Raw genomic sequence first — 60,948 nt, 5'->3', positions numbered from 1 at the left:
CTAAAAGCATTAAAATATGGCTTTGCTATCAGATTTCCACTGACGACTACAAAGATCTCATCTGTAATAGGATATCATTTTACTTACAATGTGTAATTGCCTGGCTACAAATACCCTGTTTAGCACAGTCTAATATCTTGCATACAGCTTAACATGTTTCTCTTGTGCCAGAATAAAATCCTGGCAACTACCTGTAGTTTGAGTAGAATCAGTAGTATTTATTTTCAGTACTCTTTTTTTCGATTTTACCACTTGTTTACAAAGGAAGTCATTGGTATATAAGAATCTCACTTTAAACTGAGTTATATTTTGCTTCCAAGAGTCAGTTCAGTTTACACTAGGCCAGATACATTTTAGCACAATTAAACAAATATACACAAGAATGCTGAGTTACAGACTAATATTAGCTGCATGTTGTACAATCTCCAACATTAATATGGTACTTACAGTAAATATATGATTCAGCTTGCATGCCGTTTGTCAAGGTGAGCCATTGGTGGGCCGCAAAGTGTTTTCTTTACCCTGAGCATCCGCAGACATACCCACAGTTTGCTGGTCCAGCCAATGGGAACTGTCGTAAGCGGTCACATAACCCTAACTCTAACCCATAGCTCCTAACCCATAGCTCCTATTGGTTGGGAACAGTGAACCACAGCCACTGGACACTGCAGGGCTACATGCCTCTGGACACTCATGTAAACAAATTGTTTTGCAGCCCACCAGTGTTTTAAGGGATTAGCCACATGTGGCCAGCATGTCAGAGGTTCCCCACTCCTGTTCTAATTAGACGTTCTCTCACAGTGAAGTATATTCATACTGCAGTTTGTCCTCCCCTGATTTTTAATACGTTATTTTAGTTATTTCATTTTTAGAAGATCACTCTGGTTGAGGTGGTATGGAAAGCCACCTGAAAAGAATTTATGTATGAAGTGAAACATCCTGAGTCTCATTCAAGTCAATAGCAAACACCTCCCACTCTTTATCATTAGTAGTACTTAATTATTTATGGCCCTAATCAAAGATCAGGGCTGCATCATATGAGGCACTATACAAGTATGTACCAAGAACCCAGTTTCTGCCCAGCACAGTATTAATTGTATTTAGAGAAAGACACAGAACTGGCATGCTCAACTCCAACCTGGATGCTCCATTTCTCCTTCCCAGCCTTCAGGATGATAGCCAGAACCCATTCTGCTACATTGACTAATTTATGCTGACTAGCATAGCTAGTAGTACAAATTCTATGTTCCATATATGTATGCAATAAGCACCAACATTAAGCACAAATATTTTAAATGGTTATGTAGGCTAAAACTAGCCCACACTGTAATCCCGTAACTCCTTTCATGTATGATTTTAGATGTATACAGATAAATTTGTCAATCAAAATCCATTTATTCTATGTGTTAGTACAAGCTAGGAGAGGCACCTTCATGGACCACAACCTCAAAGGTTAGGAATCTAAATAAGGAAGGAACAAAAGTTAGGGAGCTTGGACAAACTGATGGGTTCTATTTTAGTGACATGTGAAGAGATATACAACTTATTATGTATAAATAAATACCAGCTGTAATGTATAACTTGAGGAGCATACCTTCTGTATAAGGTGCATGTAACATCACTGCATGAGACAGCTTCCCAGACACTGATATAGTATATAACCTTGCTCCTGTACTGCTTAGAGCAGTAAAACATGTTCATATGGTTCATTATGAAGTAAAGTATAGAGGCTAAGCAACTAATTACACAACTTATCAAGACTGAGAAATTCATACCCAACCTCCTCAAAATCCTATTATTTTGGCTAAAAATCACCTTTGGAAACCTGCTCTTCTAGGGACATCTACTCTGATTTTACCAAAATTACCCAGAGATTTCTAGTTCCCTTTAGTTACACAGCCCACTTGCAAAGATAAACCTAAGCATATTCATGCAGTGCTATCCAGTTCCTCATCAACATAAATGTTAAAAGCAGATTGCATTTATAGAAATGAAGGCAGGCAAGTATAACAACATATTTTATTAGAACAAGACTTGATTATTGAAACATAACTGCATCAGACAACTTTTAGTTGATAGTTTTCAAAAGGAAACCCTTGCTTTATGAAGATAAGAGAAAACAGAACAAAGAGGAGGAGGAACATCTTGGTAAGGAAATAAATTCTAAACTTTCCTTTTGGTCCTTAAAATGCCCTAGTTTTTAAATAGTGTAGAGTTTTGCTCAAAACACACCGCAAAGGAAAGTGCAATTAAAGAAACCAGCTACAGTTGTTTTACTCTGTCTTGGGCTGCAGTTTATATTTTTTTGGTTGAAAGAAATACTCTTCAATAGCACTGACCAGCTCATCTAATTCATTCTTCAGTTGGTCCGGGTCACTAAGAAACAAAAAAGAAAACCAAACAAATCATTGCAGAATAGCAAAAATTACTAGAAGGAAAAAAAAAAGATTCTGAGGGCTTGTCAAGACAGTGCGTGGCAAAGATGGGTTGTAAATTGCAGTATGCTAGCATGCTATGCACTAGCAAACTCCAGCTACGTGGACCCTGCTATTTCATGACAAAAAATAGTAATTGTTAGTCTAACACTCAGTGTGATGTTTTAACCAAACATTTTAAATTAATACTAGTAGCAATTGTGTGCTTTCTTTCTTAAAAATACATGTGGGGACTATGTCAGTGTTTAGTTTTAATCTTTGTGTATCAAGGAGCTGAATTTACATGTTTGTCCATGTTTTTCAAAATGTAATTGGATATGAGACAAAATCTGATTTCAGCTATAAATCTTCCCATTACATCCATAATTCATGGTTAGCGATATGGACTTTATATAAAATTTTCTTTTATTTGTGATTAAGCTAATGGTATTTATAGTTTAACAAGTTTGATATAAATAAATAAAAATAAGCTAGCTAGCTATACCCACACATACATACTTTGTAACCTAGCTGTTGATGCTCATCTTAGATTGTAAAAATCAAGAATTGTCTTTCATATATTGTTTTACAGCGTCCATCACAATGGGATTGAGGCCGTTAGGAAAATACTACCATAATATTCAATAATAAATATTTATACTAGGAATTTAAGTGACTACTCAAGTAGTCGACTACCCCATAAGCTTAGGCCTATTGGGTGTTCGAGTCAATACTCTCGAATACTCACTTTGTCCACCCTACTTGTTGCCAATGATACAGAGGCAGCAAGGGGGAAGGAAGCAGGAGCTGTTGCTGGGTGAGTGGACAGGGGAGGCACAGCTGCAGTGGTCCCCGAGATGGCACAAGCTGACCCCGCTGTAGCAGCTAATCCTGCTGTGGCTGTGCAGTTTAAATGTAGAAGGAGCCAGGCTACCCGCCTACTCGATTAGCTATTTAACCACTACTTAACCTCCCTAATATAAACATGAATTGAGCAATTCACAGACAGTGTTTTCTGGTTTCTATTTGAGTTAGTCATTAGTGTCCAAAATCTTCAATATCATTAATAGCTGAGCAGTAAAAAGTTATGAATAGATACAGAAAAAGAAATGCAAACTTTTCCACAATACACTATAAATGTACTTTAGCTACAACATAGCATACAGATATGGCAGTCTCCATTCACATTCAATTCTTGGTTTCTGATGAAACTTTCAAAGCTGTGTCTTTGTTTTGTGGACACCAGCTATTCTTTTCATAGAAAGGATGGTTCAAGACACTACCAAACTGGGCTAGATCTGAACTGAGTAACCTAAAAGTACATATGGCTAATTGTCAAAGCTACAAGGCACATTTTCTTGCCTCCTTTTTAAAAACAGGGAAAAAGGAATTATAGAAGGAGGGTACTTTAAAATTTGAAGTTGCTTGCCTTTAAGAGGGTAAGTTATATTAATTACAGTGTTGCACTTAGGATATTACTTGTGATGATTTCTAAAAAGCCTAAAGCATACAGACGTGCCAGTTTTTAGTATTTGTATGTCTATATAAATATACTGTAGGTTGAAAGATGAAAGATAAGAGCCTCTGATGAGGAAGAATCCAGAAGACTCATCACATGTTTGAGAATATATTTTGAAAAAAAAAAAAAAAAACTCAATACTTTTTATATATGAAAATGGACCAAACTGATCCCGCTCTCAGACAAATGGGCTACATATCAAGGTGTTATTTACTTATGATCAAATCAATGTCCGAGGCTTCTGAATCAAAGGAGTAAGTATAGGTTTTTTCAATAATATTATCAGGGCTTTAATTACTAACTGAACCAGTAAAAAAAAAAAAAAAAAAAAAAAATGTTCAAAGGAAGTGCCCATTTCAAGTTGCCTTAGAATATTTTAAAATGCAAATTTAAAATGGCATCAAGTACAGAGTCCCTTTCTGCTCTTACTGAAGTCAGGATACAGTTCGATGAAATTTTGGCAACAGCAAGAATAGCCATTGCAGGAGGCCCCCGCTTTACAATGGCCCAATTTACAACCCCCCACACTAATGACCTTTTCCGTAAGTGCGGAAGGAGCCGAAATCCCCCAATTTACAACCTTGGCCCCACATTTACGATGGCACACGACACCTGTCATGAATGCGGGCTCGAGTTACGATGCCCCTGACTTGCGACGCTATCCCAATAACTGATCGCATCACAAGTCGGGGGTGGGGGGGTGGGGGCAGCCTGTAATTGTGCAAAATTAAAGCTTGGAATACACTCTTTAGGAAAAAATGTAATATTAAAAACAGACCTTTAAAAATAACTGAAATTAATCCTAAAAAGCAACACAATACCTGTTTCCAGGAGGCGCGCACAGTTCAGAATAGTATTTGATTTTTGGTTCTGTGCCACTGGTCCTCATAGTAGCCACCCCTCCATTAGCGAAAGTAAATGTTATCATTTGGCTACTTTTACTGGTAGGAAGCACCTAAAAATGCATAGAATCATTTCCTTAAAAGTTTGGTACTTTAATATATATAATGAGTTTTAAATGCAAAGGAAAAAACCCAACAATTTGTATTCAGTACAAAATGCAAACTAAATTATTTTGTCCTCTTGACTTCAACCACCATGTTGGAAAGTTTCAGAGGGGTAGCCAAGTTAGTCTGTAACTGGAAAAACAACAAATAGTCTAGTAGCTCCTTAAAGACTAACAAAACGCGTAGACGGTATTTGAGCTTTCGTGGATATTCCTCTGAAGAAGTAGAATTTTGTTGTTTTTCACCATGTTGGAGTTAGTCAAAATCTTACCTTCAACCTAAGATTTGAAAATTGAAGCACTGGCATGGCTTGTGAGTCACTACTAGATAAAACATCATGAAATCTTGTCAAGGTTTTCGTAGCATATGGAAAGAGCTACATGACACACATGCTCAGTGTCTATCAAAGCAAAAAAGTACAAATCTCCCGTGTAGAACCAATATTCTAAAAAAAGGCTAACAAACTCAGAACTTCAAGTCTGAATAGATATTTTACATTTCTTATATCACTGCTGAAGGGAAGAGAATCCCTCTAAAATAGTAGGAAAAAACAGAGAAACTTGAAGCTGTAGTAAACAGCACTATCCTCTGCATGAAATGTTAGTCAGCCACGGAAGCTCAGTTGAGACCAAAAAAAAAAAAAAAAAAAAAATCACAAAATATGGTGACGAGAATCGATGTGGTTTTTAGTTGGTATTTCTACTTTTCTCTCAATGTTAAACATACTATTCGATCAGATTTTATAGTCCTATGATTATCAGATTTTTTTTTTTACAAAATTATACTTACAGCCTTTTGATCAGGCTGGCTGTTATCATAGCCAGTAGTTAGATCCCTTACTCCAGAAACTTTAAATTTGCCACATGATTTTGGATAAGTGTTCTTTCCATCAAAATTTCTAAGATTCTCAAATAGATCTTTAATAACCTTAGGATCATGGCAGATGAAATATGAAGCTTTGGTAATGTGGTAGCCATACCTGTTAAGAGAAAATACAATTTGAGAACACAGTCACAATCATCTAGATTGTAAAATATATATTTTTAAGTCACATTTTTATTTTTGTTAAAAAGACCAAAGCTGTTGGCATTTAGTTTAATATGAACTTTCCCCTCTATTTTAACTGCTGCAAAAATATCATTTTTTATAATAGGGAAGAAAAAGGATAGAACTGCAAATGACAAAAGAACAGTTGACACAGGTACAACAGGGTTCTTCAAGATGTGTCATCCATAACATATTAACAAAACAAAACCAAAAAACCAATTACGCTGCCATAGGTAATTGTCCCTCTGTAGTCCACTCTTTGTGACTAACAAAGAGTAGTTACGGTAGTTTGCTTCTACGTAGATACCTCGTCTATGTAATCATATAGCATGTATCTGCAAAACTTCCAGTAAAACACAGGTCTTATAGGCACAGATAACAAATTATATAAGAAGTAGGGATGTAACAGTGTTGTCGATTAACCGTTAAGCAAAAGCTTATACAGTAAAACTCCAATTGTCGGGCATCCAGTGGTCCGGCACTCCCGATAGTCCAGCACCAACTGGAACCCGGAAGTGCTCCAGCCAGCCGGACAAGAGGAGCTGCTATGAGCCCCATGGGCTCTCACGGCTGGGAAAGGGAAGGGGAGAAGAGGGAAAGGGGCTTATATCCCTGTGACTGGTCTGCCAGGACCCGCACTGTGACCAGCCGGGGAGTGGGTGGGGAACAGCGCAGCAAGGGGCGAAGCCTCCGCCATTTTGCAGGAAAGCGGGTGAAGCCTCACGCTGCTGCCCAAAGTTTCCGGGAGGGGAGCAGGTTCCCCACCCCCCAGATTGCAGTAGTTATCGCCGAGCAGGGGGGTGAGGGGCAGCACTGTGGAACTAACCTGGCAACACCCCAGCTGCTCTGCTCTGCAGCTTCCCCAAGTCCACCGCTCTTCAGTTTCAGCAGCAGCGAACTTGGGAAAGTGGCGAGGAGCAAAGCAGCTGGGGTGCTGCTGGGCACTGAGTAGGAGGGCGAGAGGTGGCACTGCGGGACCAACCTGGCAGCACCCCAGCTGCTCTGCTCCACGCTACTTCCCCAAGTCTGCTGCTGCCGAAACTGACGAGCAGCAGACTTGGGGAAGCTGTAGAGCAGAGCGGCTAGGGGGCTGCAGGGTTGGTCCTGTAGTGCCACCCCTCAACCCCCTGCTTGTCGATTACTACTTCAGTCTGGGGAGTGGGGAGCCCGCTCCCCTCCAGGAAACTCTCAGCAGCGGTGCAGGGCTTCCCCCGCCTTCCTGCAAAATGGTGGAGGGTTCGCCCCTCACCACGCCATTCCCCACCCACCCACCCACCCCCCAGACGCAGTGCAGGTACCAGCAGACCTGTCACAGCCCCCCGCTGGAGTACCTCCCGATACTCCAGCATATCCGATAATCCGGCATCACCTAGGTCCCAAAGGTGCCGGATTATTAGAAGTCTACTGTACGTTAATACTATGGACTACATGCATTTCCCTCCCTGAGGGCCCCCCTCCGTTCACACTGGGTCCAGGACCTACCCCTGCTGCGGCTCTGCATTTAAAATACATTAGGAGCCAAGTGGGCAGGCAGTCCAACTCCGTTCCAGCTCCAACCAGGTCCGGGAGCTCAGACCCCCTTCTCCTAGAGAGGGACTACTATAACTCTACACTGCTGCCTCTTTATCAGAGGGGCACCAGGCAGCGGTCCGTGAGAGGAGCTGGCTTATAAACTGACTCCCCTCATAGACCAGCTCCCACCTGGCACCCACCCAGTATGGAGTGGCAGGGGGGCTCTTTGGGAGTGAGGTCAGAGCACACTGGCTGCCTGTCCCAGCCCCGGGGAATAATGAATTGTCGACTAACCGATAAGAATTCATGAGGTTACTCGACTAATCAATTAACCGATACTCAACATCCCTAATAAAAAGACAGGGTCCCAGTCCTGTGTAGAATCGCAGCTCTAGTTCCCAGTCAAACACATTTCTTTGGCATTTTAAAAGGCATTATATATACACACCAAGAACTGAATGGACCCATGACAGTATTGTAGCTGTGTTGGTCTCAGGATATGAGAGAGAAAAGGTGGATGAATGAATGAGATAGTATCTTTTATTGGTCTAACTTCTGTTTGTGAAAGAAACAAGCTTTCAAGCTACTGAAAAGCTCCTTTGTTTATGTATCTTGTGAAGCCTACAGAAGATCCCTATGGTGGATCATTTCCCAAGATACACAAGCCTTCAAAAGACAAGCCTAGGAGCCTAAATGCACGCACAACTGTGCTAGTTACTAAAACTCATGGCCTTAATTATACTGAATGTATGGCTTATTACAGCATCGTGGTGTAACCCACTAAACCTTTGGTTTTTGTCCTATGACTGCAGGGGTGTTAACAGGCCATTTCACCTTAAAAGTCCCTTTAGAATGTGTGTTAACTTCTTATGCTAAACAATCTATTCCAGCTTATATTTAACAGTGACACTGATTACCACACTCTGACCTGAAAAACTCTATGTAGTTCCAAAGCTTGTCTCTTTCACCAACAGAAGTTGATCCAATAAATATTACCTTACCCACCTTGTCTCTCTCTCTGGGACTAATACAACTGCAACAGAGGCTCCATTTGGTTTCTGGCATATTTTCAAATCTCATTATTGTCGAAGAGATATGCACAGTCACATGAATAAGGGGTCATAAGATTCAAACTGAACAGTTAGTTGAGGCAACTGTATACTTTATTCTTAAGATGTGGGAAGAGAATAAAGCTTTGTTTTTATGAAACAGGGCAACTTGTAGATAGATAATTAGTGTTGTAAAAGTACTTTGCCTCGATACTATATTACACAATATTAAGTAGCAAGTTAACTAAAGCATTGAGATGGTGAATATCTGAAAATGAGACAATTAAATTAAACTCACTCTTCATATATAGCTTTCAGCTGCTGAGACAAAGACAAATTCTTAGTTGCTAGCCAACTAGACATCTCTGCAGTTATTACAGCAGCACTGACACCATCTTTGTCCAGGACAACAGGGCTGCACATATATCCTAAATAAAAGAAAGCATATAAAAAACTGTAACAAAAGCATATAGAGTATACAGAAAAAACAAGGTTGACCAAAAATACAGATACACTGCAGAAGTTGAAAGTTTATATAGTAATCAAGTATCCTCATGTTCTTATATTAGGAAAAGCATCAATAAAAATTGTAATATGCTAAATTGCAACATTTTGTGCAGAAAAATCACCTGAAGAGATGAAATCACACACTTCAGTACCGTACAAAAATCCATTTAACATTTTCCAACCATTTCTAGAGCATGTCACAAGAGGTACTTTTACAAGTTAAAAAACACAATGGGGAAGCTTAGTCACTGAGTTTGGTCATAAATTTGATTCTTTCTATATGGCAACATGTGTTACTGCCAATGCATCACCAAAAGGCACACTTGCACTAGGTGTTGGAGTGCTATTCCCCCCAAAAAAAACAGTAGCTTCCCATATAGCATGAGTTATCCCAATTTGTGTGTCAATTCATAAAAAAAACCCAATTGTTATTTTAAAATTGCCATCTATGGAAACTTCAACCTCAGATTCCAAGTTAATTTGGTTTCTTTGTGACTTATGCAACCCCTGTAACTATGTTAACAATTCCAATTATAATGTACAAACCAGCTCATTACCATGTGTGCATCACCTCTGCAGTGCTAGAGGAAGTACAGGTTGAACCTCTCTCAACTGGGAATCCCTACTCCGTCAATGTCCGTGGACCACAGAAACCCAGTAGAAGGCCAGAGGCAGGAGCCTTGTGGGAGCCAAGAACTGAGCCAGGCTTCTTGCAGGGAGGCCAGTGGCTGGGATCTCTGCTGTGGGAGTCTGGTTGAGCCAGTGGCAGGGTGACTGTTCCATCAGCGGGCTTTGGCAAGACTGCGGTCTGCTGTGGTGGGGCCAGGAGCCCTGGCAGCAGGACTGCGGGGCTGCTGCAACAGAGCTGGCAGAGTCAGGAGCCCCGACAGCAGGGCCAGTGCTGCCCAGGGTCAGAAATCCTGGCGGCTGAGCAGCAGTCTACCACAGGGAGTTGGGGGGAGAGGTTGTCCTGGTGGCAGGACTGCGGACTGGTGGGGTCAGTTGCCATTGTGGCATAGTTGATGGGGCCGGAATGTGGGATGGAGTAGGAATGCTCATGCATAGGAAGCCTGCTGGAAGACTAGACTAGACCAGGAGCGAAGCCGAGCTGGGGGGCCGAGATAACCACCCCTGGTCTAGCAAAATCCTTCTTTTGGGACCACTCAGGTCCCAAGGATGCCGGATCAGGGAAGTCCAATCTGTAGTAAAAACTTAGCCAGGTAGATCAGATACTTAACACTCATGGGTTATGAGTGTTAAAATGATGGCATTTTTACATATCCACTTTTTGAAGCAGAACTGATCTTTACTGTTATACAGTGCACTAGAGCTATCTGTACTGTTCATTTCTTACCTATTGCTTCTTCAAATGCAAATAAAACAGTTTTCCCCTGGTCCATGAGCTGCTTGGCTCGATTTCCCATCCACTTGAAACCTGTCAATGTCTCCTATAGTGATATTGCAGGGAGAGAAATGTAAGATATGTTGCACAGAAAAAACAAATATGTTGCACAGAAAAAACAAAAACAAGATTAGACTTTTACACAACAGTTTACCTCAAAGTGAAAGCCTTCCTTCAGAGCAATTGCTCTCAAGATTTTGGAAGATACCGTGCTGGACAACATGTACACATCTTTGATGGCACTAGGATCTTGATTCTGATTTTTCCAGCAAGTGAAGATCCACCATCCTAAGAGAGCACCCAACTCATTGCCAGAAAACACTTTCCACTCACCACTGAAAACAAAATGCAATGTAAGCATTACAAAACAATGTAGATGACCAATGTAAAAGAAAATGAAGTCATCTAGTCATTATGGGGGTGTATTTCATTAAACATTCAACACCCACTGAAAATCAATGGGAACTAAGTGTCTTATTTTCCATTTTAAAATATTCTTTACTTTTTTATCCAACTAAAATAAGACATCTTCTTACCATTCCCATTGGTATATGTGCCTGTAAAAAGCTTCAACCATTCACTATTCTCATCTGACAACACAACTGTTAAAGCTGAGGAGAATTGAGAATAAGTATGTTTTTAAATTTTAAACTAAGGTGTTTTGGAGCATCTACTTTAATAAAGAAGTCCTCATATTCACAAGCTATAACACCAACATGACATGGAGGGCAGGGGGGAACACACTTGGTACTCAATGACCATTATTTAAGTGGGGTCAATGGCAGTCTGGACTACTACTTTTCACTTAATCACAAGTATATCTGGACACTGGGTCATCAAGAATGGAAAAGTCTCAAACAGAGAAATATCAAAAGGGTCAAAACTGACTCAATTATTGGAAGAGCAAGGAAAATGATGAAGGGAAAAGCAAAAAAGGAGAGCTGACAAAACTGGTAAAAAAAAATCCAGTTATAAAGGGGAACAAAGACATCACTAAAGCTGACATAAATCAAGACCTAGAAAAACAGTACCTGTTGTGAAAGAGAAGCAGCCTCAGTTTCTTGCATCTATTGATGCCAACAGGTACAAAGTAATGCACAGCAACAGTTTAGTGTAATAGCAGGTGACAAACTACTTGTGCTCTAACAGGAGTTTCTGTCAAGGGAGAAGTACAGACACTGTAGAAGTCCATTCTTAATATACTAATTAGTGTACAAACATCTTCAAAAGGAATTAGAGGAAGAGGACAGGAATGGATTCAAAATGCAAGGACTATGGCTGTCCAAGAGATTAGGAAAGAGGCAAAGAGAAGCAAGTTCACACATTGATGTAAGTGTGCTAAACCACAGGCAGAGTTTCTAACATGGAATATTAAAGTCAGATTTAAAAAAAGATGTGTTTGGCACTCTGCTCTAGAAATACGAACAACTTACCAGGTGATGCTTACTGGTCACCAGTGAATGGACAACTCCACAGGGCCGGACCCCTAACTCCCACGATACCACTTAATCATAACATTTCACCAGTCAACTGATTAGAAGGGATTTTACATCCCTACTTCGCTCTGGGTAAATGTCCCTGTAGAAGCATTTACTTTTCTCTCAATGCAGAGGAAATCTTGTGTGTAAGTTTCACAAATGCAACATCGTTAGCTGCTTGCACCTTTTTCCCCCTAGTTAACACATTTACTCTTTACATTGTATTTTTGCTGGTATGCAAGTGGACTTGGAAATTCTGTTCCTGACTGAAATGTACTTTTGATTTAAAACTTCAATGCATGCATCATTGTGCAAGAGCAGTAGAGAGGAGATAAAGGCAAACACAGGTAGCATGCTGGCTGAATATTAATATTGTGGCATTGACATGGCTACAACTACACAGCATAAAACTTTTTAGAGTAAAAGATGACAGGCTTCATCTACATGTCCTTAATGGATGCAGAGGCGAGGGTGCTGATAAGCCCATTCCTCTTCACAGGTTTCTCTAGTTCTAACAGCTGAGACAATGAAAAACTCTGGAGTTGTAGGAATGAAGAGGATCTCAGTGATTCTGGTGTGGAGAAAGAATTCTTGTGCTCTCCTCTGTGGGAGCTTGAGAGACTCTGTGTTCATCTGAGTGGTATAATCTCAAACCTCTCTATTTCAACAACCACAGTAGGAGACTGTTTCACATCACTCTGCTAACTCATACACAGTGAAATATCATCCACATTGCTCTTGCCAGCAGCAGCACAATGCTATTCCATACTGTAAAGAAATGAAAATCTGAAGTTCAGTGCAGCTCTGTACAGATCAACTTTTGTTCTACCAGATTAGGCAAAATGAGAAACATCAAATTTCTGGATGGTAGTATTTGATGGCACACTCCAAGTGAACAGCTATCAGCTACAGCTTTTTAGCAGCAGTCTGTGTGGTGTAGGTCACTAAAGGAAACTACTGGATGGTGAGCCAGAATTACAAGTTGCATAGGCCGCAAACACATTTGACAAATGTGGCAGGACCCACCCAAACGAGCTTACTTTTTGTGGCCCCAGCAACAGAATCTAGACAGACACAAATATCCAGCTATACATGGTTTACAATGGAACTGAGAACTAGTAGCCAGATCATCAGAAGTTACTGAGTACCTACAAATCTCACAGGAGTCAAAGTGAGTTGCAGATATACAGAATCTCTGATAATCAGTCCCAATATGTCTAATAAATATATCTTAGTATATTTAGTAAATCTCTACCCCCTGTTCTTGCACTGGGAAAAAGATAGTAGGGGGTGGATACGAAAAAATGGTGCAGTCCCCCTCACTGTGGAGGTAAATGAAAGAGTGATATGGAATTACAAATGCTAGTTACTACTTGCTAAATGAAATGAGCAAGAAAGGATTTTTGCAATCTACTACAGAAGATTTCTAGTTAAGAATCTTGATATGCTGTAAAATAGACTAAGATATTTGAGGTAAGGACTGTCTCTTCACATGTGTCTTATTTTTGTACATTACCTAGCACTATGGACTCTTAAGTCAGCACTGCAATCTCTTGGGTGCTATTGCAATATAGCTATCAATTCCCTCCCCTAAACAAACTTTTAGAGCTCTCAGGGTTTTCTTTAACAAACAGAACAAACAAACAAACTATGTGCAAAACCGAAAAGAATCATTACAATCATCATCTAGTCTGACCTACTGCCTAATACAAGCCACAAATGTTCCCAGAGTTAATTCAGGATTCACATCAAATAGCTGTGGTTGACCTACAGCATATTTTTTATTACTATACCTTTCTTGTTTCTCTGCAACAAGGAGTCTATCAGCATCTGGGTCATTTGCTAAGATAATTCCAGCCCCTTCTTTTTCAGCCAAAGCAAAAGATAATATCTAGAAAAAAATGGTAAAGTTTAACACCAGAGAAGGGTTAATATTAAAAGTATTTTCACTTTCCTATAGGCCTGTAACATTCCCATTTTTCACTTGAATCCACAAAGCTATGTTTATAGCAGAAAACACCATACTAGTACTGAGGGGACCCCCTCACTATTGCAGAGATAAATGGGCAGCAGTATTCAAGTAAGCCACAGAGTATGATTTAATTTATTCATCATACTTATTTTGGAGTTGGTTCAAAGCCCATTCAATTCAATGAGACTGCACTGAAGTTAGGGGACCATTCATACAAGTCAGGTTGCTCCCATGGACATTTGCAGGTAAGGCCTTAGATCTCTATATCTGATGTCATCTTACACTGTAGTTTAAATGTTAACAGCTGCTGGATTCATGTTGTTAAAAATGACATTGTAATTGGATAACTTTTAAAGATGAATAAACATTCTCAGGTTTTTTTATTAAGGCCATATGACAATTTTATTTCTCAGGTTAATCCTGAATATTCTACTGGAGAGTTAAAGAAAAAAATATCTTCTAATAGTTTATCTTATGATTAGATAACCAGTTAGTTAAAAGCTAAACTAGAACTATGAAATGACATTTATTAGCTTTTCAAGAAACCTAGTGGTAAGGAAACTCAACATTTAAACCCTGTGTTATAAAATTTTTATACCTAGATTTCTGGTGCAATTTCAGCCTGATATAGGAAACACTTTTTTAACATAGATTGCAAGTATTTTAAAAAGATATTTACCAGTACATCTTTACCCTCTTCGGGATTTGGGTACTTGACTGTTGGAAATTCTGGATCAGGATCTTTCTGTTCAGGAACAGCAAATGGATGTTTAAAGTCAAATGCTTTAAAGGCTGATTGCACAAATTCATGGCCTACCCCATGCACAGAAGTGTGGATGAACTTCAGCTTTGTTTCCTTGTTTATATTCCTGAAATCAAATAAATGAATGATGTTGAATTAACATGGCACTATGCTCTGTATGTTACTTAACAAGGTTCAGAAACAAACAACTCAATACTCTGCAACCATGTTAAACTATGAAACCAAAAGGAACACAGTTTATATTAAAAAGGTAGCTTTTTTACCCCCTATCTCTATCACTATGTTTGACTGCATCAATGCATCCTATCAAGTTTGTTCTATAGAGCGCAGGAGAAGGGAAAGAACAGGTGTTAGGATTCAGTACCCCAAGCTAAATAATGGCATTTCAACAGACTTCAACATAGGAGCAGAAGCTGAACTGAATGACAGTGCTGTATGTTGCTATGTTATTTATCTTTCACTCACTATACTCTTTTGTTAGAATTTTTAAATACTTTAGAGGTACATGCAACTAAGAACTAAAACCACTTTCTCAAACAAATATACAATACTTGTTTGTAATATCACAACATCATTTTTATACATTCCTGGCTTTCTAGTATATCTTGTTTAATGGTTGCTAGGCTCAGGTGATAGTCATCTTTCCAAGTGCAAACTAATGGTTCTTATCATCCTCTTGTAACTATTTAGTCTTTAAGGTGCTATTAGACTATTGATAGTTTTTTAAGTTTTTCCTGTTACAAACTGGGCCACCCCTCTGAAACTGGTAACATTAAAGTTAATCAAGTTAAAAATATAGATTTGTCACCAAGAGAATGATAGTCATCAACAGCTCACCTGTGAAAGCAGTGCTTTTGTATGTCTTTAAAGTAGTCCTTATTGATAGTGACATATGGATCATGAAGTAGCAAACTGCTGTCAATCAGACTGTCATCCCAAGCCTGAGGCCATGGCTCTTGGTTGTCTTCAATAGTTTGAGAGATTCCTTTGTCATGAGGTGATGTTATCTGTGCACCATTTTCCCAATACACCTAAACGGTATCCAGAATACACAGGGGTTATGTTAAACATGTATACCTTTACTAGTTTTAGTTGGCTAAATCCAGGCACAATTCATGGCTGATTATAGTAAATACAGCACAACATACTTGGGATATAGATTTCCCTAAACTTTTTTTTCCCCCTGAGGATGTTGTACCCTCTATTTAAATCCACCATGGAAAACAAGTAGAACACCATCAGGCTCATCTCATTTAGAGATAAACTATATTTCAGCCCATTTGCTAGCTAGGTATTTAATATGTATCCATAATACATTGTATCAATCTAATAGATTCCTCAAATTTAATATACATCCACTATGCCTGAGACAAGACAAGAAAAAAGGAAGATTATTAGTACACAAAAACTGACAATTTTTAAATAGCAAAACCAGTCAAAAATATTTAGCCCCCATGTCACCTACTATTCTTGGTGTTCAAACTGTTTACTTCGACCCATGAAACAAATCATTAACTATAAAATACTATAAAATTCTTAAAATTTTTAAAAAGTCTGAACAGATCTGAAAAAAACAGCAATATTAGCGGAAATTAAAAATATGTAAATTTTAGACCAAGAAAGCAACACATTCTTGGCAAATGAACACAGGACAGAATGCCAAAGATCTGAGTTCTAATCTTGCCTCTGTCTCTAACTTGCCATATCTTGGTTCAGCCACCTGTCTCATCTGTATAAAGGGGATGATACTACTGACCTCCCTCCTTCCGAGGGCTACCTTGAAGATTAAGGACTGGATAGCTTTATGAACATAGAGTGCTATTATTAGTAATGTCTGAAAATAGTGGAAGATATAAGTTATCCAGGAGTACCTTGTAACCATTATCTTGTTTTGGGTTATGGGAAGCAGTAATCATAATTCCAGCAGAAAGTTTCAGGTGAGTTATTGTGTAGGGCTGAAAAATAATAATATAAAGAGAGTTATTCTGGAGTCTCCCCCTGAGAAATTCTGGTTATCAAGCCATCAATGCACCATACAATCATGATTTTAAGTCTAGAAGATATCTGTTTTCCTTGCCATCTAGTGGTTTGACTACTTAATTGCAAGCATGTCCAGGACCATACATGCCCAATAAATGTAAGGTCAAACAAAGAATATTTGATTTTCCAAAGACTACAGTTTTACTTAATGTACCAAGATACTGAAAACAAAGTGAAACAACATGTATGAAAAAATGCTAGACTTGCTCATTTTACTGCTGTGAAATTTTAAGCGTACTAATTTCCTTCACATTTTTCATTGTAAATTTATATAAAATTAGAGCTAGACAGTATCAATATTTAAGTCAATCAAAATTGATTCCTCCTATTTGGTCACCACAGTGAATGATTTTTTGTCATCATCAAGACCAGTTCCTAATTCAGAGAGCACATTTTAGAAATAAATAATGCTGGTCTCCTGAAATCAGTAGCCAGTCCACTTTGTTACCAGACTGGTCTACAAAGTTGGTAAGCATTGTGCACACTGGGTTAGACACCGAATGTTTGATAGCTGCATGACAGCCCAGCATGGCCAAAAGGAGTGAACTACTAGTCAATAGTGAAACAGGTATTACAGGCAGTCCCCGACTTACGCGGATCCGACTTACGTCGGATCTGCACTTACGAACGGGGCTCTCTCGCCCCGGAGGTCGAGGTAGCGGATTGCTACCTGCGAGCTCCGGGGTGAGAAAGCCCCGTTCGTAAGCTGCTCCGGTGCCCCTGGTCTGCTGGAGACCGTCTCCAGCAGACCAGAGGCACCGGGTGGGTTCCCGCGCTTCTGAGGCTTTGCTCTGGCAAAGTCTCAGAGGCACGGGACCCCCCCGCGACTGCGGCTTGAGTCCCGGTGCCTGTGGTCTGCTGGGGACGATCCCCATCAGACCACAGGCACCGGGACTCAAGGGGCAGCAGCGGGCGGGTTCCCGCGCTTCTGAGACTTTGCCAGAGCAAAGCCTCAGAAGCGCGGAGAACCGCCGCTGCTGCCGCTTGGGTCCCGGTGCCTGTGGTCTGCTGGGGACCGTCCCCAGCAGACCACAGGCACCGGGACTCAAGCCGCAGCCGCGGGGGGGTCCCGCGCCTCTGAGACTTTACCAGAGCAAAGCCTCAGAGGCGCGGCACCCCGCTGCCGCTCTGCTCCCCGTGTCCCTGGTCTGCTGGGGGGGAGGGGCGCGGCTAGTGTGCCCCCCCCTCCCCCAGCAGACCAGGCTTTTGTTTTGGAACCTGGAGCAGAGCAGCTGGGGCGCTGCGGATTGGTCCTGCAGCGCCCGCTCTGGGCACTACTGGACCAACCCGGCAGCACCCCAGCTGCTCTGCCCCAGGCGTCCTGATTCAGCCGCTGCTGGTCAGTTTCAGCAGTGGCTGAATCAGGACGCCTGGGGCAGAGCAGATGGGGTGCTGCTGGGTTGGTCCAGTAGCGCCGAGGAGCGGTGCTACTGGAGCAACCCAGCAGCACCCCAGCTGCTCTGCCCCAGGCGTCCCCAAGTCAGCCGCTGCTGAAACTGACCAGCGCGGACTACAGGAAGCCCGAGGCAGAGTTGCTCTGCCCCAGGCTTCCTGGAATCAGCGCTGATCAGTTTCAGCAGCAGCTGACTTGAGGAAGCTTGGGGTTCTTAAGTTGAATCTTTATGTAAGTCAGAACTGGCGATCAGTTTCAGCAGCGGCTGAATCTGGACGCCAGTTCCGACTTACATACAGATTCAACTTAAGAACAAACCTACAGTCCCTATCTTGTACGTAACCCGGGGACTGCCTGTAGTGAAAAATTCATACAATATTACATTAAAAGAGAAAATGAAAGCACTATATGAGCAAACATCAGCTATCACTCAAACAGAAATGTAGCAGGAGCTTATCTTCCAAAATTCAATAGGTACAAAAATATCTGTCAAACTCTGGTGGCCCCCCACCAGTCCCACTTTTCAGAAGAACTGCTATCTCGGCAGCAGCAAATCATGGTTAAACAGAATCAGAAACAGAGAACAGGTGCTTCAGGAGAAGCTGAGAAGTTCAGGGGAAAGTATCAACTGCATATCCTAATCATTTCCTCTATGGCTTATTGTACCTGAAGCAGTAAGGATCTGAAATAAGCCTAAACGTAGCAAACCAATGAGCTGATAAACAAATCTGTTTTTTCTATAAAGATAATATTTTTTGTACTTGACAGCACTCTATTATGTTGTATGAAAAAGAAATTATAGACAACCATACCACAAAAGGTGTAGGGGTTATACTGGAGAAGAGATATACGGGAATTCCCTGACTGATAAAAGTTGTTGCAGCAAGCCGTGCAAACCTAAATGACAAAAAAAGTTTATTTGGAAATATACTCATGAGATTCTCTCACTAGACAGTTGTGTAAAACCCACAACGAGCATGTAGATTTGATTCTGATGTAATTCATTTGTTCCTTATTTTGGTTACAAACATGGTCCCAATTTGCAGTACAGACTGGATTTTACCTGTGTTTTGTAACCCAAACACAAAAAGAAAGCAAAGCTAAATTTCTTATCAGATGTACAGTGCATACATGTTTACATTGAAAGTACACCCACATCTAACTGCTCAAAAGAAAATATTGTAGAAACAGTGACCAAGCTACAATAAATTCTATTTAACATGCAGAGAAAAAATTGTATTTTCCATAGAAAATTAAGAGTACCTTTTGCTGCTACTTCCACTTGAAGTATGGGCACGAGCATCAAAACCAATTACTACCCCTCTTTTCTTTAAATCACTGAAGTTCTTTTCAAGGTACCTGCAAAATCCCTAAATACAAAAGCCCCAAAACTCAGTCTTAGTATTTTAAATATGCTTGCAATACATTTTCAAATCTTTTTAAAAAGCCACAAATAAAGTACTCTAAATTGGTTAAGAGCACAATTTTATGGGAGCAAGAAATATTGACTAAAAAAATGGCTAGTCTCCAAACAAAAATAATGAACTGACTAGTTTTATAATGTGAATAATTCCAAATGAAAAATTTAAATCCAGGCAGACAGGGCAAAAATGTTTACTTTGGATTACAGAAATGTATAAGTTATTAATAGATGCCTTTTTCCCCATACTTGTGACCTGAAAAAATAATCACTATTAGTCAATACATTCATTTTTTTCCCCTCAAACCTGAAAATGAAATCGGTTTAGGCTTAAAAGCAGGCTCCACACATGCACCAGCTCCCACCTCTCCCCACCCCCCGCTGCCTGATATAGAGGCAGCAAAGCATGTGTGCGCGCGCATTGTAATCAATAAGTCTATACAGCATACAGGGATAAACTATACATTAACATTCCTAATATAAACTGGAGCTGTCACGCAATTTTAAAAATTAATCACAATTAACTGCACTGTTATATAATGAAAAAATACCATTTAGTTAAGTTTTCTTGAATGTTTCCTACATTTTCAAACACTGATTTCAATTACAGCACAGAATACAAAGAGTACACTGTTGCATTTTTAATTACAAATTACAAATATTTGCCTTGTAAAAAAAACTAAACAAGAAACAGTATTCTAGTAATACAAGTATTGTAATGCAGTCTCTTTATCATGAAAGTTGAACTTACAATTTATCTAAAAACAAACTGTACTCAAAAATACAACTATTTCAATTTAAAACTTTAAAGCCTACAAGGCTGCTCAGTCCTACTTCTTGTTCAGTCAATCACTAAGGGTACGTCTCGACTACATGTCTCTGTCGCCAGAGGCATGTAGTCTAGACGTACCGTAAGAGAAACAAGTTTGTTTATATTTGCAGGAGATAATGCTGTCCGTTTCTTGTTTACAGTGTCACCTGAAAGTGAGAACAGACATTTGCATAGCACTTTTGTAGCAGACATTGCCTGGTATTTACATGCCATGTGCTAATGATTCATATGTCCCTTCATGCTTCTACCACATGCATCCATGCTGATGACAGGATCTGCTCAATAGCTATCCAAAAGCAGTGTAGACTGATGCATATTTATTTTTATTGAGTAAGATGCCACCAGTAGGGTTATGAGTTTGTTGGTTTGTTTTTTTGTGGTTTGGGTTCTGTAGTGTCTGCATTACAGCATTGCTCTTTTAAGACGTCTAAAAGCATGTTCCACACCTCATTCCACTTGGACTTTGGAAGACATGAGATTCTTAAAGCTTGGGTCAAGTTCTATAGCTGTATTTAGAAATCTCACATCAGTATCTTTGTGTTTTGTCAAATCTGCAGCAAGTGTTCTTAAACGAACATCTGCTGAGTCATTATCTGAGACTGCTGTAACATGAAATACATAGCAGAATGCACGTAAACACAGTGCAGGGCACACACAATTCTCCCTCAAGGAGTTCAAAAAATTATTGGATTTGTTACTGGATTTTTTTTTAAACAAATAAGTGTCATCATGGAAGCATTTTGCCTGGAAAGATGGCCAAAGCATGGGGGGGGGGTCATACATATCTGGCCCATGTGTCAGTTTTGTAGCCAGGATTCCATGTTAACACTTGTTCATAGTTTTAATGCCACCTAAAAGTGAGAAACGAGTAGCATTATCTCCCATAAACATTAACTAACTTGTTTGTATTAGCTATTGCCTGAATAAGTAGAAGAACTGGATGGACCTGTAGGATCTCTAGTTTTACACTGTTTTGTTTTTAAGTGCAATTAAGTAACAAAACAAAAAAAAGAAATCTACATTTGTAAATTGCACTTTTACAAAGACGTTGCTCTACAAAATTTGTATTGGTGAGCTGGAAAACACTATTTCTTTAATCATTTTACAGTGCAAATATTTGTAAAGATAATATAAGAGAGCACTGACATTTTGTAATTGATATACTTGAAAATATAGAAAAGCATCCAGAAATATTTAATCAATCTCAATTGGTGTTCTACTATTGTTTAACAATATCATTAAACTGCAATAAATTGAGATTAATTTGAATAATGATTAATGTTTGTATTTAATCATGTGAGTTAACTGATTAACTGACAGCCCTAATATAGCTCAATAAGATGGCAATTTTAAGGTAAAGATTTTAAAACTAGTATTTCAATACATGCTGCTGGGTTTGCTAAAGTAGTTAACATTGGCCTAATTCTGCTCCCACTGAAAACTACCTTTGAGGTTTTGGAGAGTGATTAAGCATAATGTTGTTTCATCTGATTACATTTTTATTAAAATATTCATTTCTTCTAAAAGCAGAAGAAAAGCCTGCAGTTACAGAACAGAAAAAACAAAGTGAACCTGGTACCTGAGTTGTCTGGATAATAGTCAAGTCATTCATCTGAGAAATTCCTGCCCCCATGGCTGCTCTGAGCCCTGCTGTCCCAAACTCCATCCGTGAACCAAAACATTTTTGTAGTTCTCCTGTATTTTTTTCAGCAACCATTTTCTTCACTATTTCTGAGGTTTTAGTATTCTGTAGAAAGATAAATTACAATGTACTGGTATTCTGAGAAAGCCTGTTTGTTATAGCTTTAGTCTCAAATTGTGATACTAAGAATCAGTAGAGTAGGAAAAAAAAATGAACTAAACTTGTATACCAAATTTAAAAGCTCCAAAGTATTTATCATAACACCTTCATAATTTTAATTAGTCCTGTTATTAAAGGATTCTTATTCCAATATTATATCCATAATCTGGCATACCAATTGCAGTTTGCAAACTAATTTGAGAACCTGATGCTGAAATCTTAGAAATCCTCGCTACTTTGAAAGTCTGTCAGATACAAAAATATTATAAAATGTGGTTCCAAAGAGGAAGGAGAGACGCTGTTCTCAGTAGTGATGGATGGCAGAATAAGGAGCAATGGTCTCAAGTTACAGTGGGGGAGGTCTAGATTGGATATTAGGAAAAACTATTTCACTAGGAAGGTGGTGAAGTACTGGAATGGGTTACCTAGGGAGGTGGTCGATTCTCCATCTCTAGAGGTTTTTAAGTCTCAGCTTGACAAAGCCCTGGCTGAGTTGATTTAGTTGGGGTTGGTCCTGCTTCGAGCAGGGGGCTGGACTTGACCTCCTGAGATCTCTTCCAGACCTAGGATTTTATAGTTCTATGAATACAGGTTGGTCCTCCCTTGTCTGGTACCCTTGGGACTTGACCTATTTCCAATGAGGGAATCAGCTGGATCAGGGGATGTCTCTTGTTACCAGTCTCCCAGGATACTCCTTCTCTCTGCAGTTGGCTCCACTACAGCCCCACTGTCACTGGGCTCCAGCCTGAAGGGCTTGGACTTAGTCTGCAGCCCACTGGGACTCCCGGGGACAGGATACCCCAGCTACCATGGCCCTACTTCTCCCCTGTCTGACCAGGGATTCCCAGGAATGGGGCTTGCCAGCTGTCCGACATCTGCTGCATTCCACTAAGGATCCCCAGGAACAGGGCTTGCCGACTGCCCTGCTTTTGCTGTGTGACGCTGGGTGTCCCCGGGGCCAGGCCTTGCTGACTACCCCATGACTGCCCATCCCGGCCAGAGCTCCCCAGGGATGGGGTTTGCCAGTTCCACTTCTGTCCCTCCCAGCCGGGTTCACTGTTTCCGCTAGCCGGGGCTCCCAGCCAGTTCACACTCCTGGGTGGTGGGGCTCTCTGATCTAGCAACATCCGTGGTCCTGACAGACCATGGTGTTGCCGGACCAGAGAGTCCCAATTTCAGAGGTTCAACCTGTATAAGATTAGACCATTACTGTTATGTGAAAAAATAATTTGAAAGAGAGGGTACTGAAAGGCTATTTAGGGAAATAAATAGATATTACTTGTATAGTACATACTACAAATATGCATGAAACTTAAAAAAAGGCAACATCTCTGTTCCACAAGCTAATATAATAACAACAGGAAGAAGAAATATGTGAAGGGGTTAGAAGGGAGGGAAGATGAAGACAAATATATTCCAAACAAGCAGTTACTGGGGAGACTATATCCATCCATCTTAATGGCTATACTTTTAAAGTTTAATAATCAACTACTTTAAAAACCAATTACTCAAAGAGGATTAAAGAAGGAACTGGAAGAAAGTCTCTTCACCAATTCTGGGATACAGCCTTACTCTATCCATAATGAGTAGGGGAGGCTTTTTTCTTTTTTTTAAATGTTCATTATGTGCACTGCTTTGGAGGCATTTTCCCTTTTTCTTGGAACATTACATGCAAAATCCAATTGTAATATCTCATCCAATGAAGTATACAAGACTTTCACTATATTGAAATACCCTTATATCAGCAATCTTCATATTAACAAGATTACTGGATTTAATGTTTCTACACTAGTAATTCCCTAATCTCTGATAAGCCAGAGAGAATACTGAAATAAGTTTTGGTCCAGTAATTAGGATACTGGCATAGGACCTCTGAGCCCTAGCCAAGATTCTCTGCTCTGCCACAGATTTCTGTGTGACCTTGGACAAATCGTTTGTCTCTCTGTGACTCAATTCCCTATCTCTATCTTACATTCAGACTCTACATTCTGATGCCAGAGTGCCTTAGATTGGGAAACAATGTATTGTGATATGTGGCATCTTGTGCAATTAATTATCCATCGCATGACAGCACATACTTTCTACTGAAGTACAATAAAGTTTAGATTTTAAAGTAGTTACATCTTAGACTTGTAGTCAACCAAGTGACTTTCTGAAGATCACAGAAATTATTATTTATTGAACATCTTTAGCATGCTTGATAATGTAACAGAGGAAAACAAACTTCCAGTGAACATTTAAACAGATGCACAGCTGCATTCATGTGAGAAAAGTCTCAAGGTTAGCCATGCTAGTCTGTAACTTAAAAAAAATTTGAAATGGTAACACAGAAACCTGTGGAGGAACATTTTAACCTGTGCAGGCACCCATTAATGGATGTAAACGTAGCCATTCTTTTACAAAGCAATTTCAGAAGCCAACTAGAGAGAGAGACTGTGGAACTGGCCTTCATATGCAAATTTGACACTATCTCCCAGGGATTGAACAAAGACATGAACTGGTTGGGCTGTTATATTCAACAACCAAATCACATCAAAAGCTAAGTACGGGACACTTACAGCCCATTCTATTAGCCTCATTTAGCACAGGCACTATAATTGACAAGGGTGTTTTTTTTTAAAATCTCCCCCTTTTTCTGCTTTACATTTGGAGTTTACATCCCTTTTGCTCCACTCATCTGAAGAAGTGGGTTGTGCCCACGAAAGCTCGATACTATATATTTCTCAGTCTCTAAGGCAGTAGTGAAAGTAACTTAAAATTTCTTACAGGTACTGTCTTATTGCAACCTGGGTCCCTGCCACCTCTTCAAATAGCTCCCTGAACTGTGGCAAAAGTCAGCAACCAGCTCTTGCCCTGTGGGGCCCACCATACGCAGGGGTGCTCCAGCCCAGCCAGAACAGCCTGTCTGTAGCACCCCTCCTTTAATTGGTTAACCGGTTAAACATTAAGTTTAATCGGTTAACCAATTAAATAGGCACTACCGCGGATGCAAAGCTCCCCAGAGTAGAAACAGCTACAAGATTTTTTAAAAATATAGACAAATACAAGCTCTGCTCTCTCCCCCCCAAAAGTATTGGGGAATTACAAACGGAGTTACTATTGTGCTCCCCCAAAGTACTGGGGACGAACAGAATTACTATTGTGAAATATTTTTGTAATATGTAAAATATTGAGAGAAACCACTCTGTGTAGATCATGTACTGAAAAAGTACCACACAGGCTTATCTGCAAACTGTGACTCATGGGTATAATTCCATCAAAATCAATGCAACCATTTTTGTGCCTAACAGTTCACAAGATCAGGACCTTATGTTGATATAACTGAAATAGTAACATGCAGTTTATCAGCGATCAAAAGTCAACTTCACTTTTTCCAATCAAAAATTACCTGTCATCCATCATTCAGTATCAACCCACTCCAGTGGTCTCCAACCTTTTTAACCACAAGATAGGGTTGCCAGATGGTTGCAACAAAAATACCGAACACACGTGACATTATATCAATCTACATTACATCTTATTTAGAAAATACTGGACATTTATATTTTCCTCAATTTATTTCCCAAACAGAAAGCTCAAATACTGGACTGTCCGGTTCAAAACTGGACACCTGGCAACCCTAGCACAAGATCATTTTTTGAATTTAAGTGCAATCCAGGATCTACCTCAAACCCAAACACCCTTCCCCTGCCTTCTTCCCACCCCTTCTCTGAGACCCGGCTCCTACTCACTCCTTCCTCCCTCCCTCCCCCATCCTCATTCACTTTATCAGGCAGCGGACTAGGGTGTGGGGGAGGGGAATCTAGACTCTGATCTTGGGCTAAAGGATTTGGAGTGTGGGAGGGATTCTGAGCTGAACTTGGGGAATGGAGTTGAGGCGCAGCAGGAGGTTCAGGGTCTGGGAGAAAGTTAGAGTGCAGGGGGGACTCAGGGCTAGGACAGGGTTTGGGGTGCAGGAAGGGTTTGGGATTGGGGCCAAGGGTCAGATGGGGCACCACTTACCATGGGTAGCTTCTAGATGGTGGTACAGTGATGCTAAGACAAGTTCACCCCTACTCTGGCCCTTCACCATTCCCAAAAGCAGCCAGCAAACTCTCTTCATTCCTGTCCCCCCTCTGCTTGCTCTGTGGAGATGGAATATGGAGGGAGAGAAGAAGGGCACCCAGATATCATCATCCCCTCCTCTTCTTCCCATGTCTTGCACAGAAAGCAGAATGCTCCCACGGGTGGCAGGCAGCAACACAGCAAAGGGCAGATGAAGTGCTGGCACTTAATAGCCTCCCTGCCAAACCTGTCAGGATCACCTACCAAATGTTCCAAGATCTACCAATAGATCGCAATCTACTGGTTGGTGACCACTAACGTACTCGTTACATTTTCCAGCAAGCACCTCCATACTCTCTCCCATGCTGCTCCACATTTCGGAGGAACTTTCCATAAACCACCTATTATCTGACTATGGTAAAATATTGGAGCAAGAATGCCCTCGAGTAGAAATCAGACTACCTTTCTGATTGTATCACAGTTGCATTTGTTATAGCAAGCTTACTTAAATTACCCACTTTATTAGATGTATCACCTGTTGGGGGGAAAAAACTGACAGTTGAGCATATTGATTGCCTGTAATCTTCTAGAACAAACTTTCATTTATATCTTTATTTGTTTACCAGGTCACCAACGAAAAGCTATTCATATATAAGCTGAAGCTATACAAAAAAAGGAACAAAAATATCTGAAGCTATAAAAAAAGGAACAAAAATATCTGAAGTGTTGGCCTATCCCTAATGATTTAAAAATTGCTTTCTTTTCCAGTTGCTCTGTGTTTTGATTTTGTTATTTTTTCTTTTGTAATTGTTTAGTCTTGAATAATGCTCACATTAAAATGTCAGACACTTCAAAAGGCACTTTCTTTTCATTTCATTTTACTTTGAGTTATTTTAATACAAAAAATACAAGTAACTTTTTTTGTGATTAAACGTAAGCGATTAAGGGTAAGCCTATTGGAAACAACAAAATCTTACTCTCCTTTACTAATGTTTGATAAAGTAGTGCTTAAAATATTTGGCCATTTTCCATATTTAACGAATGTTTGACCAATTATTATTAGACTGGTCAAACACCCAATTCTACTTCTTTTTATTAATCATACATAATACATCAGTTAACATGGGTCACCCCTCCCCCTATTCTCCCTGGTCCCACATTCCCTGTGGGATTTCCTTTTGAAATATACAAGAGCCGCACTGGGACTCTTGAACATTTCAAAGGCTCAGGTATGGCAGAGAGCAGAGGGCCAGTCCCCACACTGGCCCCATGCTCCCTGTGGCGCCTTCGCCTTTGAACTGTTCAATGGCGGAGGCACCCTTATTCACTACTCCAACAGTCGATGGAAATTCCATTGACTATTCAATTAGTAATTAATCTAAATTTAACATCCCTAGCAGCAGGCCAGCCAAGCTGCTCCATGGGTGAGTTCTACTCCAGCAGGGCTGGAGCGCCTCCTGCCCACAGCGCAGCAGCCTGCTCTGGACAGGCTGGGCCCGCCCCACCTCCAGCTGGTCCCCATGTGTTGCACCCTGGGTGGGCAGGGAGCTGCTCCAGCCTAGCTGGTCTAGAGTGCTCGTGGCGCAGCAGGCCAGGCCAGACTGGCCTGCCCTCCTGCCAGCTAGGTGCTGGCTGATGCTTACTGGTTAACAGGTTAACCATTCACATCCCTAGTGCTTTTACCCTATACTATACACCAAATAAAAATATTGCTAAGGGTTCTTAGTTAAATTTTAAGAGTTGTATTTATAAAGCTATCCTATAATGCAAAATGCAAAAGAATTGGGGACTGTGACTGATGTACCCCTGTATCCACCCCCTACACATACTATAATAATCTTGGTATAAAATATGCCATGGGAGCTATCATTCCAAAACTAAACTCACTGCTCATTAATATCATTGTGAAATATATGTAGCAACATTATATGTAAAGTTACAAAATCCCACAGTATGATGTTAAAGACATACAGCCCACATAGCCCCAATTCCCTAATATGATCTGAGGAAGTGGGTCTGGCCCATGAAATCTCATCATCTATTAAACCATCTTGTTAGTCTTTAAAATGCTACATAGTTTTTCCTTTTGTTTCTTAATATCACTTTATAGTCAAATGTTTTGTTCTTTCATCAAAATTAACCCAGTGTTGTTAATTGTGTAACTTAGCTGAAGGCAACAAGTTACTATGTACTAATCTCCAAAGGATTTAGTATATCTGGACTGTTCAGAAGAGAACTGAATACTGAAGAACACACAATTTTGGGGGAAAACTTAGGGTTGGGAACATGTTGGGTTCACCTGCAAATAACCTGGGCTCACAGAAATTGCTTTGCTGACAAGCTGCTGGACCAGGGTTGTAGCTTTACAAAGACACTCAGGGTGTGACCTGCATGCTGGTAGGCAGATTGTGAATGATCAAAGTTAGAAGCTACAACAACAAAGCACTGTGAGGCACTACAGGTTGTAGGGCATGGGTGACACAATCTCTGGTCTGGCTTTCACCTCAGGAAGTCATAGGGACAAAACAGGGAAGTTAAAATACAACATTGCTGAAAACAAACTAAAGGTAAGAGCCAAAAGGCTATTCAAATGCCAAATGAAGTGGAATAATTAAAAGCAACTGCAGATAATTAAAAGCAACTCTGAAAAGACTGTCCACCCCTAGTGGACAAAGTATTGGACAGGGGCTCTGAGTTATAGACCCAATGCTACACTACACTGGCTTGCTGGGTGAACTTTAGCACAGGGCTAGCCAACCTGTTAGAGATGAAGAGCCAAAATAGCGGTTGATAGAGCGCAAAGAGCCATGTACCGGGGGGGGGGGGGGGGGGGGGGGGAGGCGGGGGGCGGGGATGGTAGGCGGGGGAGGAGGAGTTGTTGAGCAAAACAAACAAAAAAAGCCGCATGGGAGGAAAATAGGTGCCAGTATACCATCACAAAAAAAGCACTGGGAAGGGATGAAAGGTGCAAGCTCTGGGAGGGAATTTGGGTGCAGGAAGAAGTAGAGAAGGGGATGCTGGCTCAGGGAGGGGGCTCCAGGCTGGGGAGTTTGGGGCTGAGCTGTAAGGTTGGAGTGCTGAGCAAGCTGCAGGCTCGTGGCTATGAGGGTGCAGGAGTTTGGGCTGGAGTGTGCTCAAGGCAGGAGCTTGAGGGGCTCAGGGCAGGGAGGCTGGGAGTATGATGGGCTCAGGACACAGATTTCCAGTGTGTGAATGGTGCCGTTAAAGTTAAAATACCCTCCAAACCCCCCCCCCAAAGTAAAACCCCCTCCAAAGCCCCCCCAAGCCTAATGTGGCCCCAACTATGCAGTGGAGGCAGGGGACCGGGTGCTGATGGATGCTGGGGCAGGGTACTTGTGTGTGTGTGTGTGGGGGGGGGGGGGTCTGGCCGCAGGAGGGCACAGAGACAGCTGGGGCCAGTACCTTGGGATCCCGTCTGCTCTTCCCCTCCCCTCAGCACCCCCCTTCTCTAACCCAATCCCCTCCCCTTCCCCAGAGCCAAGCACCCCACTAACCCAATCCCCTTCTCCAGAGCCAGCCCCCCACCCACTCTAAACTAATTCTTGGGTTCCAGAGATGGAGCCACCGTTGCTAAAGACACGCACGTCTCCCTCCAGGGCAGGTGCTGGGGCATGTGTACTGAGAAGCTGGCCTTGAGACGTGCTGGCTGGGATGCTGTGCGCACCCCCCCCCCCCCAACCAAATCCCATCCCCTTCCCCAGAATAGAGCCAGGCACCCCCCCACTCAAACCCAATCACTCTCCCTCCCCCCACGCTAACCTAATTCTCGGGTCCCGGAGCCACCACCACCACTACAGCCGCACATCTCCCTCCAGGCGCTGGGGCGCATGCGTTGAGCGACCCCACACCCAATCTCCGTCCCTTCTCCTCCCCTTTCCCTTCCCCAGAGCCAGACACCTCCTCTCCTCACTCGAACCCAATTCCCCTCCCTCCCAACCTTATGCCCAAGTCCCGGAGCTGCCGCTGGCACCACCGCCGCACCCGGAGCCTTCCACGCTGCCTGCGCACAGCAGCTGGCTGCTAGCACATGCAGGCTGGGACACTGTGTGAAAAACAGCCTGCACATGCAGGATATGATGTAATGCGCTGGGAGGCCATGAATGGAACAGCACAGGCCATGAGCATGCACGTGGCTCTCAGCGACCCGACCTGAGCAGTTCCGGGTTCCGTCAGGAGCCGCAATTTTTTTCTTGTGGCTCGCAAGCCACAGGTTGGCCACTGCTGCTTTAGCACATCACCTCCCTGTGCCTCAGTTTCCTCTTCTAAAAAAAAAATGTACAAAAGGGTCAGCAGCTATTCAACACAATGCATTTTGTAGAAAATCCCCAATTCTTCATCATCAAAACAAAAATCTTTTGCTGCAATGAATTTGGATGAAATTTTCTCCCAGAATAGAATTATGGCCAAAACCAGAGAAAAGAGAGTGTTCGCTAGAGGTTTCCTAATAAGCGCCCCTCCCCCCCCCCCCCCCCCCGCCCGCCCGCAACAGATGCTCAGAGCTGCCATACACAGAACTGCCACAGCTGTGTGAGAGGCTCCTTTCTCCTGGCTGTAGCAGTTTCCTGCTGGGAGCAGTGGAGCACAGAACAGCCTTGGCAGAGGGAAAGATACCTTCTCAACATTATCACCCACCCATTTCACAATAGCATGGATCCCCCCTAGCTGGGAGAGAGGTGCCCCTAACTCAAGCCAACCCAGCCTCATCAGAACTGCTACAGTTGGCAAAGAGGCACCTCTCATCTAGCCCAGAGCTGCTGCAGAGAGAGAGAGAGAGGACTGGGGGGGGGGGGGGGAACCCTCTCTTCTAGAGAAGCCTGTACTCAAAACCTCATATCTACATCCCCATCTGAAAACTCACACTCCCAGTCTTCACCCCTGCTCTCCAACTCTTTGCCCCAACCCTGAGCTCCCCTCCTGTACCCAAACTCCTCACTTCCAACCAGAACCCTCATCCCCTCAAGCCTGAGTCTCCTCCTAAACACCCCACCCTCCACCACAAATCATCCATATGCAGCATGAATTGTGTGCGCACCAATATAAAGATGTGTCACACATCGTTTCCATATTGGTGCACATAATAAAATTCATTGTGCACATGGACATAAACAAACCGGGGGCGCACTGGGGTGCATTCACCCAGGCGAGCGGGACACCAAAGGCCAAGTGCCTAGCTGCTCTCACACAAGCCTGGCTTTTACTACGACCTGCCCTCCAGAAGAGAGAGGCACCCTGCAATCTCACCAAGTTTGGCTGGAGGCCCCGTCTAGCCCTGCGTGTCCAGGATTGTGTAACTGTTCTGGAAACGCAATGGTGGCTGCCAGCCCGCCCGAGGGCTCTGCGATCCACGCGCACCGCCTAACCCGCAGCGAACGGGAGACTGGCTGGAGCTATCTGCTTCCACCGACAAGCCTCTCCCGCCGCCGCCGCCCCTAGCAGCACGCGCAGGACCGGGGGGCGCAGCAGTTGCCTGTGATTTTCGGACCACGCCCTACAGGCAGCAGCGAGCCGCAGCGCCCCGCTCGCAGGCAGCCGGCCCGGGCGTGCCCAGCACCGTCACCTGCCGCCGCAGGCGGGAAACGGGCGCAGCTGGCACCGTCACACGCGCATCGCGGCAGGGGGCGATGTCGGGAACAGAAGGGCGCGCCCGGCTCCCCGCCTCACCTTGTCCCAGCGCAGCCACTGCGCTGCCGCCTCGGCCAGCCTGGCCGTCTCGCAGGGACTCGGCGCCGCCATCCTGCCCGTCAGCTCAGCCAGCCCGCCCGGCGCGCCCTTCCGCAGCAGAGCGCTCCGAGGGGCGGGGCCAGTCGGCCACAGGGCCGAGGAGATTGGGAGCGAACCAAAGCGGCCGTTAGCTTCCCGCCCCCGCCCCCACCCCGCGCTTCCTCTCGGGGCGGGGCCATTAACGCAGCAGTTTGGGCGAAGGGAAGGATCCACTCTAACCCTCTAGCCAGGGGAGTCCAAACTTTTTTCAAAGAGGGCCAGATGTGATGAAGTGAACATGCGTGAGGGCCGACCATTTTGCCTGACATTCTTTGAACCATTAAAATTAAATGCAAATTAACTATTTTATGCAAAGTTTATTGCAAATGGCATACTTTTCATTTCGTCACATGGATGACAAATCTAAACAGGGGTTAAATCACTCTGCCTTTCATATCTGAAGGCCAGATGAAAAAAAAATCCAGGAAGCTGAAATATATGGCAGGGACATTGTAAAGTACATTATATATTATTGGTAATAAAGGTTGTCTGTCAACTTTTAAGTTCAAAAAATAGGAACAGGAACATAACACCAAGTATACATGTTGTGTCCAACTATATTTATAACTGATTTAGGCCAACTGACATTAACTGAGATTTTACAATGTATTCATCTCAATACATATGGATTCGTTGGGGGCCATAAAAGATAGATATTGCCAAATTACCTGGGGGGCCGTATTAAACCGGAACACGGGCCGCAATTGGCCCGCGGGCCAGACTTTGGACATGCCTGCTCTACGCGCTCGACGCTACCCTTACTGCGCATGCGCCAGCCTCCCGCACATGGTCGCTAACATCACCAGCTGCCTGTCCATTAACTCTGCGCTCTCGCGCCGGAGGGGTGTAGCGTTCCGTGGAAGGGGCCAAGCTGGTCGTGTGGAGGTGGCAGGCAGAAGGCGGCTTCCTGGGCTGCGGAGGCCACAGTGTCCCCCTGGGCCGGAGCTTCGCAGCTTTTCTCTAGCAGAGATACCAGGCTGAGCTGCCCAGGAAACTTGGATCTGCCCTGCGTCTCCTCAGCTGCCTGCGGGGCACCTGTGGGATCTAAGGATGATCACGTTAAGGGCTAGTCTACTATCTGATAAGCATTTGCTTATGGGGCATCTATATATATAGATAGATAGATATAGATATGAGTTGACTAGTCAATTCCCTTCCCCCTTTTCTGCCTCTATCAGAGAGAGACAGCAAAGGGGGAGGGGGAAATGGGGTACTTCAAAGCGGCAGCTCTACATGGTCCTGACACCGGGCTCCATGTGGCATTGCACTTTGAAACACCATCATGATGTTTACATCGACCTCGGGATCAGCTGGCAACTCCCCAGCTTATCCTGGTTTCCAGTGCAGAACCTGGGCAGCTGGGGACTCCCCAGCTGATCCCGGGTACTGGGCAAATGTCATGCATGGAGCCTGGGATCAGCTGGGAAGTCCTCAGCTGACCAGGGCTCTGTGTTCCATTTCAAAGCGGCCATGCAGCATTGAGCCTGGGGTTAGCGGGGGACTTGGAGTCCCCCGCTGACCACAAACTCCAGGAGCGCACTTCTGCTTTGAAATGCACAAGAGCCACTCTTGGGACTCTTGTACATTTAAAAGCTTGCACCTGCATGCAGCCCGGAGTTAGCGGGACTTCCCACTGACCCTGGGCTGTATGTAGAGTTCCGCATTCCTCCTTTAAAGTGTACAAGAGCCCCAGGACTAAGGAAGTGTCTATCCAGTAGTGGATGGAAATTCTATTGACTACTTGATGAGTAAATTATTTGATATATAATATTCTTAGGGGGATCACCACATTGCTTGCAGATGCTGGAAGCGTAGTGCCTGACATGTGACTGCTTACTGACCAGCTTCTCATGCCCAGGAATTGCTTTGAATGCATCTTTCCTCCTATCCCCTACACTTCAATAACTACACAGCACCTCTACCATTGTGGTTTTAATAACAGTAAAGGTGCAATTCTCCAGATATTTAATTAAAAAAAACTTCAGAAAATCCCCAAGATAAAGTCCATAACCATATCACAGAAGTTCATACTCAGCCCTCATGAGCACCATTTCAGATTCTGATTGGGGGACTCTGATAGATGAAGGGCTGGATTAAGGGGGGGGCTAGCCAGGCAGCTGCCCAGGGTGCCAACCTAAGGAGGGTGCCCCTTAGAGCTGCCATCAGGGATGGGGGCTGCGCATGTGCCGTGTGTCCGGGGGCAGAGCCGCACATGTCGCGCGCCCGCTGCCCGGGGCGCAGGAATGGCTCGAGCCAGCCCTGGATAGGTGCTATATCAGAGCAAAATTCTTCACCCTGGGAGGAAGGCCAACCTCAGGTACACCACCATCATGAGCCAAATAAAAAAAGCCCATGAGACTGACTTAAACAAATAAGATGACAGATAGATTTTGAGTCGTATGCGTCTTCGCTTTTTTGAGCCTTTAGGGCATACTCAGATCATGTTTTCAGCCTTTTCTCTCCAAACCCGAGGACTTGAAACACTTTCTACATGAAAGCTGATGGTGTGGGTTTACACTAAATAGGCTATGTTGACATGGCTGAAAGCACAGTCCCCTAGCTTAGATGCAGCCTACATTCACCTGATTGGAATCAATGCGAACAAGCACTTGAAGAATCTTTTTCTGTAACAACTGGAGGATCATGGGGGAGACGTGGCTATATATCCAGTGGTGAGAGAAGGCTCAGACTCCCACACTACCCACCCATTTCTTTGGGGGGGACCCAAAACTGTGGGTGTCCAGAATGTAAGGCAGGGGAAGGCTCGGCCTTTCCAAACCACCAGGCATAGCCCTGCTCATACTCTGTCCCCAAAACGCCTGCAGTAGGCATTCTGAGGCAGAGTGCTGCTGTCCCCAGCACCTGTCCTCCACGTGCTCCAGGGCTGAAGAGGGAGGGCTGGGCCAGGCCAGGCCAGGACACAGCGCACCCTTCTCCAGGGCTATGGAAGGCTGGGGCCATGCCACGCACCCTCCGACCACCTCTGGGGTGTGGAGGCTGGGGCCATGCCACGTGCCCTCTGCCCTCCCTTCCTAGGGCTGAAGAGGCCACGCCACGTGGAGTGACCTCCTTCATTCCCTGGTGCTCTGGGGCTAGAGAAGCTGGGCTGCGCTGGGTCACATGGCTTGCCTTTCTCTGGGACTGGGGTCATTCCACGTGCCCCCTGCCCTCCCCAGGGCTGGGGGAGCTGAGGTGAGTGCGCGCCCACCTGCTCCCCTCCTCTCTCTGTGGTTGGGAGAGGGAGCATGCACACTGCATGCTGCTCCGCCTCCATGTGGGAGCAGGGCCTCAGAAGAAGGGGTAGAGCTTTTCTCCCCAGCTGTGCCTTCACCAACCACTCATGTTCTTTTCACTCCATTGAGGAGGAGGAGAGGGGAGAGCAGTGCCATAACTAGCTAATTTTGTGCCTGAGACAAGAATATAAAATTGTGCCCCCTCGTGTATATATTCATAGTAGTTATTTCATAGAAAAAGGGAAAATACATAAATATAATAATAATAATTAATAACAATAACATCACAATATTTATCTATCATAGTTATGAGAGCTGCATAAACAATCAATTAATACATATATACATATAATTATAAAATATCACCATGTCAGGTACTTGTTTATAATTGTACTTTGTGTGCTTTTAATGAGGCAAACTCATCAATAATTGCATTGAAATTAATATTATTTACTACCTTGTGTTCTATTGATAAGATGGACATATTTGATAATCTCTCCTGACCCGGGGATGCTCCAATGTAGCTCTTAATTAATTTTAGTTTACTAAAACTTCTTTTGCAAGAAGCCACAGTCACTGCCTTGTCCCCTTGGTTTATGTAGCACATTCAAAGCACTTGGCACAGGCGGCTCAGCAGCATGGGCTCCAAATTTGGAGGGGAAACCAGGGCTCCAACAGACTGAGGGCCTAGACCCCGACTCATAAAATTGCAGTGTAGATGTTTGAGCTCAGGCTTGAGCCTGGGCTTTGGGACATCTCGGCTTACAGGATCTCAAATATCTAGGCTGCAATTTTATAGCTCTTCTGCAGCCTCAGCACACAGTATTGAGTCCACTGATCTGGACCAGTCCTAAGTCTTTTATTGCAGTGTAGATATTACTCTAAGAAATAATGCATTATGCTCTTCTAAGATCTATTCCATTACAAGCTGACATGGGAGGGTTAGTGATAAAACATTGGTCTAAAGACGGATTTCATTTTACCCCCAATCTTCACAGCACTACTTTTAAACAGACATAATAACATGCTCTTTTGGCATTAATACGCTGTGTTTTAAAGTATGGTAAAATTACTTCATTCATTTTCACCATTCCCATTTGCCTGGAACACTGTGCAAACTTTAGTGAGGATCTGACCATCCTCCTATTCTTTGCTTTGCTTGCAAAGAATTGGGGCCTATGTAAAAGTTCTGTTCTCATTCTTTTTTGTTTTGGGAGAGCAAGAGGGATATATGGTCTGATAGAAGCCATAAGATCTAGAACTCCCAGGGGCTGCAATGTGTAGAACGAATAGAAAGGAAACTGTTGGCCTGTCTAGTAGACTCAGAATGTACCCAAACTGTAGGGTAGGAGATTACAGTGTAGTATAACCTGAGCGTCTCTGGGCACAGGAGCCCATACACAGGCAGACACAGGTGAACTATATCTGTCCCATGCCTGTTATTCCCCACCCCCACGGTGCTCAAAAGGGCCAAGATAGCCAGAGGACCATGGTCCCCACGAACAGCAATAACAGCAGTTAGAATCAAATAAAGGTTCTAGCATTCAAGATTGCTGGAGTCTAGAGGTATAGAAGTCCATAGAATAGCGGTAACAAATGCTGGATGTCTATGGGATGGTGCACACCTGAGAAAAAGGACCAATTGCAAATGAAAAAAGGCCCAGAATGCATACGTGTCTCAAGGACTGGGGAAGAGTCAGTTTGCAAACCACTTTGACAGATGATCTTACTTCAGAGAAAAATTGCACACTGTAGTAGATCATCAGGAAACTTCCCCTGCCAATCTGCTGGTTTTCTTTTAAAGCTCAGTTGCTGCCAGATATCAGAAGAGTAAGGAAGCAGCTCTCTCCAAGGCTGGTTATGTAATAGCCAATTCCACATAACAACCACTACCTGCAATTTTATATAGACATTGAAGAGGAAGATTAATGGAATTTAGCATCACTCCTTGGGGTTTCTTTGAACAGAATGACCAGAGCCACTATAAATTAGTTCCTGTAAGGTGCTGCAGTCCTGTCAACAGCACCCCATGATGAACTGGTATTAAAGGGTGCTGAAAACTTGTGATCACAAGAATGTCTGGCTTCTGTCTACTGCTCAGCTGAGATTGGCACCTCTGCGATTAGCACCACTTGCATGCCATGGTTGTGATCCAAATAATTTGTAGATATCAGATACTGTTGGCCTGTTGCTTTACCGGTGACCTACCCCAGAAAGGGGAGATTAGAAAACAGGTAATATTTTATAATGATGCTAGTGTGTCCAATTGGGTTCTGGAACAAAGATCTCTATCGTAAGTTGTTTGCGTGTTGCTTGAGCTTGCCCTTCTTTAGGGATGCATTAATGACTTCCTCACAGTTAGGGGCCAGGCATTCCCCTCTAGTGTTAAGTAGCCAAAGTGACCAGAAAACATACAGAAAACACTGTCTGCTGTCTTTAACTTGCAGTCCATTTAGGCTCAAAGTAGATTACTGATAGTACTAATGAGACAAGCTTTTTACAGAATCAAACACAATTCTGACAGTGTAACAATATCCTGAACTGCAGTGCCACTGCTTTTCAGTCATCAACAGTATCTGCCAAATATGCCAAAGTGTGTCTGTTTATGTGGTGATTAGTCAGGCCTCCTTTCCTTGAGAAACTGCTGTACAAGAACATGGCATGTGTCCTAAAAGTCAGAATGATAGTAAAGCTCCAAAAATACCCATGACCCAGAGACAAGCTGACAGGACATCTTTGGGTAATGTCACACAGCACAAATATCATGATCCCATGTTATACATGCGCCTGCTTTTCATAACCATGTATTTTCTGAAAACTAAAGACTTTTAAAGAAGGTGTAGAATGATGGTGAGTTGGGTAATGGCAGAATTGTCTATGAGAGGGTATGTCTACACTACCCCGCTAGTTCGAACTAGCGGGGTAATGTAGGCATACCGCAATTGCAAATGAAGCCCGGGATTTGAATTTCCCGGGCTTCATTTGCATAAGCGGGATGCCGCCATTTTTAACTCCCTGCTCGTTCGAACCCCGTGGAATGAGGAGTAACGGTAGTTCGAACTAGGAAGACAAGCAACATGACTTTCTTGTGCAAGAAAGCCCAATGGCTAAAATGGCCATTGGAGCTTTCTTGCGCAAGAGAGCTTCTACACTGGCACGGAGCTGTTGTAAGAACTGATTAATATTTATACAATGCTTTGAAAATATTATTCTAGCCTGTAGTTTATAAATAAGAGAGGTCTTCAGTACAAAAATATCAAAGAGGATTTTTATTAAGCAACTAGCTGAAAGCTGATAACCAGTTCTTTGTTGCTTTCTCTCTTAGATTGTAGACACCATTGTGCAAATCATCAAAAGAAACCCAGAAGCTATTGCAGGCTCGGATTTATCTGACCATTTCATCAATAAAGTATACATTGCTAGTGTCAGGGACTCTAACCCAGACGACTCGGTTCGTTGTCTGACCGCAAAGAGACAGGCAACACCAGCAAAGTTCAATCACAAGCTCTTTATTGAAGAGTGCACACAACAATAGAGAGCGGCCCGTCTCCAAAGAGAACCAGCCCCGATTTTAGTAACAGGTAGGCTTATAAAGACAGTTCCGTCGTGTCATAAGCTCTTCACCCAAGCCACTTACCCCCCTTTCTAGAAACTTTTAATATCTATGCATATCTTAGCCAACTATACAATGTGGCCAAAAGCGCTTCATAATGCATCAGTAACTTTCTTATCAATCACAAAAGGCAGGTACCAGGAACAAGGAGACAAAAGAGTCGGGTACAAACAAAGGGCAAAAATAGGGAGGTAAGATTAGCGAAGAGGAACAAAAACAGGGAGTTACTGACCAGTTCCCAAAGCAAGCCATTCTACTTACAGTAGGTACAAATATGTAATTTATCACTCATCTTACTTTATTACCTAAAGCCAGCATGGAGGGTGCGCCTCTGTTTGAACCACATTTCTGCTTCTGGTCAAGAATACCCAGAGGCCTACGTAATTAGCCTTTGCTAACTTTCCTTAGCATAACGTTGACCAGGCCTTGTTTTCCTGGTCCCAACACTAGCAATATCATAGATTTAGAAGCAAAATATTACACAATAAACCATTCCCAATGACATGCCACTCAATGCAGGGTGAAATGATGTGATGAAGAAAATCAGCCATCTGATTTACAAGCTCTCTAAAAGAATAATGGAGAAATCAGTTGGAGAGGAATAGGCAAAGTGTCATGTACTCCACGGCAAATTGCTCCTAACAGTAGCATCAAGAGCACCGCCACAGGTTAGCTGAGAGGAAATTTTGCAGAAAATTAATGTAAATTCAACACAGAGGTTTTATTTATGTAGTTATTACATTTTGTTATATCACACAGTCCTTATAGCTGCAGTTTCCACTATGCTATGAATTTTTGAAACACAACTGTTTTGTAAATGTTGCAGGCTGGATAAGGGGTAGTTAGGACTTTTGGCACTGATGGAGATAAACAAGGCAATTTGGGGTTGTGGGCAAAGCATAGAAGTTAGATTAGTAGTGCTAAAATATTGACAGGAAAATTGTCATTTTTAGGTTTCAAGTTAAACTTGTCCACCGGAATGGGACAGTTAATACTTTTCAGTTCTCATTATATTCAGTCTAAAAATGTAAGACAATAACATTGCATCAATTTCCACTTTGTTCACCTTGTAAGGTACTCTTCCCACCAATGACTAGATTTTTATTTATTTTTTTGGTGAGCACGCTTAGGTTTTGCAGCACAAATTCCATGGCAAAGAGTTGATTCCACTGGAAATTTGCAGACTCCTGAAGAGCCCTGGCAATAGCCTCTCAAAAGAAGTGCTAATCTCCCTATCCAGTTGTGGGGGATATGGTTATGATTATACCATTGGCTTGAATTGTGTTCTGTTCCTTTTTTATGCAGAATACCACGTGACATGGGAAACTCTGGAAGAGATGCTATCTTCACTTCTATGGTTCTTTCTAGGAATTACTTTGTTTTGTAAATCTGTAGTTCACATCATCAGGTTCCTTCCAAAGTATAAAGTGGTATGTGAATTGTTAAACCATGTTTGTCTAATTTATTCTAGACAGCAGCTTCTTTCCAAGTGCAAAGATGAATTGCTTTATGTTTGTCTTATAGACAACTAAGGGTGCATCTACACAGCACCCTAAACTCAAAATAAGATACGCAATTTGCGTTATGCAAATTACATATCTTATTTTTATTCTATTTTGAAATAGCTTATTTTGAAATAACACACTATTTCGAGACATCCCTTATCCCTCATGGAACGAGGTTTACAGGGATGCACGCCCATTATTTCAAAAAATATTTCAAAATAATGGGTGGCTTGTTAAGATGCGGTACAATGTAGACGTACACTAAGAATGAAAACTAATGCCAGTGCTTTTTCAAGTATATTTTTTCTGACTGTCCTTGCACTAGATGTTGCTTTACTTTTGAACCAGAAACCTTGCTCTTCTGAGGTTTTTAATTTTCTCATCCAAGTTACTCAGGTGAATCAATGTAAATAAGATCTTTAGCACTGGAAATAACTTATCCCCATATCTGTAAAATGTATTGTCTTTTTTTACAACAACATTTGAAATGTTAATGGTTTTAGTTTCATGGCACTATTAATGAACATATACAGATTATTGTGACTAAATCTCTTTATAGAAGTCAGTCAGGAATATTTTCTCTGATATTGATATAACTGTTGTTCACTTTGCTTCCTCAGATAATTTTGTTTTGAGTTAAGTGATTTTTCTACACCCTTGAACAGAAATTCTAAAAATGTAACTTAATGTCATCAACAAGATAACATGATTATGTGGCAATTAGATTTTTGAGGAAGACTGTTGGGGTACATCTACACTGCAGTGTGATTTCAGAATAACTGATGTTACTCTGAAATAACAAAGAACGTGTCGACACTGCAAGCCATTATTTTGAAATAGTGTCGAGCTCGAGGACTTCTTACTCTAATTTCTGTAACCCTCATTTTACTAGGAGTAAGGGAAGTCAAAGGAAGAGTGTTCTTCCTTCAACTTCCTGCTGTGTAGACAGCGCCAAAAGCTTAGTTAAGTTATTTTGACTTAAGCTACGCAATTGATGTAGCTGAAGTAGTGTAGCTTAATTTGACTTTAGCCCTGATGTGTAGATGTACCCTTGATGTCCTCATGCTAAAGTACAGGTAAGATCGTCCATGAAAACATTAGTCAGACAGGATTTTAGAAAGAAGATTAAAGCAGTTATAGCTTAAATTGAGGCTGGCAATAATTTATGATGAGCGGCCACTCCAAGAATTTGATAGATAGTCAGGGGTCCCCACCCCCTGCACCATCTTTGCAGCCTCCCATTGAACAGAAACCTGCTAATGGGAGCTGAAAAAGCAGTGCTTGCAGGTGCGTGCAGCATATGTAAACATCACTGCTCTCTTCCTCCAAGGGGCACGTGCCACACTGAGACACACGCTGGCTCCAGCAGTTGGCCACTTTGAACAGCATGTATGGGTACAGTAACAAAGGAGCTTTCCTGTGAGTTCTACTGAGCTGCAGCGGGCCAGAGTGTAACGTTTGCAGATTGGATCCAGGTCACGGGTCATATTTTGCCTGTCCCTGGCCTAAATGCACTGAGCACTTTGTTGCCTTACAGCTGTGTGCCTTACGTTACTAGGGACTAGATTTCCAAAATGTTACCTGTCGCGAGAATCACAGGTCCGATGATAAATACCCAAGGGGGGAAGGACAGAACCAGGTGGACAGTTTTATCAAATAAAAAATATTTACTTATAACAATGGTGAATTTATAGTATTTATTCTAAGATTTTTAATAGACCGTGTTAATAATGGATTTACAGTATTTATTATATTTTATTCTATGGTTTCTAGTAAAACGTGTCAGCGATATAAGGATGGGAATGGCAAGGGGAATAGTCTCTAATCTTAAAATATCCAGCTACAGTAATTAAATAACAGTGATAACTACAAACTCTTATGTACTACCCAAAAACAACTACAACACTAAGCTTATACAACAAGAAAAAAATCAAATCATACATACCAACTTACACAGCACATGGAACATTTCACAGATATCGGTTCGGTTGCGAAGGCCTTGGTTACGCCCGAGAGTCGGGGGAGGTGGCTGGTCGGTTGATCAGGCCGGCAGCGCTTTGAAGTATACGAGAAGGCACACACACGGTGGTACGTGTGTTGCGAAGACCTCCTAAAGCGAACTGTGCCATGGATATTTATCCCCAAATCTGCACATCGCTTTCCCGCGCTTGCATATTACCATATATGGTCCAATGGACACCGAGTAGGGGGGGTCTGTGTCCCAGGGGTTGGGCCGAAACTGTGCAGGTTTCATGCGACCAGGTAAGCCCCGCAGTTCTTATGCCAAGGTGATGGGTGGGAGAGTCTGAGGCTATTTTCCCCTTTTCACACCTCTCCTTTTTTTAAAGGCAATGGTATGCAGGAAGGGTGCGGACGGTTTCTCTCAAGGAGTACTGCAGAACAAGAGCGGCCTGGCCAAACTTTTTTACGGGGGGGGGGGGCAGTTTCTTTTCTCTAACATTACCAACTGTTTCCAAAATGTTCTAAATCCATCTTTAGAAACCAAAAGTCATGTTTTCAAAAGTGCTAAATGTGCCACAGCTCTCATAGAATGCTACAGTCTTGATACTTTAGAGGCATGCTAGTGAAAATCAGCTTTATGAAAACCCCATTTTTCCTGTAAAACAGAGGTGCTAGTCTGCCAATATTAAGCTGTGAAACATACTTTGTTTTACATCCATCAAATCTTTTAACATTGAATCCAAAACACATTAATATGTGTCCCATTAATGGAGAAATATATAGATAAAACGTGTGGCCATGGGAGCTTACAAGAGGTGGTGAAAGTGTAGTATTTGATTTTTATAATTTTAGGACATTTGGGGTTTCCCCCCATTATTGAGGATAACTCTCCATCTAGAGTATATCATAAAGCAGCAAATTTGGGAGCTCAAAAACTGTTCATTACACTGGGGCTGCATTGACTGGAATGTTTCTTTTCTTGACCTAAAAATACCTGCAGCTGAAGAACTGGGCAGAGAAAAGCAGGTACATTTACTCATGAGAATAGTTGAGACTGCAAGGGTCATGCTGAGAGCATAAAAGCACTAAATAGGTGCTCTCTTATCTGCTGTGTTTGAAAACGGCTTCTAAGAAGGCACCAGTACTTTGAATTTAGAATTAACAACTGAGAGTAATTACATTGCAAGACAAATATTAGTTCACTTTCTTTTTCCTACAGTGCCACTATAAAGGTAATGGGGTGGCTAGTAATCTTGTAACTGCAGGAGCGCTGGGGCTAGTCAATCCTGATTAGAGAATCAGCCTCACTTGAGTGCAATCAAGGGTGTTGTGCTGTTTTTACACTGGAATTTGAAGGGGAATACTGTGGTTATGCCTGCAGAAAATAAGAGGTTCCTGCAGGCTCCTACTCAAAATGGTGGAAAGTGTCAGTAGTGAAGTCCCATGGAAAAGACCAAACTCCAGGTGGGAGGTGTTAAAATAGGGGTATACAATAAGAAGCCTGTGGACCACAAGCAGTTTGACAGGGTTATTCCTGGTGGGCTGCCAGCCGCTTTATCTATCTGCACATCTGCAAGTGTGTTCACTCACAGCTTCTGTTCATCATGATTCACCATTTCCAGCCAATGGGAGCTGTACGAAGTGGTAGCCCGGTATGTACTGCTTCCCATAACTTCCAGTCAGGCTTTCTCAGAAAATGACAAAGGCCAGGGCCATTTTGGCTACATTTGCACTGGCACGTTCTCACGCAAAAACTCTTCCAGAAGAGAGCGTCTACACTGGCATGTGCTTTTGCGCAAGAGCATCCATGCCAATGTAGATGCTCTCTTGCGCAAGAAAGCTCTGATGGCCATTTTAACCATAGGCAGGGGCGGCTCGTGAGCCTAGGCGAGCTAGGCAGCTGCCTAGGGCGCCGCTGGCCTGGGCACCCGATGATGATGTCACGGGGTGCCGGGGCGCCTCATGATGACGTCACAGCCCTTGACGGCCGTGCAGGGAGAGGCGCCGATTGCGCCGCCCCACCTACGGTGCCAGCTGCTGCAGCCGGCCTCGGGCCGCTCCTGACCATAGGGCTTTCTTGCGCAAGAAATTCATGTTGCCTATCTACACTGGCCTCTTGTGCAAGAACAGTTGTACAAAAGGGCTTATTCCTGAGCAGGAGCATCAGAGTTCTGGTTAGTTTACTTGCACAAGAACACACGGCCAGTGTAGACAGGCAGCAAATTTTTGCACAAGAGCGGTCGTTTTTGTGCGAGATTGCACCAGTGTAGACACAGCCTTTGAGTTTAGAGGCCCCAGCCCAGCCCAGCCCAGCCAAAAGTGTATCTAACTTCTCATCCACAGGGTCATACTAAAACAAAAATCAGTCCCTTTTCCGGAAAAACTTGCCAGCTGTCTACACTGGCCACTTGAATTTCTGCAAAAGCACTGACTTCCTACTGTAAGAAATCAGTGCTTTTTGTGGAAATACTATGCTGCTCCCATTCGGGCAAAAGTCCCTTTTGCGCAAAACTTTTGCACTAAAGGGCCAGCGTAGACAGCTGAGATTTGTTTTGCGCAAAAAAGCCCCGATCATTAAAATGGCGATCAGGGCTTTTTTGCGCAAAAGCGCATCTAGATTGGCCACGGACGCTTTTCCTCAAAAAGTGCTTTTGCGGAAAAGCGTTCGTGCCAATCTAGATGCTCTTTTCCAAAAATGCTTTTAACGGAAATCTTTTCCGTTAAAAGCATTTCCGGAAAATCATGCCAGTCTAGACGTAGCCAGTGAGTTGCAGATATAGGGCTGATGTGTATTGTCTTGTTTGGTTCATAGCAGTATCTGTTTGAATGAAAACTTTCACGCATATCAGGCTGAATTCAGTGTGTTTCACTTTTGTAATAAATAGAAACAGGTGGGAGAATATTAAATACACTTATAAAGGCCCCAAAAATCTTTCAGATGTAGTTCAAATTCAGGATATGCAATATTACACTAGTAACTTTTTCTTTAGTGCCAGTTTGATTTTTATAAGCTTCAGAAATATTTTGACAATCTCTAAAACTGCTACAAGGCTTCATGAAGCCCTGCCCTCATGTAGTTCTGCACTGGACAGACATTTTGAATTCTGTTATAGCTTCCAGGTTTTCTTCATTTTATAAGCCCACCCTCCCATTCAAGTTAGTTTGTAGAAAATATTAATTTGCCACTTTTAGACAAAAGGTGAAGTTGTTTTTCCTCCTGGAGCACAGGAAACCTGTACAATATTTGACACTGGTGTTTCTAGTACGTCTACACAGGAATAAAAGTCCCATGGCACAGCCAAAGCTAGCCCTTGTCAACTGACTTGGGCTCCTGGGGCTAAACATTTCTTTGATGATTTTCAGGCTTAAGCTGGACCTGAGCTCTGAGACTCTTCCCCTTCATGGGATCCCACTCCTCAAGCTTCAGTTTGAGCCTGAACATATACATCCTGATTTTACTGCCTCACAGCTCAAGTCAGCTGAGCAAGGCTACCCATGGTTTTTTGCTGTATAGATGTAGCCTAAATGAAAGTGATTATAGAGCTAGTTGTTTAGGTGACGCTGATAATCCAATGTAACACAAAGTCTTTAATAATAGAACACAAACTCAGTCTTCCTTCTCAACAGTCACAGATGCTTTTCCCTGAGGATCTGGCTTTCTGCCTTCTAACACGGGGTAGGCAATAAGTGGTCTGCAGGCCAGACATTGTTCACTAGGGCTAGCGAACAGTGGTCACCAGACACTTTATTTATCTGCATGATTGCAGGTATGGCTGCTTGCAGCTCCTGTTGGCCATGGATCACCATTCCCAGCCACTAGGAGCAGGCCCTATCAGAGGGAGGACCAGGAGGGCCATTTGGCCCAGGCCTCAGGAGACAAAGGGGCATCAACTTTTGACATTTTTCTACCAAGTCATTTCCATTTATTATACACCTTGCTGTTATAACAGAGACAACAAAAGAAGATATATAAACCTGCAAAATATTGATTTAAATCATCATGGGACCACGGGCTGTGAACCACAATAGGCCTAGTTTGGGCAAAATAGCACCAACTGACAGCTAAGCAAGTAAGCACGTTACTGACCAGAGAAGATGGTACAAAACACACAGATCTCTCAAGTATTGTGACAGGGTCAGGCCAGAGGGCTAGATTAAAGAGTGAGAAAGGCAGCTCTAAGGCTGTGTCTAGACTACATGGCTCCATCAATGGAGCCATGTAGATTAGACAGATAGGCAAAGGCAAATGAAGCCGCGATTTAAATGATCGCGGCTTCATTTCAATTTACATGGCTGCCGCGCTGAGCCGACAAACAGCTGATCAGCTGTTTGCCGGTTCAGCGCGCTAGTCTGGACGCTCCCGCGCCGACATCAAAGCCCTTTGTCGGCAGCCCCATTATTCCTCATGGGATGAGGTTTACCGGGGCTGCCGACAAAGGGCTCCGTCGACGGAGCCATGTAGTTTAGACGTACCCTAAGAGTCCTAGCTAACTAATTAGGAGAGGGTTACTTCAGGCAACCAGGAGAAGCAGAGACAAGGCTGCTATAAATCAATTAGGGCCAGCTGATCTCACTTGAGGCGTGGGGAGGAGAGACTTTTTAAAAAGCCTTCCCTGGTGGGAGAAGGGGAAGAAAAGGAAGTTGGACCAGACAAAATGAGAAAGGGAACAACAGCATTGCCAGAGACAGCAGGAGGGAGGGAGGAGCTCCAATGCGGAGTCGTTGGGGTACCTTCCCCCCAGTAGCCTGAGGGTCCAGCTGGTACCTGGAGAGGACTGTTTACCCAGCCCAGGCTGACCAGGGGGCATCTGCCCCAAATCCTTTTTAGTGGAGAAACAAAAGCTCAAATCCCAGCAAAGGCAAGCAGGACCTGTGCTATAGTATCTAGACTGTGAACTAAGCAGGGGTCTGGGACCCAGGAGTGGGACTGGTCTTGCCACACTATGTAAGCACACTCTTAAGAGAAGATGCAATAACATATTGACACCTTGTAGGATAAGGAGGGCATAACAGGATAGCAATTAAGAATATCTTGCTCAAATTAGCAGGTATGAGGATAAGGACAGTAGCTAAAACCATCTAGAGTATAATACATTAAGGATGTTAACCAACGACTAGTTGAGTAGTCGATGGAATTTCCATCGACTAGTTAATAGGCACTTTGCCATTCCTCCTCTGAAATGTACAAAAGCACTTGCTGCGGGTCTTGTACATTTCAGAGGAGGAATGCAGCGTGCAGCCCCGGGGCTGGCAGGAATTCACCCTGACTCTGGGCTCCACAAGGATGATTACTCTGTGTCAGGTTACTGGACTTTAAAGTGAGAAGACAAATCACTGCTGCCCCATGCGGGGGGTGTTGCCCCAAAAGTCAGTACAAAGGAGGCCATGTGAGGTGTCACATGAAAGCTTATGTTCTACTGATTCTGTATATGCCATTTATGTATTTGTATAATATCTGTATGGGAGTTATAAATATATACTCTGCTGATGCTGGAAAATTCTCTGTCTCAGACAGAGCAATAGGCAAAGAATGTTCAGCCAGTGGCTATTCTAATTACTGTAGCAAGGAGACAATGAATCTCTAGGTGCCAATACACACCTGAGGAATGTGACTGATACCTGCAAACCAGCCAGGGCATAATGGCTGCCAGCATGTGAAACAGAGATAGGTCGCTCGACCATGTGACCTGCTTTGGCCAGGAGGATGCCAGGAGAGGTATTTTAAGTGCCATGTTGCACCCTCCATCTTGTTTTTAGTTCAGCTCCTGATCCCAGATGCAGCCTTGTAGGGAACAACGAGCTGGAAAGAACCGTGGACTCATCCTGATATAGGGGCCGTGTCTACATTGGCGCAATCTTGCGCCAAAGCAGCCGCTTTTGCGCAAAAACATGCTGCCTGTCTACACTGACGGGGAGTTGTTGCGCAAGAACACTGATATTCTAACGTGTGAAATCAGTGCTTCTTGTGCAAGAACTATGATGCTCCCACTCAGGAATAAGCCCTCTTGCGCAACTGTTCTTGCACAAGAGGCCAGTGTAGACAAGCAACATGACTTTCTTGTGCAAGAAAGCCTGATGGCTAAAATGGCCATTAGAGCTTTCTTGCGCAAGAGAGCATCTACACTGGCATGGATGCTCTTGCGCAAAAGCACATCTCTTGCGCAAAGGCACATGCCAGTGTAGACGCTTTCTTGAGCAAATACTCTAACGCAAAAACTCTTGCGTTAAAGAGTATTTGCGCAAAATCTTGCCAATGTAGACGTAGCCAGGATGTACACCAGAGACTTTTAAGATAGCAGTTAATAACATCTCTGCTAAAAGCCTGCATCGAGAACTGGGTGATTCAATGCATGTAATGTATTTTCTTTAACAACCTTACTTTCATGCTTTTCTTTTGAAGGAATAGAATATGGACATCGTATGTGAAGCAAGCAGAAGTTTATTACACACAGCACTGGGTGGAGTACCACATAATTTGCTTGAGCTCAGTGAACACTGCCAAACAATAGGTTACAACTAGTTATATAGGATGCTCAATAGGCAGATCAGATTGATGGGAGGGGGAAAGATCCCGGATCCTCTGGATAGATGCTAATAGTAAAGCAAGATACGTGAAATAACATAAAGTTACATAGGCTACGTCTAGACTGGCATGATTTTGTGAAAATACTTTTAACGGAAAAGTTTTTCCGTTAAAAGTATTTCCGCAAAAGAGCGTCTAGATTGGCAAGGATGCTTTTGCACAAAAAGTGCTTTTGCGCAAAAGCATCCATGCCAATCTAGGCGCACTTTTGTGCAAGAAAGCTCTGATGGCCATTTTAGCCATCGGGCTTTCTTGCGCAAAAAATGAAGGTGCCTGTCTACACTGGCCCTCCTGCGCAAGTATTCTTGAGCAAGAGGGCTTATCCCTGAGCGGGAGTGTGAAAGTATTTGCGCAGGAAGCACTGATTTTGTACATTACAAAGTCAGTGCTCTTGTGCAAATTCAAGCAGCCAGTGTAGACAGCTGGCAAGTTTTTGCACAAAAGCAAGTGCTTTTGCGCAAAATCTTGCCAGTCTAGACACACCCATAGTGTTTCCAGTAAAACAAGTATTTAAACAAAGCAGACATCAATTATCAGTTGAGTGGTGATATGTCTGTCAGCTTCAAGAAGTTATCTCTGTAGGATGTGGTCCATCCTGGGATTAAAGCAGAGACATTAGGAGTACTTAACAATGGCACAGTTGTGCCTAGCAGCATTGAATGTGTCCTGTCCTGTCTCCCACCCTGAGCTAGGTGTGTGTGTGGGGGGGTAACCATCATGTATATCATAGCCTGCCTTAGAAATGTTCATCCTACACTTTCCTTTAGTAATAAACCTTTAGATTGTAGATTCTAAAGGATTGGCTCAGCATGGTATTGTGGGTAAGATCCAGAGTGTAAATTGATTGGGACCTCTGGCTGGTTTCTTGGGACTGGAAGAACCCGTTCGGGATAGGTGTGATTGAGTTCTAAAACCCCTTACCTGTGTGCAGGCCTGGGGCTGATGAGGCACAGGAAGAGCTGGGGTGTCAGAGGGATTTTGCTCGTGAGGCTTCTGGCTGGCCAGATTGGCAGCTGAAGCGTTCGGTGTGATTGGTTTGTGACCTGTTTGGAAGGTCTCCAGTCTGGGGCTGTAAGGAGCCCCAAGTTTTGAGCAATTCACCCTGAGTGGACGCCCTCAGCTGTGCCCAAACCTGGCCCGTTTTGTGACACTTTGAAATGCACAAGAGCCCCTGGGGGCTCTTGTGCATTTCAAAGCAGAAGCACCTGTATGGAGCCTGGAGTCAGCAGGATTTCCCGCTGGCCCTGGGCTGCCTGCAGTGTGCCAGCTTTGAAATGTAGAAGAGTCCCCAGTGGGGGTTCTTGTGCATTTCAAAATGGAAGCGACCTCATGGAGCCTGGGGTCAGCAGAGGACTCAGAGTTGGACCAGATCAGACTGGTCTCCAGGCTCCATGCTGTGCTTCCGCTCTGAAATGCCACAGCTGACCCCGGACTCCGTGCGGCATTCCCTGGAACCCGGGATCAGCTAGGGAGTCCCCAGCTGACCCCAGACTCCACGTGGTGCTGCCGCTTTGAAACACTGTGGTGGTGTTGCAAAGGGGCAGTGCCACACAGCTGATCCCGGGCTCTGTGCGGCACTGCAGCTTTGAAACTCCGTTGCAGTGTTTCAAAGTGGCAGCGCTGCATGGAGCCCGGGGTCAGCTGTGTAGCACTGCCACTTTGAAGTACCCTCCCCCACACTTATGCTGCCTTTATCTGAAAGAGGCAGCAAGGGGCGGGGGTGAATCAACTAGTCGACTCGACTATCTGATAAACATTTGCTGCCACTTTGAAACATGCAGTGCTGCCGCTTTGAAACATCAAGGTGGCATTTCAAAGGGGCAGCACCACACAGAGCCCAGGATCTGCTGTGTAGCACTGCCACTTTGAAGTACCCTCCCCACACACTTATGCTGCCTTTATCTCAAAGAGGCAGCAAGGGGCAGGGGTGAATCAACTAGTCGACTCGACTATCTGATAAACATTTGCTTATCAGATAGTTGACTAATTCTTAACATCGTTATAATACATAATTTTTTTGAATCAGCATATCAAAGGAGAAGTCATACGAGGGGCATCTTTGCACTTGTCTAGGGAACAAGATCAGATGTCCTTACTGAATTGGTACAATTGTTGTGAGAACATGTTTGTTTTCATACCTGTAGCTCTTGTAGGGCACTAATACTGACTTTTGTTGACAATAAATCTGGTCTAGTGCCTTCGCTACTGAACCAATGTCTGTGGTTTTTCTTATGAATAAGATTGAGATCTGTTAATTTAGCAGATCTTAATCTTTGCTAGTGCAGCTAGAATCAGAGCTCCAAGAAAAGAAACTCTAGTATCTGTGGCGTAGTGGGGGTGCTGTCTGCTCTGTGTCCTGGGGTCCCCCTGCGCTGTGATGGGAGATTCTCACTGACTCTCCCAAATGTGTATTAACCCAGACACCCAGGCTCAGCCTCCCAGGGAGAGAGACAAAGGAAGGAGGGCGAAGACCAACACCTGGCTGGGGGGCAGGGCTGGAAGAGAGTTTTTTAGTTTCTGGCTGGAATCATGGAGGAGGAAGCCTAAGCAAAGGGTTGAGATTTAGGGGCCCAGTCTCCCCCATTTCAAGGGGGGCTGAGGCTTCCTAGACCTGGCCCTGTAACTGGATTACATCTGTGCTGTGCTGTATTCTAGAGAAGCAATAAACTCCCTCTATTCTACTGGCTGGTGGAGTCTGTTCGTGCCACTACGGGGGTGGAGGAGGTGGGGGAACCCCGACGTGCTGCCACAGTAGCATTAATATCACTCCTGCATCAGCAACAGTATGTAGCACTAACACACTCCACAGTAAACCACATTCTTATTACTGTTAACACTGCTTGCCCTTTTGAAACAGTATTATAACACTAATCTTAACAGTCAATGTGGTTAGTTACAGTTGGATAGGGAACCCAATGGAGAAGGGGTGTGTGTGTGTTTTGTGAGGTGTGAATAGAGACCAAAGAGTGTTGAAGTTAAGTGATGTGTAGTATTGTAGATGGTGGGTTGAGGAGCATGAACATAAATAGTTGGTTGCTCAGTATGCTTGTAAACCTGTGTTGCTTGCTTTGGGAAATGGTGCAATTTTAACGTAGTGTCTTTTTGTGTGGGGACAGCTAATGAAATGGTGACAAAATGTTTATTGTAATGGATTATTTAAATGGTAAAATTTTAAAGTGACTGTAGCTTTAAATTATGAGAGATTAAATTCTAATTAGTATATAAATATAACATGATAGACCATACTATGATAACTTTCTATGTCTATATTACATGCACATGCTAGCAGTAAACTTAGAAACACAGTGATAAAGGTGGGATTTTAATTTTATTTGCACATGAGAAAGTTACAGTTGCAGTTTAGCATAGGGACTCTACTATACATATTCAGTGGATTTCGGAATTTGAGCATTCAGTTAATGATTTTGTAGAAAAGTGTGCCCCCTGCAGGATTTAGGAGAAACAACTTTTTAGGGAACACAATATTAACTGCTAGAAATGGCCCAGCCCCACTTTCTTTTCTAGAGAAAAAGACCCTTTCTTGTCAGATAGCTGGTTATGGGTTTTGATTATCCAGTACTATCCTTCCTGTAGACCAGGGGTGTCCAAACTTTTTTCAAAGAGGGCCAGATTTGATGAAGTGAACATGCGTGAGGGCCGACCATTTTGCCTGACATTCTTTGAACCATTAAAATTAAATGCAAATTAACTATTTTATGCAAAGTTTATTGCAAACGGCATACTTTTCATTTCGTCACATGGATGACAAATTTAAACAGGTGTTAAATCACTCTGCCTTTCATATCTGAAGGCCAGATGAAAAAAAAATCCAGGAAGCTGAAATATGTCAGGAACATTGTAAAGTACATTACATATTATTGGTAATAAAGGTTGTCTGTCAAATTTTAAGTTCAAAAAATATGAACAGGAACATAACACCAAGTATACATGTTGTGTCCAAATATATTTATAACTGATTTAGACCAACTGACATTAACTGAGATTTTACAATGTATTCATCTCAATACATATGGATTCATTGGGGGCCTTAAAAAATAGATATTGCTAATGTTGAAGAATTCTCTACCAGCTCTAGATGTGAATGGGTATTGAAAGTATAATGGTAGCTCAGTTTGCTCACAAAGTCACTATAGTCTCTATAAAGCTGAGTCTCTGTCTACACTTAAAATGCTGCAGCAGTATAGCTCCGGTACTGCACCTGCACCACATCAATATCAAGTAGAAACTCACTACACCTATGGGAGGTAATTCACCTCCCCAAGAGATAGGATCTAACTAGACAGAAGAATCCATTAACCTAGCACTATATACATAAGGACTTAAATCAATTTAATTCCAATGCTCAAGAATTTTCACACCCCTGAGGGATGTAGCCAGGTTGATCTAATTTTTTAATGTAGACTAACGGAACACTCCAGTCCTCACACACAAAGAGGGAGATGCATTGCAGGGACTGCAAAGAGGGAGTGGGCTGCAGGGAGAATTAGAATACCCATTTCAATAAAAAAGGTAAAGGGATTGACAAAAGCAAGAGGATAGTGCAGGAAGAGAGACATTATAAAAATCCAAAGACAGAAGGAAAGACTGAGAAACAGAGATCTGAATAACTTAATTTTAGAGACAGGCTATCATCCAGTTAAAAATGGTCCTATAATATGTTGGTTTATATTAAAATAACTGTTTCAAAAATTTAAAAACAATAAGCAATCCTGTAACATCTTACGCCACATCTAGACTGCACGCCTTTTTTGACAGAGGCTTTGTCAACAGATACTGTCGACAAAGCCTATGTTGAAAAAGAGCATCTAGACTACGATCAGTATTGTCGACAAAGCAAGCCGCTTTTTCGAAAGAGAGTTTAGACGTTCTCTTTCGAAAAAGCACAGTTTGCATGCAATAGTGCCTTTTTTTGAAAGAGTACTTTTAAAAAAAAAGGCAGTATTCCTTGTAAAATGAGGTTTACTGCTGCTGACAAAACTGCCACATTCTGTTGACTTACTGTCGACAGAACGGGGCAGTAGTGTAGACACAGGTATAGATTTGTCGACAAAACTATAAAAGTTGGCTTTTGTCAACAAAAGCTCTTCCGGGTTACAATCTACTTGCCACAGGCGAATAGATTGTATTATTTGTCAAGCCCTATATATTTATATATAGGCCTATATAATATATATATATTTGTTAGTCTCGAAAGTATCACAGGACTACTTGTACTGAGCAAATTAGTTGAAACTATAGTTAAGAATAGAATTGTCAGACACATAGATGAACATAATTTGTTGGGGGAAAAGTCAACATGGATTCTGTAAAGAGGAATCATGCCTTATTAATCTACCAGAGGTCTTTGAGGGGGTAAATGAGAAGTGAATCAAGTGTACAGTCTTTACAGCACTGGAACATTACTAAGTAATGCAAATGGACACTGGGATAAACCCCCAACCATATATAGTTCTAATGTGGGCAGAGTGGGACTATTTCTGACACATGAAGGGTGTCTCTTAAACAACATATGTTGAAAACTCTTGGTTTAGCTTGTCACACAAATAAAGTTTCATTAAATTTAAAATCACATTTACCATACAATTTTCTTCAGTAGGTAACTGAAAAAATATATCCTTTTAATTCTATCATGTTTTCACTAATAGGCCTTCAGTCAAATCTCACTTTTCCTCGGGTCCTTTTAAATGACTGGACCAGCATTTTGGGGGATTCTTTCCTGGTGGTCATTGGTGAAAGGATAGGGAAGGTGATATCCTAGACCAGTGGTTTCAAAGTATGGAGCATGAACTGGGTTGCAGAATATCAGACACTGGGTCACCTTGCTGTGGGGTGACCAGATGACCAACGGGGTGCTAAGACAGGCTTCTTGCCTGTCCCAGCACCACAGACCATGCTGCATCTTGGAAGATGGCAGTAGCAGGTCTAGTTCCTAGCTGGGGAGGCCTGGGGCTCTGTGAGCTACTCCCCACCACAAGCACTGACTCTGCAATCCCATTGGCCATTTCCTGGCCAACGTGAGCTAGGGGGGCAGTGCATGTGGGTGAGAATAGTGTGCAGAGCCACTTGTACTCATGCCTCCAACTAGGAGCCAAACTCACTGCTGGCCACTTCCAAGGCACAGCACAGTCCCAGGTGCCAGGACAGACAGGAAGCCTGCCCTAACATGCTTGCTGCCAGAGGTAAATCTGCACCCCTATCCTCTGTCCCAGCCCTGAGGCCCATTCCAGCCCAAAGTCTTCTCCTATGCCAAAACCCCTCATCCTGAAGGCATCATAGAACCTGCATTCTAGTCAAAAGATATAATTATGTTGGGTTGTGGGCATCAAAAGCGTTCTTTAACTAGGTCAATAATATAGGTCAAAAATAATATTGTAACCCAGAAGAGCCTGATTTGGGCAATCTGCATATGCGCAGAACGATCTGTGCATGCACAGATTGCCGGACAGCGCGGCTGGCGAGCAGGGTTCGCTGCGGTTCGGCAAGCCCTGCAAATGAGGGAAATCAAAAATGCAAATGAAGTGCTGATTTACAGATCTCATGCTTCATTTGCATTCCTCTTTCAAAAGTGGAATGTAGTCTAGATGCACCCTATCTGACTCTATACCAGCTCCAGAAATGGGCTCTTGTGGACAACCATGAGAAATGGGACAGACTTATCTGTGTGTTCCAAATGGGTTCCTCACACTATCCATCTCAGGCAGCCAAATGATGAACAGAAAATAAAGTTCTATTCACTTCTCTAACTGTTCATGGTACTCTCCAGATAAATGGAAGACCATGAACCAGATATTTTGCACCATAGTGTTACCAGAACCTGGTAGCAATGGTGGTTTAACTGGCCACAGGAAGGTTACCTAACGTTGGGAGATCCTGTGGTGGTAGTAATAAATAACCAGTGCAGAAACTTCTGTGTCTGCTTAACCTTAATCCTCAGGCTCCATTGTAATCTGTGGGCATTTCTCTCTCACTTCTAATCTATGGGCATTCAAATCCTTCCATACAACCAAAGAGGATGGGGAGCACAGCATTGCTTATTCAAGCTTGGGTGAATAGAGAGGGTTCTTCTGGTTGTTTTGGGGGCGTGAGAGAAAGACCAGAAGCAGAAACAGAAAAAATAAATGGAAACTGCCTGCCTAGCTCCTCTACTTTACACTTAAACAGCAGTGGTGGTGGGCACAAAAGAGGAACTAGTGAAGGAGGAACCTCTGACTAATAAGTGTGGACAGTGAATCACACAAACCTTAATAGCCTGTACATATTTGAACTAGCACCAAACATATGCACCCAAACCAGAAAAATACTGTGTTAGGGAATTTGGGTCACCTTATATTGTTCTCTTCTCATTAGACAATGGGGACATTCTTTCTTTGCTACCATTATTGTCAATAGGCATGCCCCTCAGTCTGTCTCTAGACTACAGGCAGTCTCTTTAATGTTCTTTTACTTTGTCCCCTGGTTTCTTCCCGTTTTTTATAATGTGCTACAATAGGCAGACACTGGATTGTTCTCTTTGGAAATGATGTTTTTACCTCACACCAGGAAAGATCTGCAGTACTAACTGTTGGGCATGAAGAATGCTATTTACACGTTCACACAGCACTCCCTCCCACACTCCCTTGTACTAGGATTTCAGGATGTCTGGAATTGTTAATAGTCATTCCAGACAACTTTTAATAGAATTCCATGGCAACACTTCTCTTTAGAGGAGCCACACCCTAACAAATTTGCATTTGCCATTAGTAATCTAGTACTCTGAACAGCAGGAATTTTCATTGGAAGTCTGATTTCCAACCATTAATAGGTACTACTTGGGCTTGACCAGTTCCCAAAAGATAGCGTTCTCCATTGCTACATGGGAAAACAAAGATTTCCAGTGCTTTGTGTCCCACCTAGCTTACTGAAATCAGCATGCTTATATAGCCTGTTGCTGGAGAATTTATAAGCCTCCTGTTTCCTTACTATTATTAAAACATGCCCCTAGAGGAAAAGAGTGCTCACTCAACAGACTCTCCTCCATCCAATTAAGAGAATTTATAATGGTTGCATGAAATTACAGAGTGGTTTCTTTTAGATCCCTAATTGAAGTATTATATGAAGGAAGACTGAAAGAATTGGGCTTATTTAGTTTAGAAAAGAGAAGACTGAGAGGGGACATGATAGCAGTTTTCAGGTATCTAAAAAGGTGTCACAAAGAGGAGGGAGAAAATTGTTCTTCCTGGTCTGTGAGGACAGAACAAGAAGCAATAGGCTTAAACTGCAGCACGGGATGTTTAGGTTGGACATTAGGAAAAAGTTCCTGTCAGGGTGGTTAAACACTGGTATAAATTGCCCAGGGAGGTTGTGGAATCTCCGTCTCTGGAGATGTTTAAGAGTAGATTAGATAGATATCTATCAGGGATGGTCTAGACAGTATTGGGTCCTGCCATGATGACCTCTCGAGGTCCCTTCCAGTCCTAGTATTCTATGATACTGTTTGTAGGGGTAAACTGAGGCAGTCCATGATATTCTGCTAAGAATCCCTATTAAAATCCTAAATTTGAGGCAAGGCCTGGAAACACACAAAACAAGCAGCTAACCTAACCCTGGTCGCCCTGGCAACCACATTCCAAGAGGGCTTCACTCCGATAAAACCCTGGCTGGTACCAAAACCAACTTTATAGAAGTCGTTCTCACTGTCTCCTTTAATCCTAGATAAGTATGAGACCCAAGGACTATGCCAACACGAGGTGGTATCATCTCGCAGTAGATGCATCATAATTTCAACAAAGTTGCCATTAAAATGCTTGTCTTGCTTATGTTGGCTTATTTAGCTTGTTATGAATAACTACCTGTATTATTGATAAGATGTTTAATTGGCAATGGGCGGAGATGCTGTGTAACCTTCGTAGTTTATTGGCTTATGTGCTCATTACATCTTGCCGTCAGACCCTAACTACTTCCACTCCGCTTATCTGCTGCCTATATAATCTACTGTAATGTTTTGATTAACTACTGTTCACCAGGTTAACCCCTGAGGGACACTCCACCAGCTGGTGTACAATAAATCCTCAGCTTGTTTTCACCTGCATCCAGAGTGTCCAGAATTATTCCCTACACTGTTGTAATGCTGGCAGACCTGGTGCCAGCTCATGTCAAGACTCTAGGCCTCATTGAATATGCATAGCTGAAACCTATCTGGCTTATGTCTGTTAGCATTGTAGAAATAGATATTAAAGTTATCAGAATGTGTTAACTTTATGGAATGCTTATAGGATGCCGGATGAATTAACCCTACTTATAGTATGTGTATCCTGTGTTATAAACTAGTGTTTAAATGTTTGTTCTGTAACTATAAAAAGTGTTTGCTAAAATATTAAATCCGCCCCCCGTCATACTAGTTTACCATGAGATGTTATCTCTGCCCAACAAAAGGCCTACAGAGACTACAGAAGCCATTGTGGTCTAAAGACTACTTGATTGCTTCCCCCATAGCTCTGAAAAGAGTATGTGCACAAACCCTTATCTGATCACAGTTTGATTGCTGGGGGAAGAAAATAAAAATCCCTGTTAAGGAGAAATTGTTATCCCTGTTCTACTTGAGCTCTAAAGGGCAAAGATTTCTAAGCATAAGCAAGGGGTCCTCACCTGTTTAGCTGGGTTAGGCCTAAAGAACATATAAAACCTGCATATTATACTAGCTACTATCATCCTTTGTCACCTAAGACTGTATCTTGGCTATGTGTTTACTTGCTCTAATCTTGTAAATAAAGCATTGATGTCACACTCATATCCCTTCTTTCTTTCTTTCTTTCTTTCTTTCTTTCTTTCTTTCTTTCTTTCTTTCTTTCTTTCTTTCTTTCTTTCTTTCTTTCTTTCTTTCTTTCTTTCTTTTCTGAGGAAGTGAGTTATAGCTCACGAAAGTGTATGCTCTAATACCATAATAAATTTGTTAGTCATTAAAGTGCCTCTGAATTCCTTGTTGTTTCTTTTCTTAGTTAATAATGCTTTAGTTTTAGTATAGGATTTGCTTCAAGCATTGTCTGAGAAATCTGTGGTGCACTTGACCTGGGATAAGTGGCTGGTTGTTTGGCACTAAAAGTAACCTGCTTATTGTGATTTTTAGAGTAAGGAGTGTGATTTTTAGTCCCAGAAGCAGGCTTACCTGTGCTGCAAGATTGACCAGAGTGCTCAAGAGGACTGTCTGTGACTCCATGGTAAGGCTGTCATAGTGCTTGCAAAGTTCATAATTGATGCTTGCTTGGGGAAATCTAGTTATAGAACGTATAACTAGTTTGTTTCTTGACAATCTGGCCTGAGGTTGGAATTCATAGTTGAGAGTCATTCTAGATGGTTTATTTGGGAAGAAATAAAATAGTGTGGGTGTGTCAAGTGTGTCTTCTATAAAAACAGATAAGTAGGTGGTATTTCCTGAAGGCAGAAGGAAAGAAGGCTACTGATTGTACCTATGTTGATCCCCAGGGGATCTTTGATTTGGGAAGCATCCTACAATAGACTTCACCATATGCATTCCCATGTTGCCTTACACAGAAAAGCAGACTTTTGTGTTCCTCTTCTGTATAAGGAAGAGGGTGGAGTATGTGATGGGATGTAAGCACCTGTCGCCATCAAAGAGATGAAGGGTTAATAAACTTCTCTGGAAAGGAGGAAAAATACTTACCACAACTGGAGAGATTGTACAAATTGCTAGTGGGAATGGCAGACAGCTAATCATGAAAAAAATATGCCTCTCAAGGCAAGAGTATGGCCCTTACTCCAAGGGAGGGTTATACTCCTTGACCTCAAGACTGAAGAGATCCAACCTGTAGGATTCAGCATTCAATGAGGATAAAGTTGGGACAAAAATATGATACTTTGCCTATTTTAGTTGTACAACTGTATTCCTGAAAAATACACAGATATGACACATGGTGGCAGACATTGTAAGCATGGCCTGGCTCAATCCTACCCACATAGCTGGACAAAAGGAAGAAACAGGTATCTCACCCTAGCCCCAGAGATCCCTTCTTCCTGCTCTCCTGCTGCCCCCCACTTGTGTTAAAACAAAACAGAAAATGCAAAGTAAAACATCAGATTTAAATCGAAGAAATATGGCATATAGGTATGGTGACCATATTTTTGGACCCCAAAATAGGGACACCTTAGCCATACCCACTAACACCACTAACCATGCCCATGTCCCCTTAGGCCCCATCCACCTACCACAGGAAGCCCCTTCCCTTGGGGGTAGTACTTCTGGGTTCAAGAGGTACATGTGACTAGAAGTAAGTGGTGTCATGTGACCACTCTAAAAACTCCTCCCACCATCCTCTACCAATAGGGATGGGTTTCAGAACTATAGGAGCCCCCCCATGCAAATATACTGCAATTGAATTAAGCCTAACCCCAGATCTAGGGTCTCAGGACACTGTAACACTAGGGGTCCAATCTCAATTCAAGATGAGATCCAGGATCCGAGAGGTATTATTCTGTAATGTAGATGCAGCCCAATTTGACTAAGGCCCTGAGAGTCATCCAGAACTATCCCACAATGGGACAGCTTCCATAGTCCTCTAAATGGATGATGCTTAACAGTTCCAATTAACAAGTTATCAGAGGATGCTGGAGCAGCATCCCACCTGCTGCGGGCAGAGGGTTGCTCTACCCCCACAGAGGGCCTGCTGCAGACAGAGGTTGCTCTTGTCTGGAGCAGCCCCTGTCCCTGGGGAATCTGGGGTCCCAGCTGGCAGGGACTGCACAGTGTCCAGTGCAGCCTCTCTCTGTGGGGAGTCCAGCTTGCTGTAGACAGGGGCTGGTCCAGATGGGGGTGGGAGCCAGAGATAACCCCGGTGTGACCTAACACTAACTGGTTAACTGATGAATGGGAATTTACATCCCTAAGGGATGGACTGCAACTGCATTTTTTGAAGTTACTGCAACATTATTAAGTGTCCTCCATTTCCACAAGCCAGAATGACAATACTGAACTAACCATGAAAACTACAGGGCGGAGAAGAACATGTTACTAACCCTCACCACCACTGCTTACATTGCCCATGGAGCTGGGATATTTT

The 60,948-nt window shown here is 42.9% G+C and overlaps 1 protein-coding gene across 4 annotated transcripts; it reads right to left on the bottom strand.

Moving 5' to 3' along the window:
- Positions 1 to 2,004: 2,004 nt before the first annotated feature.
- On the bottom strand, positions 2,005 to 32,086 carry PGM2 (phosphoglucomutase 2). Of its 4 annotated transcripts, XM_075930588.2 has the most exons (15): positions 31,883 to 32,016; positions 30,371 to 30,483; positions 21,935 to 22,102; positions 19,367 to 19,473; positions 18,916 to 19,000; positions 16,542 to 16,625; positions 15,508 to 15,701; positions 14,587 to 14,776; positions 13,729 to 13,826; positions 10,612 to 10,792; positions 10,410 to 10,503; positions 8,847 to 8,976; positions 5,730 to 5,919; positions 4,755 to 4,888; positions 2,005 to 2,376 (listed from the first exon to the last, which is right to left on the bottom strand). In XM_075930588.2, exons 3-15 carry the CDS (start codon positions 22,070 to 22,072, stop codon positions 2,274 to 2,276), a joined length of 1,728 nt encoding a protein of 575 aa, XP_075786703.2. In that variant the 5' UTR covers positions 22,073 to 22,102; positions 30,371 to 30,483; positions 31,883 to 32,016; the 3' UTR covers positions 2,005 to 2,273. The 4 variants fall into 4 exon arrangements, with proteins under 4 accessions (XP_075786703.2, XP_075786702.2, XP_006129600.3 ...); XM_075930587.2 differs by lacking the exon at positions 30,371 to 30,483 and having other exon boundaries at positions 31,883 to 32,086; XM_006129538.5 differs by lacking the exons at positions 30,371 to 30,483; positions 31,883 to 32,016 and adding an exon at positions 31,463 to 31,644.
- Positions 32,087 to 60,948: the final 28,862 nt, after the last annotated feature.

Source organism: Pelodiscus sinensis, chromosome 4 (assembly GCF_052426305.1).
Source record: "Pelodiscus sinensis isolate ZL-2025 chromosome 4, ASM5242630v1, whole genome shotgun sequence".
In the NCBI taxonomy this organism is placed as follows: domain Eukaryota; kingdom Metazoa; phylum Chordata; order Testudines; family Trionychidae; genus Pelodiscus; species Pelodiscus sinensis.
Note: the sequence above shows the minus strand (reverse complement) of the source record. Positions and strands in the feature narration are given on the sequence as shown.

Excerpts from the sequence above, each read along its gene's own strand:
- PGM2 (XM_075930587.2), bottom strand. The coding sequence starts at position 31,954 with ATGGCGGCGCCGAGTCCCTGCGAGACGGCCAGGCTGGCCGAGGCGGCA. Across the intron at positions 16,626-18,915 it reads TAACCCCTACACCTTTTGTG|CCCTACACAATAACTCACCT; the intron begins GTATGGTTGTCT and ends ATTATTTTTCAG. Across the intron at positions 13,827-14,586 it reads AAGAGGGTAAAGATGTACTG|ATATTATCTTTTGCTTTGGC; the intron begins GTAAATATCTTT and ends ATTTTTTTCTAG.